Source organism: Lolium perenne, chromosome 1 (assembly GCF_019359855.2).
Source record: "Lolium perenne isolate Kyuss_39 chromosome 1, Kyuss_2.0, whole genome shotgun sequence".
Classification (NCBI taxonomy): Eukaryota; Viridiplantae; Streptophyta; class Magnoliopsida; order Poales; family Poaceae; genus Lolium; species Lolium perenne.
This window is the reverse complement of record NC_067244.2, coordinates 263,679,390-263,751,478: the sequence shown is the minus strand read 5'-3', so window position 1 is coordinate 263,751,478 and position 72,089 is coordinate 263,679,390.

The window sequence follows — 72,089 nt, the reverse complement described above, 5'->3', positions numbered from 1 at the left end:
TTAGAGAACCTATTTCATCAGCATACTCGCGTTCAAGAACACCCATTTTTAATATGGTGTTCGCATGCATCTGAATAAGTTTTTGGCTCTCAATATCACAAACTAAGATTTCAACAAATTTAGAGCAAGCAATTTTATTTTTGCGAAGAGCACGATGAACAACCTCACACTTGTCATGTAAAGAGGCAATCAATTCCTCTTCTTCTTCATTTACATTTTCAACATTATGAGAAAGATTAGCTTCCGAGGTATGAGATACCGTAGAAGCCTTAGCCATAAGGCATATATGAGAAACTTGAGATGATGGAGAAGAAGAGATACTTGAAGCTCCATTCAAGATCTTGTCATTGGCAATGGATTCTTCGGTTTCCTCTACATTGTTAGACACACAACAACTAGAGGAAATAGAATCATTTATATCACGGTGGCAAGAATTAGCAAGCATATCACCATGGCATTTAGATGAACATTTAACACATGGTATGCAAGGCTATCAACACAAGCATGTGAATCATTTATAGTGTTATATGTGTTTATGTCCAAAGATGAGGCATTGCAATGAGATATAGATGAAGGATCATAAAGCGTAATCACACTATCAAAATTGCATTGATCATCACCACTCACCTTGGCTTTTCCTTGTGTCTTGCAACACAATGGTGAAGTGGATGAAAGTTCATCACGGCCGAAAGTGGAGGGAATACAATCATCCTCAATAATGTTGGACACATCATATTTTTCTTGAATCTTTTTCCATAAATCATGAGCGCTCCGGAAAGGCAAGATTGCAAGAATATCTAAATTGCTCAAAGCATGAACAAGCACATTAGAAGCTTGAGCATTGAGATATAATTTTTTTCATCTTCTAAAGCTAGATTTTGGGAATCCATCGGAGGAGAAAAACCTATATCTACAATTCGCTCCATATGAGGGTCAATGGCCCGAAAATGACTAAGCATGCGAATTTTCCAAACATCATAATGTGTGCCATCGAATATAAAAGTGGGATCATGCACTAAATCTCTAGCCGGCATCCTTACTTTCAAGGCAGTAAAGCCTATAGTGAGACACCGGGCTCTGATACCAATTGAAAAGACACAGATGCCACCTAGAGGGGGTGAATAGGAGGTTTAAAACTTTTACGAATATGGCTTAACAAATGCGGAATAGAAACTAGCATTTAAGTTGTCAAGCACAAAACATATATAACTAGGGTTCACCTATGTGCACCAATGACTTATGCTAAGCAATTCAAGACACTATGTGATTGCAAGATATATAACTTCAAGCACGAAGGCTATCACAAAGTAAAGTGCATAAGTAAAAAAGCTCGGATATAGGAATAATCGAAGTGACGCGGAGACAACGATGTATCCCGAAGTTCACACTCTTGTGAGTGCTACTCTCCGTTGGAGCGGTGTGGAGGACAAGTCACTCCAAATGCACGAGGGCCACCGTATTCTCCTCGAGAATTCCCACCAAAAGGGATGTCCCCGATCCACTCTAGAACCTTAGGGTGGTCACCGAACCCGCACAAAGCTTGGGGATATCTCCACAACTTAATTGGAGGCTCCCAATAAATTGCCACAAAGGCCTTGCCCTTGAGGAATCTCCACAATTTAATTGGAGGCCCCAAGAACACCACTAAGCTACAAAGCACAAAGCTTCAGGTAATCTCCACAACTTAATTGGAGGCCCCAAGAACACCACAAATACCACTAAGCCATCTAGGGTCCAAAGACCCAAGAGGAACAAGCTCCAGGAACAAGCTCCCGAAGTGTATGTCTCACGAACTTTCACCTCCATGTATCATCACGGAGAAGTCAAACCGATGCACCAAATGCAATGGCTAGAACACCACAAAGATGCCCAATCCTTCACTCTCAAATTCCAAAAAAAACTACTAAAGCTATTGGGGGAATAAGAGAGGAAGAACAAATAGGAGGAGGAACACAAAATTTCTCCAAGATCTAGATCTAGTGGATTTTTCTCACAAAGAGAGGAATTTGTTTGGTCAAGATGTAGATCTAGATCTCCTCTATCTTTTCTCAAATAGGAGCAAGAATCATGGAGGGATTAGAGGGAGATGAAGCTTCTCAAGGTCAATAATGGAGTAGAGAGAGAGTTGAAGAAGCAACTGCTCAATGGGGAAGAAGACCCCTTTTTATATGGGAGGAGTAGCACTAGCCATTTGGAGAAAAAGGCTCCATTTTCGCACCCGGTCGGACCTTCCGGGCTTGGCCAGACCAATCTGGTCAGCCGGACTTGTCCGGGCCGGCCCCGGACCCATTCCGGCGACTAATCTAAGAGCCAGGACCGCTTGACCGGACCGGGGGGCCGGATTTGTCTGGCCCAGCCGGACCTTCCGGCCCGTGGCCAGACCAATCTGGCTGGCAGCGCACCGCACACCAAAAACGTCGCCATTTTCACAATGGGACTCCGAATTTGATGATCTTGGCCTCGTTGGAATCACAACTAAGAGTTCTACAAGATAATGCGGGGAAACATCATAGTTCAACCACGGACTATAATATCAAAAGGGGAAAGTTTTAACCTATCTATAAGAGCTAAACCGGTAGCACCTCCAATAAGGAGATTGCAACAACTTGAGTTAGAAAACTCGGATTTAGGTGAAACCAATTTAGTTGGAAAAAGGATGACAAGAGCTATCCCACAAAGAGTGAAAATCTTAATAACATGTGGGATAGATTTTCCATGAATTTAGAGGTGAAACCTCTCAATACAAAGAAGCGGGAAAAACTCCAATATCAAAAACGCAACAAGTATTTTATGTGGAATCCGTATTCGATGAACTAGAGCTTGTCATTAGAATAACACAAGATCTAAAACACCATATGGATAAGATCTAAATAAAAACCAAGAAAGATGATGCAAGGATGCAAAGGTTTGACCTCTCTTCAAATGATACGACCGAGTTACTCAATCGAGAGCCCCTTGATAATGCGGCAACTAACCTATAACCCGGTCTCCTAACTAAACCACGAGACCGGTAAGAAAGAAACCTTATCAAGACCAAACATTAACCTTGCACATTCCACTTGAGCTCGGCGATGACGATCTTGACTGCAACAAGATGGAACGCCTTTCTTGATTGTGCTTTGATACGCGTACAGCACGCGTCCGTTGGGAACCCCAAGAGGAAGGTGTGATGCGTACAGCGGCAAGTTTTCCCTCAGTAAGAAACCAAGGTTTATCGAACCAGTAGGAGCCAAGAAGCACGTTGAAGGTTGATGGCGGCGAGATGTAGTGCGGCGCAACACCAGGGATTCCGGCGCCAACGTGGAACCTGCACAACACAACCAAAGTACTTTGCCCCAACGAAACAGTGAGGTTGTCAATCTCACCGGCTTGCTGTAACAAAGGATTAGATGTATAGTGTGGATGATGATTGTTTGCAGAAAATAGTAGAACAAGTATTGCAGTGGATTGTATTCGATTAAAAGAATGGACCGGGGTCCACAGTTCACTAGTGGTGTCTCTCCCATAAGATAAATAGCATGTTGGGTGAACAAATTACAGTTGGGCAATTGATAAATAGAGAGGGCATGACCATGCACATACATGATATGATGAGTATAGTGAGATTTAATTGGGCATTACGACAAAGTACATAGACCGCTATCCAGCATGCATCTATGCCAAAAAAGTCCACCTTCAGGTTATCATCCGAACCCCTTCCAGTATTAAGTTGCAAACAACAGACAATTGCATTAAGTATGGTGCGTAATGTAATCAATAACTACATCCTCGGACATAGCATCAATATTTTATCCCTAGTGGCAACAGCACATCCATAACCTTAGAGGTTTCTCTCACTCCCCCAGATTCACGGAGACATGAACCCACTATCGAGCATAAATACTCCCTCTTGGAGTTACAAGCATCAACTTGGCCAAAGCATCTACTAGTAACGGAGAGCATGCAAGATCATAAACAACACATAGATTGATAATCAACATAACATAATATTCACTATTCATCGGATCCCAACAAACACAACATATAGCATTACAGATAGATGATCTTGATCATGTTAGGCAGCTCACAAGATCCGACAATGAAGCACATAAGGAGAAGACAACCATCTAGCTACTGCTATGGACCCATAGTCCAGGGGTGAACTACTCACTCATCACTCCGGAGGCGACCATGGCGGTGTAGAGTCCTCCGGGAGATGAATCCCCTCTCCGGCAGGGTGCCGGAGGCGATCTCCTGAATCCCCCGAGATGGGATTGGCGGCGGCGGCGTCTCTGGAAGGTTTTCCGTATCGTGGCTCTCGGTACTGGGGGTTTCGCGATGAAGGCTATTTGTAGGCGGAAGGGCAGAGTCGGGAGAGTCACGAGGGGCCCACACGCTAGGGTCGCGCGGCCAGGGCTTGGGCCGCGCCGCCCTACTGTGGCGCCGCCTCGTGGCCCCACTTCGTCTTCTCTCCGGTCTTCTGGAAGCTTCGTGTGAAAATAGGCCCCTGGGCATTGATTTCGACCAATTCCGAGAATATTTCCTTACTAGGATTTCTGAAACCAAAAACAGCAGAAACAAGAAGCGGCTCTTCGGCATCTCGTTAATAGGTTAGTGCCGGAAAATGCATAAATATGACATAAAGTATGCATAAAACATGTAGATATCATCAATAATGTGGCATGGAACATAAGAAATTATCGATACGTCGGAGACGTATCAGCATCCCCAAGCTTAGTTTCTGCTCGTCGGCAGGTAAACGATAACAAAGATAATTTCTGGAGTGACATGCCATCATAACCTTGATCATACTATTGTAAGCATATGTAATGAATGCAGCGATCAAAACAATGTAAATGACATGAGTAAACAAATGAATCATATAGCAAAGACTTTTCATGAATAGTACTTCAAGACAAGCATCAATAAGTCTTGCATAAGAATTAACTCATAAAGCAATAATTCAAAGTAGAGGTATTGAAGCAACACAAAGGAAGATTAAGTTTCAGCGGTTGCTTTCAACTTGTAACATGTATATCTCATGGATATTGTCAACATAGAGTAATATAACAAGTGCAATATGCAAGTATGTAGGAATCAATGCACAGTTCACACAAGTGTTTGCTTCTTGAGGTGGAGAGAGATAGGTGAACTGACTCAACAATAAAAGTAAAAGAAAGGCCCTTTGCAGAGGGAAGCATTGATTGCTATATTTGTGCTAGAGCTTTGATTTTGAAAACAAGAAACAATTTTGTCAACGGTAGTAATAAAGCATACGTGTTATGTAAATTATATCCTATAAGTTGCAAGCCTCATGCATAGTATACTAATAGTGCCCGCACCTTGTCCTAATTAGCTCGGATTACCTGGATTATCATCGCAATGCACATGTTTTAACCAAGTGTCACAAAGGGGTACCTCTATGCCGCCTGTACAAAGGTCTAAGGAGAAAACTCGCATCGGATTTCTCGCTATTGATTATTCTCAACTTAGACATCCATACCGGGACAACATAGACAACAGATAATGGACTCCTCTTATATGCATAAGCATGTAGCAACAATTAATTTTCTCATATGAGATTGAGGATTTGTCCAAAACTGAAACTTCCACCATGGATCATGGCTTTAGTTAGCGGCCCAATGTTCTTCTCTAACATTATGCAATGCTCTAACCATTTTAGTGGTAAATCTCCCTTACTTCAGACAAGACGAACATGCATAGCAACTCACATGATATTCAACAAAGAGTAGTTGATGGCGTCCCCAGGAACATGGTTATCGCACAACAAGCAACTTAATAAGAGATAAAGTGCATAAGTACATATTCAATACCATAATAGTTTTTAGGCTATTTGTCCCATGAGCTATATATTGTAAAGGTGAAGAATGGAAATTTTAAAGGTAGCACTCAAGCAATTTACTTTGGAATGGCGGAGAAATACCATGTAGTAGGTAGGTATGGTGGACACAAATGGCATAGTGGTTGGCTCAAGGATTTTGGATGCATGAGAAGTATTCCCTCTCGATACAAGGTTTAGGCTAGCAAGGTTATTTGAAACAAACACAAGGATGAACCGGTGCAGAAAAACTCACATAAAAGACATATTGTAAACATTATAAGACTCTACACCGTCTTCCTTGTTGTTCAAACTCAATACTAGAAATTATCTAGACCTTAGAGAGACCAATTATGCAAACCAAATTTTAGCATGCTCAATGTATTTCTTCATTAATAGGTGCAAAGTATATGATGCAAGAGCTTAAACATGAGCACAACAATTGCCAAGTATCACATTATCCAAGACATTATAGCAATTACTACATGTATCATTTTCCAATTCCAACCATATAACAATTTAACGAAGAAGAAACTTCGCCATGAATACTATGAGTAAAGCCTAAGGACATACTTGTCCATATGCAACAGCGGAGCGTGTATCTCTCCCACACAAAGAATTCTAGGATCCATTTTATTCAAACAAAACAAAAACAAAAACAAACAGACGCTCCAAGCAAAGTACATAAGATGTGATGGAATAAAAATATAGTTTCAGGGGAGGAACCTGATAATGTTGTCGATGAAGAAGGGGATGTCTTGGGCATCCCCAAGCTTAGACGCTTGAGTCTTCTTGATATATGCAGGGGTGAACCACCGGGGCATCCCCAAGCTTAGAGCTTTCACTCTCCTTGATCATATTGTATCATCTCCCTCTCTTGATCCTTGAAAACTTCCTCCACACCAAACTCAAAACAACTCATTAGAGGGTTAGTGCACAATTAAAACTTACATGTTCAGAGGTGACATGATCATTCTTAACACTTATGGACATTGCACAAAGCTACTGAAAGTCAATGGAATCGAAAAATCCATCAAGCATAGCAAAACAGGCAATGCGAAATAAAAGGCAGAATCTGTCAAAACACAACAGTTCGTAAAGACGAATTTTATTGAGGCACCAGACTTGCTCAAATGAAAATGCTCAAATTGAATGAAAGTTGCGTACATATATGAGGATCACTCACGTAAATTGGCATAATTTTCTGAGTTACCTACAGAGAATTAGGCCCAGATTCGTGACAGCAAAGAAATCTGTTTCTGCGCAGTAATCCAAATCTAGTATGAACCTTACTATCAACGACTTTACTTGGCACAATGATATCTACGGGAGCTTCTATTCTTGTAGACAGTGTTGGGCCTCCAAGAGCAGAGGTTTGTAGAACAGCAGCAAGTTTCCCTTAAGTGGATCACCCAAGGTTTATCGATCTCAGGGAGGAAGAGGTCAAAGATATCCCTCTCATGCAACCCTGCAACCACAAAGCAAGAAGTCTCTTGTGTCCCCAACACACCTAATAGGTGCACTAGTTCGGCGAAGAGATAGTGAAATACAGGTGGTATAAATATATATGAACAGTAGCAACGGCACCAGAAAAGTGCTTTGCCCAGGACAGTAAACAAGCAGTAGTAACGCAGCAGTAGTAACGCAGTAAAACAGTAAACAAGCAGCGATAGCAGTATTTAGGAACAAGGCCTAGGGATTACACTTTCACTAGTGGACACTCTCAACTTTGATCACATAACAGAATAGATAAATGCATACTCTACACCCTCTTGTTGGATGATGAACACCACTAACTGTGTAGGATTACACGAACCCTCAATGTCGGAGTTAACAAGCTCCAAAATATTCGATGTTCATATTTAAATAACCTTAGAGTGCACGACAGATCAACACAACTAAACCAAGTACTATCGTAGCATGCACACTGTCACCTTCACGCTACGAAAGGAGGCATAGATCACATCAATACCATCATAGCAATAGTTAACTTCATAATCTACAAGAGATCATAATCATAGCCTACGCCAAGTACTAACACGGATGCACACACTGTCACCATTACACCGTGCAGGAGGAATAAAACTACTTTAATAACATCACTAGAGTAGCACATAGATAAATTGTGATACAAAACACATTGCAATCATAAAGAGATATAAATAAGCACTTCACTATGCCATTCATAACAGTGAATAAGTATTCTGTGAAATATAGCCTAAGAGACCCACACGATGCACACACTGTCACCTTTACACACGTGGGACAAGGAGTCTCCGGAGATCACATAAGTAAAATTCACTTGACTAGCATAACGACATCTAGATTATAAGCATCATCATATGAATCTCAATCATGTAAGGCAGCTCATGAGATTATTGTATTGAAGTACATAGGAGAGAGATGAACCACATAGCTACCGGTACAGCCCCGAGCCTCGATGGAGAACTACTCCCTCCTCATGGGAGACAGCAGCGTTGATGAAGATGGCGGTGGTGTCGATGGAGGAGCCTTCCGGGGGCACTTCCCCGTCCCGGCGGCGTGCCGGAACAGAGAGTCATGTCCCCCAGATCTTGGCTTCGCGATGGCGGCGGCTCTGGAAGGTTTCTCGTACCGTGGCTTTTTCGTCTCGAGGTTTTAGGTAAGGGACCTTTATATAGGCGAAGAGGCGGAGTCGGAGGGTCAACGAGGCGACGACACCATAAGGCGGCGCGGCCAGGGCCTGGGCCGCGCCGGCCTATCATCTGGGGCCCCTGTGGCCCCCCTCTGGCGACTCTCGGGTGTTCTGGATGCTTCCGGGGATTCTAAGATGCTGGGCGTTGATTTCGTCCAATTCCGAGAATATTTCCTTACTAGGATTTCTGAAACCAAAAACAGCAGAAAACAGCAACTGGCCCTTCGGCATCTCGTCAATAGGTTAGTTCCGGAAAACGCATAAATATGACTTAAAGTATGAATAAAACATGTAGAAATCATCAATAATGTGGCATGGAACATAAGAAATTATCGATACGTCGGAGACGTATCACACAACAATGCACAAAACTAAGATAAGGAGAGGTTGCTACAGTAGTAACAACTTCCAAGACTCAAATATAAAATAAAAGTACTGTAGTAAAATAAACACATGGGTTATCTCCCAAGAAGTTCTTTCTTTATAGCCATTAAGATGGACTCAGCAGTTTTAATGATGCACTCGCAAGAAATAGTATTTGAAGCAAAAGAGAGCATCAAGAAGCAAATTTAAAACACATTTAAGTCTAACATTCTTCCTATGCATAGGAATCTTGTAAATAAACAAGTTCATGGAGAGCAAAGTAACAAGCATAGGAAGATAGAACAAGTGTAGCTTCAAAAATTTCAGCACATAGAGAGGTGTTTTAGTAACATGAAAATTTCTACAACCATATTTTCCTCTCTCATAATAACTTTCAGTAGCATCATGAGCAAACTCAACAATATAACTATCACATAAAGCTTTCTTATCATGAGTCTCATGCATAAAATTATTACTACTCCCATCATAAGCATAATCAATTTTATTAGTTGTAGTGGGAGCAAATTCAACAAAGTAGCTATCATTATTATTCTCATCATCAAATATAGGAGGCATATTGTAATCATAATCAAATTTATCCTCCATAACAGGCGGTACCAAAAGACTACTATCATTATAATCATCATAAATAGGAGGTAAAGTATCATTAAAGTAAATTTTCTCCTCAATGCTTGGGGGACTAAAAAGATCATGCTCATCAAAGCGAGCTTCCCCAAGCTTAGAATTTTCCATAGCATTAGCAACAATAGTGTTCAAAGCATTCATATTAATAAAATTCCCATTAGCATGCATATAAAGTTCCATGGGTTTTTAAATTCTCTCTTCAAACACATCATGTCCTAATTCAAGATAAAGTTGATAAAGATCTCTCATATTTTTGTTGTTTTCCATTATGCCTAACTAGTGTAATAAAAACATGCATGATATTAAGTAAAGTAAAATAAGTAACTAATTTTTTTGTGTTTTTAATATGGCAAACAAGATAGCAAGTAAAGTAAAACTAGCAACTAATTTTTTTGTATTTTGATTTAGTGCAGCAAACAAAGTAGTAAATAAAATAAAGCAAGACAAAAACAAAGTAAAGAAATTGGATGTGGAGACTCCCCTTGCAGCGTGTCTTGATCTCCCCGGCAACGGCGCCAGAAAATCTGCTTGATATGCGTACAGCACGCGTCCGTTGGGAACCCCAAGAGGAAGGTGTGATGCGTACAGCGGCAAGTTTTCCCTCAGTAAGAAACCAAGGTTTATCGAACCAGTAGGAGCCAAGAAGCACGTTGAAGGTTGATGGCGGCGAGATGTAGTGCGGCGCAACACCAGGGATTCCGGCGCCAACGTGGAACCTGCACAACACAACCAAAGTACTTTGCCCCAACGAAACAGTGAGGTTGTCAATCTCACCGGCTTGCTGTAACAAAGGATTAGATGTATAGTGTGGATGATGATTGTTTGCAGAAAACAGTAGAACAAGTATTGCAGTGGATTGTATTCGATTAAAAGAATGGACCGGGGTCCACAGTTCACTAGTGGTGTCTCTCCCATAAGATAAATAGCATGTTGGGTGAACAAATTACAGTTGGGCAATTGACAAATAGAGAGGGCATGACCATGCACATATATGATATGATGAGTATAGTGAGATTTAATTGGGCATTACGACAAAGTACATAGACCGCTATCCAGCATGCATCTATGCCTAAAAAGTCCACCTTCAGGTTATCATCCGAACCCCTTCCAGTATTAAGTTGCAAACAACAGACAATTGCATTAAGTATGGCGCGTAATGTAATCAATAACTACATCCTCGAACATAGCATCAATGTTTTATCCCTAGTGGCAACAGCACATCCATAACCTTAGAGGTTTCTCTCACTCCCCCAGATTCACGGAGACATGAACCCACTATCGAGCATAAATACTCCCTCTTGGAGTTACAAGCATCAACTTGGCCAAAGCATCTACTAGTAACGGAGAGCATGCAAGATCATAAACAACACATAGATTGATAATCAACATAACATAATATTCACTATTCATCGGATCCCAACAAACACAACATATAGCATTACAGATAGATGATCTTGATCATGTTAGGCAGCTCACAAGATCCGACAATGAAGCACATAAGGAGAAGACAACCATCTAGCTACTGCTATGGACCCATAGTCCAGGGGTGAACTACTCACTCATCACTCCGGAGGCGACCATGGCGGTGTAGAGTCCTCCGGGAGATGAATCCCCTCTCCGGCAGGGTGCCGGAGGCGATCTCCTGAATCCCCCGAGATGGGATTGGCGGCGGCGGCGTCTCTGGAAGGTTTTCCGTATCGTGGCTCTCGGTACTGGGGGTTTCGCGATGAAGGCTATTTGTAGGCGGAAGGGCAGAGTCGGGAGAGTCACGAGGGGCCCACACGCTAGGGTCGCGCGGCCAGGGCTTGGGCCGCGCCGCCCTACTGTGGCGCCGCCTCGTGGCCCCACTTCGTCTTCTCTCCGGTCTTCTGGAAGCTTCGTGTGAAAATAGGCCCCTGGGCGTTGATTTCGTCCAATTCCGAGAATATTTCCTTACTAGGATTTCTGAAACCAAAAATAGCGTAAAAACAAGAATCGGCTCTTCGGCATCTCGTTAATAGGTTAGTGCCGGAAAATGCATAAATATGACATAAAGTATGCATAAAACATGTAGATATCATCAATAATGTGGCATGGAACATAAGAAATTATCGATACGTTGGAGACGTATCATGCTTGCTTCATGAAGTCTTGTGGATTGCTCCCCCACACTCCACTACGGGAGCTCTTCTTTGGTGCATATTCACATATCCATGGACACCACATAAATGGCAAGCTTCAAGCATATGATCTCTTCGAGTTGGCTCATCTTGAACTTGCACCTCATTTCTTCTTATTGCAACCTTGAAGCCAACATATGGTTCAAGCATTGCCTATGGACAACTCCTACAATTATAACTCAATGCAAACATTAGTCCACAGGGATTGTCATTAATTACCAAAACCACACATGGGGGTTCCATGCACTTCCAGATGGTTTTTGGGTTTTCCACCGGCCGGGGTCAGCTGACCCAGAGACCCTCAATGCAGGTCGATCCGATCGTTCCTTTAATCTTCCAACACAAGCCTAGCCTGACCCCTCCGGGCCATATTACATGTCGCAGATCTTGAACAAATTTATTCCAGATCTACAAGAAATATTATTCTATACAGGTGGAAGGAAGAGTGCTTGTTGGTTTTGGAGTGTAGTGTTGTGTGGTGCTATTCATAGCTCGCGCAGGCCGAGCTCTTGAGAATATAAGAACGACAGGCATGGAAGCGGGGCATGGATTTTCTTCTGCTGCACTTGACCTATCGGTGAATTTAGGGCCTGCTCTCCTGCCACTCCACTGTCAGACGGACAAAAGGAGAGAGAGATGGACGATAGAGGGTGCGCAGAGGAGTTGATAGAGGTGTACTGACAAGTGTACTGCAGAGCTTCTACTTTGCTTCGTGCGTGAGCAAGCTCCGGCTCCAGTCGTATCCAGTGGAAGCCTGTACTAACAAGGACAGTCAACTTCACCCAAAAAGGCGATGCATGTCTCCCGCAGTCCCGCTTCACCCCAAAGGTCGCGCTCTGCCTCGATCTCTCCACTTATTTTTCTCTTTTCTTTTCTTTTCTTTTCTTTTCTTTTCTTTTCTTTTCTTTTCTTTTTTTCACTTCACTTCTCTACTCTTCTCTTATCTTCTCTTCTATTGATCCAGCTTTCCCATGAACGAACGTTCCAGCTGGCTTTGATATTGCATTCGTATATATACTCTAGATTTTCATGCAATGCCCACTTCAAGACCTAGATTTGCATGATAGGCAAAACGCACGATTATTACACAAAGACCTAAATTTGCATGCAATGTCATACTTCTCCACTTCAGTCCTACATGAGAATTCATATGAACCAGTGACTTTTTTCTATTCAAACTAGGAGAGCTATACAGTATATAGGGACTTTCTTTTGTATGATTTTGATCCTTAATAAGAGGCATCGATCTTTGATCCATATATAAGTAAATTAACTAGGTACATACGAATCTAGAAGTTGAATCAACTAATAATGCGATGGAGTGTTATCTATTAGCTACCGCTAATTAACGAAGGTTTTTGGGTTTTCCACCGGCCGGGGTCAGCTCACCCAGACCCCCAATGCAGCTCGATTTGATCCTTCTGTGAATCTTTCAACACAAGCCTTGCCTGACCCCTCCGGGCCATATTACACGTCGCAGATCTTGAAAAAAATTATTCCAGATCTACGAAAAATATTATTCTATACATGTGAAAGGATGACTGCTTGTTGGTTTTGGAGTGTAGTTAGGGTGGCGCTATTAATAGCTCGCGCAGACGGTATATGTGCATACTTGTACTCACAAGGACAGCCAACTTCACCTAAAAAGGCAATGCATGTCTCCCGCTTCACCCAAAGGTGATCTCCCAACTTTTTTTTTTTTTATTATCTTCTCCCGATCCAGAATTTCCATTAACGAACATTCGAGGCTTCCATCTTTTCATTCGTATATTGGCATGCACTACCCACTTCAAGACCAAGATTTGCATCATAAGAAAAAACGCATGATTGTTACACAATACCTAGATTTGCATGCAATGCCCACTTCAATATATCCTACTACCTCCATCCCAAAGCTTAAGCCTTATATTTTATTCGAAAGTCAAACCAAGTAAAGTTTAACCAAACTTTTAGAAAAATCTATCAACAAATATAATAGTTGATACAATACGAAAATATATATCATTATATATTTAAGATATTTTTGAATTTTGCATGTTAATGATTTTTGGTAAAAACTTAGTCAAATTTGACAAAGTTTGACTCTCTAAAAATAATATAAGCCTTCCGCTTCGGGATGGAGGACCTTTGTTTATTCAATTAGAAAAGCCGGCCATATGATGATATGACTATCCATCCTATATTAGAGGCATCCGATCTTTGATTCCTATATATGATATGAAAAACACACGATTATTACACAAGACCTAGATTTGCATGCAATGTCATGTATGCAATGCCCACTTCAATATAAGTGAATTCATGGCAACCAATGACCTTTGTTTGATTGAAATTAGGAAAGCCAGCCACAACGAGGCGTCTTTCCACAACGTGGAACCTGGGCCTATATATGAACCCACATATCAGTGCTTCGGTCGTGTATGCACTATTCTAGTCTCCTTGTTTATCACCTTCCACCAAAAACAAGTCGACCCCCTCTGTTTGAAAATTGTGTATTGAGTATTACAAGTGTATATTATCCCATCTCAGTTAAAATCCACATAATAATCTTTCATACAATCCGATCGCCCTTGCACATACGAGTTTTTTTCTCATGAAAGGGGGTTAGCATGGTGGAAGGCCCAATATATATGTAGCCACACCTCTCTCAAGTGTGAGAGGAACGCATGTACATTTAAAACTCTAACCCTAAATCCTAAACCCTAGCTAACCCTAAACCCTAAAACCATAAACCCTAAACCTAAACCCTATACCCTAATTAAATCCTAAACCATGAACCTAATTAAACCCCTAAACCGTAAACCGTAAATCCCTAAACTAAACCCTAACCCTGAACAAATTATAAAACATGCGTGTGTATATATATTTATTCTGCCCCCATTTGGGGAAATTAGCGTGTATATATGCACACACACACACACACACACACACACACACACACACATATATATATATATATATATATATATATATATATATATATATATATATATATATATCGACGCGGATTTGCTACCATGGTGGCTAGCTATGCACCCATCACTGGCCATTGGATATAGTGTGCAAGAAAATCAAGGGATCAAGATTCCTATGTCTATGGTGAAATGAGCTAACGGAAATATGAGTGGGCGTCTACAGCCGTTAGCTTGCTGGCCGAATTGGTGGATGTGTTCTACCCTGTAGAATCTGAGCAAATAAGTGAAGTGCAACTTCAACTGTAGTACTAAATAATATACGTTTGATAATACACATATTTCTACATTTGTTTCTACAATGTAGAATCTAAGCAAATGTTACTGCAACCTCAAATGTAGTACATATTAATCTACGTTTTAGAGTACACATGATGAAGCAATGTTTTGGAAATACACATGATGAATCTACAATACACATGATGCTTGCGTTTGTTTTTACACTCTCGGTGAGGATTGGAAAAAATGGTGAACTATGTGCCAGCCCCTGCGGCCGATTGTAGTCCGGCGATCATCGACGAAGATCTTACGCGCGACGCACGTACAAACGAACCTCTATTGCATCACGATTTGCACATACGCTCGATTTAGCTAGCACCTAATTAAGCAGCTACACAAGCACGTCGATCGATTTCAGCTAGTTTTAGCTGTATGCACATACCAAGCTAGCTAGTACGAGTCGATTGATTGATTCTATAGTAGCGCCGAAACAACTCACGCGTACACAAAAGCAATTGGATCGTCACAGGTGCGTATCACACCTGTTATAAACTTGTATTGATTTCACGATGTTACAACCTATATCTATTACATGGGTATGAACACTAGGCAAAACGTCGCAGCAACAATACGAGTCGCACTCCGAGCATCTGCAGGTCTGCCCGGCTGTTCCCGCGAGATGGCCGCTTCTCCAACCTTCAAGCTTGATAATCGGGTGCTTCCTCCAGCATGCCGACGCCAACAAGAGGCAGGCCAGCTTCAAAACTTGATGACTGGCGCTGCATTGTGCACGCTTTGTGTCGTAGAGTTGCCGCCGCGATCTTGGCTGACGAAGTCAGTAATCGCTGCCGGTGTATCTCCGCTCATCTTCTCCCTGTACACACATGCATGCACGTGAAATTCAAATATGAGAGAAAACATTATGCTAAATTAAGTGCTTATTTGTAATACAAGTAAAGGCGCAAGGTCTAGATCCACTTGCTTCTTGAGAATGCACCGTACCTGAGCATACTTATCATCGCGTGGAACATCAAGCGATGTGCGTAATATTTCCTTCAAGATAAAAGAATATCGATGATGATATAACTAAGACATTTGATGGCCATGAGGTGGTCTTATTCTGTCACGAAGAACACTCCAAACCACTATTCCGTGGCTCTGCTTGCAACTCATATGCTAGTTGCATTTTCTTCTCCATGCCAGACTGAGGAGTTTCATAGAATGGCAAAGTGTATTGCAAAGTGTATTGCAAAGTGTATTGCAAAGTGTTTGATAACTGAGCAGTATGTGTATTGCAAAGTGTATTGCATGTAATTGTGTGGATTCAAAATTTGAAAAGTGTGCTCCTGGACAGCTGTGTGAGAGACAGCGTTATCTTGATCCGTTTGCAAGCTGTGCTCTCGAGTGTACATCTAGTATCATATGCAGTATATCCGACGGCTTCTGGGGCGTGCACAGCTAGCCACCATGGTAGCCCACTATTTATATATATATATATATATATATATATATATATATATATATAGGTCTGCTATTCTCGAACCGGTTCGAGAATAACTATTCTCGAACCCTTTCTGAACTTCCGCGTGTTTTCCTAGTGAACTTCTCGACGGAATACCAGAATTGCATGTTCGTGCGGACAGTATTTTCATGATGATTTTCAAACCGCTTATCGGATTGATGCGTATAATATACCGTTGGATTTGCACGGAAATTTCGCAACTTTTTCGTGTTCATTGTTTTCCCAAATTCTACATTGATTAAAACTAATTTGAAATATAAAAAACAACGTTTTCACGGATTTCTCTATTTTTGTACAGTTTTGGGGTTCCAGTTTTCAAACCGTTTATCGGAATGATGCGTATGATATGCCGTTGGAAAGGTGCTGACTAGGCGCACCTTTTTCATGAAGAACACTTTTCTAAATTCTTTACAGTTTAAGAGCAGATTTGAAAATACGTGATTACGTTTTTCGAACTTCTCGGTTTTTCGAACTGTTTTTTGGGGCTAATTTCCGAACCACTTATCGGAATTTTCCAAATGATATTGCGTTGAAAAGATATTGATTAGGCGAATCTTTTTCATGTTGAATGTTTTTCCAAATTCTAAATGGTTTTAGTTTAATTTCAAAAATACATAAAAGTGAAGATAACGCCGACACAAGAACATTTCGAAATTGGCTCATCTAGATTGATTAGGTGTGGCATTGCGATATGTTGGAGTATTAGTAGAGTTATATTAGTGCTAATTGTAAGTTGAGTTAGTCGATTTGCGCAATCGGTGGTTGTACGGACGATTTCTATGCGTATGATTTCCGTCCAGAAAAACAGAGTGTATGAGGTGCTCGAATATAGAAGTGAACTTCCTTTATATCTGTTAGTGAACTTCCGATCGCGGTATAAAAGTTTCTGGCATGTAATAAAATTATAGCGAACTTCTGTGGATGTGAACTTCTTCTCCCCTGAATCTGAACTTCCCGACGGACTTCAATATTGTACAGGGCGAACTTCCAAAACTTTGGTCTAGTTTGAAGTGGACTTCAGAAAATATAGCGAACTACCGTCGCATCTGCACTATCTGAACTTCCCCTTCTCTGCATCTGAACTTCCAGACGGACCTCAACATTGTAAGAGTGAACTTCCATTTCAAATATGAACTTCTATACGGGGAGTGAATTTCCGTATGGAGGTAAATGAACTTCCCGGTGGTGGCAAGTGAACTTCTGAAAATATTGCGAACTTCCACATGTTTGAATTGAACTTCCGAGTTGTTTTGTCTTTTGTTCGAAGTGAACTTCCGAAAATAATGTGAACTTCTATATTTTTGTGTTCGAAGTGAACTTTTCGATTTTCATGTTTAGTTATGCAGCAGTCTTCTGAACTTCTGAATTCGGCGAAGTGAACTTCACCAATCTGCGAAAGTGAACATCTAAATTTAGGCGGATGTGAACTTCCCATTTTTTGAACTGTAGAAAAAATTTCTAAACTTCTGAATTTTGCGAGTGTGAACTTCCAAGTCTTTGCAGATGTGAACTTCCTGATTTTTTGAAATCTGGAGAATTTCATAATTTTAAAAATTTCGTGTATGTGAAACATCAAGTTCCGTAGATGTGAACTACTGAGTCTTGTAGATGTGAACTTCCTGATTTTTTGTACTCTAGAGATTTTTTGTACTCTCGGTCTGGTTGGGGCGCCGCCGGAGGAGCTGGGAGCAGGGGCGGGAGGTAGACTCCCTGGGGAGACAGTGGCGCCTCCGACAGTTGGTGGGGACGGTGGGGGCTGTGTGTGTGGCAGGTGGTGGGGCGGTGGAGGTCGTGCGCGCTGCAGGTGACGGGGCGGCGGAAGCCTGCGCGCTGCAGGTGGTGGGGGCGGCGGTCGCCGAGGCGGCGCGACAGGTGGTGGGGGCGGTCGCCGGGCGGCGCGGCAGGTGGTGGGGCGGCGGTCGCCGGGGGCGCAGCAGGTGGTGGGGCGGCGGTCGCCGGGGGCCGCAGCAGGTGGTGGGGGCGGCGGTCGCCGGGGCGCGGCAGGTGGTGTGGCGGCGGTCGCCGGGCGCGCGGCAGGCGGAGTGGGCGGCGGCAGCCGGGGCGCGCGGCAGGTGGTGGGAGGCGACGCGCGCGCGGGAGGTGGGAGGCGCGCGGGGCGGGAGGTGGGTTGCGCGTGGGGTGGGAGGTTCGCTTGCCGAGTTGGTTTGGGAGGGGGGGTTCTAGAATAGCTATTCTAGAACCACTCTTAAGGGGGGTTCGAGAATAGTTGGGCTCTATATATATATATATATATATATATATATATATATATATATATCGACGCGGATTTGCTACCATGGTGGCTAGCTATGCACCCACCACTGGCCATTGGATATAGTGTGCAAGAAAATCAAGGGATCAAGATTCCTATAGCTATCAGTGGAATCACCTAACGGAATATGTTGGGGCGTTTCCAGCCGTTAGCATGCTGGCAAGAATTGATAGTTGTATTCTATAGTGTACAATCTGAGCTATGTTACTGCAACCTCGACTGTAATACAAATTAGTCTACGTTTTAGAATACACATGATGAAGCAACGTTTTGGGAATACACATGATGAATCTACCTTTTAGAATACACATGAAGCTGCGTTAATTCTACACCCTCAGTGAGGATTGGCTCTTTAGCTTGCATAGCTAATGTTACTTATAGAACGCACTCCTTTCTACTCGGCAAAAATTCACAAGACCACTGCAGATGAAGCAAACACTATACAGCGGATAATGCATTGATAAACAAACTTGTGTCTATGGAGGGGTGATCAGTGGAGAGGGCTCTAAGAGCGCCTCTGATTGCCCACCAACCGCCGCCGCTGCAGAGCCCCTTCCCGTTCCAACCGGCCAGGAAAAATAGCATTCGTAAACTACAAGACTGACTGATACTGATATGTTCAATACAATACAAAATGAACATCTAATTGTAACCCGTACAATAATTTAGGGAATCTACTAAAATCATGTAGACAGAAATGAGGACATCACTTGCTTTTGGTTTGATCGATCTGAAACATCAAATCAATGTACACAACAAACCCCACAATTTAACAGGGGAAAGTCTCAAAGAAAATGCAAAGTGCGGACAAAAAAATAAGGATAGAGAATGTATCAGCATCACTTTCAGCGAAGCAAACTGATGGATTGTTGAAATCCAGTGTCAAAACTTACTGCCCAGTCATGCAGCACGTAGTGGCACTTGCCGTTTTTCTTTGTTTCTTTCGTCCATGGCAAAACTTTGTTCAGATTTAGGAGCATAATAACTTGGCAGATCGACCAAAACATTGCTGCTCGGTGTTTGGTAACTGCTCTGCACCATCGGTTGCTAATGCTGGTCGACAGTAATGCTCCTAGCCAGCAGCCATAGCTTCATGAGCATCCGCTTTGTGTTCGCAGCCATCCTCACCTGCTTGGCCTTGTAGGCTTGTACAGGGTGCTGGCCGCTTTGAGGAGCATGAGGAGGAATGCACACGAGACAGCATCCTTGTCCACCAGAAGAAGGCTCGCAATCTTCTCCAGCATGAGCAGCTGCATGGTCGTGATCAGCTCCACGTTGTCGTTGGTGCAAGAGTGGTGTCACCGAACGGCCACTCCGCGGATAGCCCGTCCTTGGCGACGTTGGGCAGCCAGCAGCGTTCGTACGCTTAAGCGCGTCACCGACGGTCTTCTCGGGGATGGCGCCCGTCGACTTGACGGCCACCCTATTGCGCCAGTAAATGTCGACGCCGAGCTCGGACACATTCTGTGCACACTACAGCGATGCCGGTGCCGACCTCAACTTGGCGGGCATGGCGGCGGCATTAGGTGTGGAGATGAGGACGGCAATGGCATGCACGCAGCAGGGAGTGAGGCCGAGCTCCTCGCAACGGAGCACGGTGAGTTTTGTCCTTCCAAAGGCGGAGGAAGCGAAGAGGAGTCGAGCTCATCCCGAGCTTTCCGCGGTGGGCGGCTGCACACTGGACCAGGACGAGGTTGTGCGTGATGATGGTGTTGTAGCAGAACTTGGCGCATTCCTCGAAGGCCCCCGCGCTGCCGAGAAACCTTGAGCTCGACGACATCACCATCGCTGCAGCAGCCAGAAATGGATAAGACCATCGAACCTGCATATCATATGAACCTTAAAACTGACCATGCAAAGTGCATACAATATAAACAGATGAAGAAACATAAACAGATGAAGAAACGAATCTTGTGTTCCAGAATTTTGGAAAGAGATGAATGTGTGTACTGGCTACCAAAAGAGAAACGGTGTTGGGGTAGTCATATCTGCCGATTTGTATTTCATAGTGCTGTACAGTTTGCATAGCGGTATTTCTTACATTGGTAGCTGAGCAATATGTGTATTGCAAACTGTATTGCAAGTAATGGATGTGTAATCAGAATTTGAAACTTGTGCTCTCGGACAGCTGTGTTGGAGACGGCGTCATCTGCTTCTGTTTTCAAAATGTGATCCCAAGTGTACATCCGGTAAAGTATGATGTATATCCAACGGATGGTGTGGTGTGCACAGCTAGCCACCATGGTAGCCCACTATTTTGGATATATATATATATATATATAGGACATATTCATGCTACACCCGGGTGTAGTTACTCCCACTTGTGTTTCACACAATCTAGGTAGTATCTATCATACCGAAGAGTATATACATGTATTATGAAGTATATAAGAATATTTTGGTAGTATATATACTACTTTGTAGGTAGTATGTACATTTTTTTACGTACACTATTTATTTACGTATAAATATGCATGTACTTTGTATATATAGTGCAAACTATGGGTGTATTTAAATTTTTTCACCAAAGTTGGTACGAAGTATCTTAGATATAGTGTACGAACATACTCAAACCAATAAAGTATGTTATATACTTCCGTATGGTAGTATATGAGACGTGGGTGTAGTTACACCCAGGAGTAGGAAGTATTTATCCTATATATATATATATATATATATATATATATATATGGGAAATAGTGGGCTAACATGGGGCATAGCTATGCACATCAATCCAACCATTAGATCATCTATAGGGAGCACAAAGAGAGCACACGGTGTTAGTCCATTATACATGCACCGCATGCTGCTCCGTTATATTCAAATCACTTCCATCCACATCGTTTCATGGTTGCAAATTATTTTTTAGTGAGACCATGCCATCTAATGGCATAGGCTGCCGACATCAATTCTACTTCCCTTTTGATACCAAAACAACAACCAATTTGTAAACAAGCCTAATAAAATAAATACATCCAAGACAGTGCGTGGGGAGGAAAGCACCTACACACCTAACCATGGAAGATATCTACTGCATTTTTGTTCCAAAATGACAACCAAAAAAAGATACACATTCCGAACCAAATTTACCACGGAGCAACGGTACGGTCCGTGGCAAAACAACAAGCTTGCCATGGTATGGTCGATTTCTATTACTCAGCGTTCAACTAGAAAAGGAAAAATATCCGTTGTTTCCCATTCGGTCGAGGTTTTGAATTTTAAGAGGCAAATAAGTCGGCCTCCTATACACACACATGTTCAACGGCAGTGGCCTCCCCGGCCCGCTCTATGGCGGCTGCGCCGGGAAGAAGGAGGGCGTTCACACTGAGGGTTAAGCCCGGGAAGACGTACATGCTCCGGCTCATCAACGCCGCGCTCAACGGCGAGCTCTTCTTCGCCGTCGCCAACCACACGCTCATCGTCGTCGACGTCGACGCGCTCTACGTCAAGCCCTTCGCCGTCGACAGCCTCCTCATCGCGTCGGGACATACCAGCAACGTGTTCCTCACCGCTAAATCATTATTTCCCGGTGCAAGGTACTACATGCTGGCCCGGACCTATGCCACCATGCGCCCGGGCACCTTCGACAACTCCACCGTAGCCGGCGTCCTCGAGTACGAGGAGCACGACCTCGCCTCCCCCACCTCCGACAAGAATCGCCTGCCAACTCAAATATTAATGTTCAGTGCATGTGCATCGCAATCGTTTGAAAATATACTACAACTCAAATAATTTCATGATCCGAAATTTTCTCAACTGAACCACACATGTGCATCAATCGTTTGAAAATGTATATTGGTCACGGCTATGCCGAACGGGTACATGGATGCACATTCCAATACATTTTGATACCAAAACGACCATTTAAAAATTGAAAACTTTATCACGTCCAAAATCTGAAACCAAAACCACAACTAAACATAGGTCACTGTTTTTATTTTTATTTTTATTTTTTGAACTTCCTATTATGCCAAAATGACAACAGTCGAACTTTGATACCAAAACGACAACCAAACTTTGATACCAAAACGGCAACCAAACTTTGATACCAAAACGGCAACCAAACTTTGATACCAAAACGGCAACCAAATTTTGATACCAAAACGACAACCAAGCATCGGTCACGGTTGTTCTTTTTTCAAACTTTCTTCTACCAAAACGAGGACCATATTCACGGTCAAACTTTGATACCAAAACAACAACCAAGCATCGGTCACGGTTGTATTTTTTTTCAAATTTTCTTCTACCAAAACGATAACCTTATTCACGGTCAAACTTTGATACCAAAACGACAACCAATCATAGGTCACGGTTATTTTTTTCAAACGACAACTCACACACCAAATTCCATATCGGTGTTACATGAGATGACAGGCTCTTGTTTTGATCTGCACCTGGAGAGAGTTGGAGCCCCACTATCCAACGGCTGCTAACCTATGCATAGCTATCACCCTTGGTAGAAAATCCGCGTCGATATATATATATATATATATAGGTCTGCTATTCTCGAACCGGTTCGAGAATAACTATTCTCGAACCCTTTCTGAACTTCAGAATACCCGATGCACTAACTTCAGAATACGTGATGCACTAACTTCAGAATACGCGATGCACTACAGTCTGCTCAAGATTTTCGGATTACACAACTGAAATAGCACAAAAGCAAGCATGAGCACTGTGATTTTTGCTAGTAATATGAATCTGACCACTACTCTAGAAGCAAAAACGGGAAAATTGCAAGAGCCCGCAAGGGGGGGAAACTGATGCGATCCAATCTTTTTGCAAAACGGAGGTGAACTCCCCGGCGGCCCATGGTGTACTTGGGTGTCGCGAATTGGACGTACGTCGCCTGAGCTGCTGGATGCAGGGGACAGGTTGGGGCGCTTCCGGAGGGGCTGGATGCAGAGACGGGAGGTGGACTGCCCAGGGGCGGCGTGGTGGACTCCGGTTGCGGGCTGCATCACCAGCCAGTCGATCCCGCGTCATGGAAGGGGGTGGGCGCGATTTACCAGGGTCGACGAGGTGAGCACCGGTGGACTCCCGACGCGGCGCATGTGGACCCTCGCGGCGGCGGATGCCATCGAACACCGATGCGAGGCAGGAAGGGGAGGGGTGGAAGAAGGCCTGAAGCTGTGCCATATTTGAGGGAGGCGGGTAGCAGGGGAGCCGCGATGGAGGTGGGGATCCTCCCGGCGGCGCGCGGCGGAGGTGAGGGGCCCTCCCGGCGGCGCGCGGTGGAGGTGGGGGCCTCGCACGGCGGCGCGCGGTGGAGGCGGGAGGGCCTCGCGGCGGCGCGGTGGAGGCGGGAGGCACCGCGCGGCGCGCGGTGGAGCGGGAGGCCCTCGCGGCGCGCGGTAGAGGTGTAGGTGGGAGGCAGCGTGAGTTGTTTCCGATGGGGAAGGATGAAGAAGGTGGTTTTGATGGGTTCGTCCGTGGTAGGTGGGCGGTTCACTTGGATGGTTCGGTGGATCAGGTGGTTCGGGATGGTTCGGTCTGTTTGTTCGGTGGGGGTTCGAGAATAGCTATTCTAGAACCCCTCTTAAGGGGGGTTCGAGAATAGTTGAGCTCTATATATATATATATATATATATATATATATATATATATAGGGTCGCACTATTCTGTATATATATATATATATAGGGTCGCACTATTCTGAAACCGGTGCTCAGAATAATATTCTGAGCACCGCCGGCCTCTATAGGAGCCCGATCCGTGGAAATAAATGTCAATTTGTCAATTCTGGCCCAATTCTGCAACTAACCTCCCACGTCCTCGTTCTCCTCGACAACCACGCAAACCCACCACCATCGCCTCCTGCCCTGCCCGAGCAACCACCGCCGCCACCTGCCCCGCCCCAGCACAACCACCGCCGCCGCGGCCTTCCCCGCCCCTGCGACCGCCGCCGCCTTCCCCGCCCCACTGTGACCGCCGCTGCCGCCTTCCCGCCCCCTGCGACCGCCGCCGCCGCCTTCCCCGCCCCCGGCGACAGCCGCCGCCGCCTTCCCCGCGCGCGGAAACCCTGCAGTTGCCTTCCCCGGCCCCGGCAACCGCCGCCGTTTCCCGTGCCCCCAGTAATCACCGCCGCCGCCCCCGGAAACAGGCGCATCCGCCTGGAGGCAAACCGCCGCCAGCTCGCGCGCTGCCGCCTGGGAGGCCACCGCTCCGCCATCTCGAATACTCGCGCCCTGGATGGCTCGACGCCAACATCTAGGAGGTCCCGCGCGCCGGCCTTAGACAGGTCAGCACCGCCCCGCACAAATTCCGGCGTCCTCCCGGAGTCCAGCACCCCTTTCTTTTCTCCTTCACCTCCGATGTGCGGCACGGTGCTCGGCCTTCCATCTCGCTTTCTATTTCCTTTTGGAAAGTGCAGGTTCCCAATTCGTGGAAGAACAGGCGTGGGTACAGGGGAAGTACTACACAGGAAAACGCACACTTACATCAGGTGTTGGCTGGGCACTCTCAGCTCTGATTTTTCTCTTTAATTTTCAGTATTCTGTTTGTTCAACTCTGATATTACATGTGGAGTAGATGTAAAAATAAGAAGTGGTCAGTATTAGCGTCGGCGGTACAAAACCTGGTGTGCTCCGCCCCTTCATCCGTCGCAGGCCCCTGCGCCCCCGCCGCCGACCTCCCGACCACGGGACCATCCTGCCCCGGTGCAGCTCCTTGTGGTGGTGCCCCGTTTGCCCTTCTTCCTTTACCACATGTCCGCTGCCGGACGGCCACCCGACGACCATCGCAGGCCGCTGCACAAGGAATCGGTTAATTGCTGCAGGTACTCCAAAAATAATGGCTGTGCAATTTGTTTTCGTCAGTCTTGTACTTCCTTTTCTTGAGTTTCATACTGCCTTCAGTTTTGTATATCCGTGGAAAGGCAGTGGCGAAAACAAGGAGATGGAATGGGTGCTGCTATGTTTCAATGTGTGATTCCATGTTCTTTCTCCTCTATCTGTATATTTCTCTCCGTTCATGGTTTTGAGGCTACATATCGCACCGCACTTGTCTAGACAGGGCTCAGGATATGAATTGTGCGGTGAAAACTTTGGCTCGTTTTAGTCAAAGCTTGCGTTTTAGCTAGCCTTAAACCTGGAGTTCGACCCATTTTGTTTCTCTGTCAGGATACGTACAGGAGTGCACTTGTCGGAGTTCAGTTGTTTTTTGTGTGACCTTCACATAACACTGAATCTAGCTTAAATTTAAAGAAAGTACTGAAGCTCGCTTAGATTTAAAATCTACAGTCCATTAAGCACACTAATGTGGTTCAAGAAGTACATGTCACCGCTTTGATTAACTAGAAAATGATACAAAAATGTAATCTGTTCAGAAGTACAATTAATTACTGCCGACTGTATACATCTTGGTATTGAAAAATTTAGAGAAAGAAATTTAAAAAATGCATAGAAAACAGAAATAGGCACGTGGATGCACATGTAATGATATCCAAAATTGCGGGAAGTTTAGTTAGCGAACAATGGAAAGTACAACTAGCTAATTTTAGGAAGTACAAGCTACTTACTCCCTCCGCTGATACTAATCTCTGTTTGACTGTTTCTTCTTCAGTATGTAGCCCCACATAACCCACTCATTTAGTTTAGCTTTTTGAATTCAGATTTTTCCATCGAAGTTGGGCAAAGTTTTAAGTAAGAGGTAGCGATGGTTAAGAAAAAGCCATTGATTCACGTGAGTGTGAATCAATGAAATTAGCCATTCTATCTACAACAACTTGGCTTATCTGTTCATGACTCAATCTGGTTATACATATGTTACTTGCAGGTTGCAGCACACTTGGTTAAATTTATCTACAATAACTTGGCTCTGAATTTCTTACAATATGATTCTTGCGCTGGGCACTACAAGCAGCTTTAGAAGAAAAGTTCAGTTGCACAGTGGCACGAAGTGCAACTGCGTGTTTGATGGGCTGTGCCAAGGTTCCGCAAAGATTACTACAGACGGGTTCTCACTTGTCTAGTTTCTCTCGCTGATTGTTGTGGTGCTAGGTGATGCTGCTGCAGCTACACTGTCTTAATTCTGTATGCTGCTGCTGGTCTGTCTCCCTAGTAGTCCCTGGTGATTGTTTTCTTGTGGCAAAACAGCCCCTGCAGTGTTCTTTGATGCAGGATTTTACAAACTCCAAAGGAATTTACGTTTTTTTATTTGAATTATAATTCTGCGCACTCTAACTGTTGCTTTGTGTACTGTATTGAACTCATATTTTAGAGCAGTACCCACTTCTTATATCCGAGCCGTGAACACGTACATAATGGCAGTACATAGTATACTGGATAGAAAAGGTGCACGAGAAAACAGGAAAAACAATCTTTTGCTAGAATATTGTGCGCATAAAAGCTGGACAGTATATACAAGAAGTCAAGGAATTACAAGTCTTACATTTTAGGAAGTACGTCAAATGAATTTGAGCATTACAAATATGTTAACAGAGCACTTGATGGTTAGCACAAGTGCAGATTATTTTTGAATTCCAGCGAACATGTATCATTGCCTTATATTATCGATTTTATTTGTTTGTAAGCATGTGTTGAACCTATTGTTCCTGGTGCTTGCATAGAGCTAAATTATGATTTATCCCAAAAACAAAATCTTCTGTTCACTAATTATTTGTTCTGGGTAGTTAGTTTCTTCCCATGTACTATAGTTGCTAAATCAAACTATGGGATGTTAAGAGTTAATTAAATTTTGACGTCAATAAAATTGCTTCAATAATAGGGATCCTACTTTGATGCACTAAGTGCACACGTACACATAGGGAACTACATACGTCAATTTCATGAAAAAATCCGACACTTAGAAGTACAACCATCGGACACAAGCAGTACACCCACTTATATAGGAAGTACAAGAAAACCGACAAAATTCAAATGTACAAAAACAAAATAGTATTGTCATCTATGAGGAAGTTCAACCATTAAACACGAGCAGTACACCCACTTAATATAAGAAGTACACGAAATCGACAAAATCGAAATAGAAAATCCAAATGTAGAAAAAATAAAATAATCCCATCATCCGCGAGAAAGTTTAAATACTTAACGATGAGAAGTACAACCATTAAACACGAGCAGTACACCCACTTAACATAGGAAGTACAAGAAAACCGACAAAACCCTAATATGGAAAAAACTGAATTATCCCGTCATTCGTGAGAAAGTTCAAATAATCGACGATGACAAGTACAACCATTCGACACGAGCAGTACAACCACTTATTATAGGAAGTACAAGAAAACATAAAAACTCCAAATGTAGGAAAACCAAAATAATCCCATCATAAGAGAGGAAGTTTAAATACTTGACGACGAGAAGTACAACCATTTGACATGAGCAGTACATGCACTTATTACAGAAAAGTACAAGAAACCCGACAAAGTCCAAATGTAGAAAAAACAAAATAATCCCGTCATCTGCGAGGAAGTACGTGCAGTGATTCCGAGAAGTACAGGTGGAGACAACAGGAAGTACAAGCGGTAATTACATGAATTAAAAGTGTTCAAAGAAAAATACTCCCACCTAAGTTCACATAGGAAAAAACAATAATAATCCCGTCACCCGCGAAGAAGTTCATATACTTGACAATGAGAAGTACAACCATTCAACACGAGAAATACACCCACTTAATATAGAAAAGTACAAGAAACCCGACAAAGTCCAAATGTAGAAAAAACAAAATAATCCCGTCATCTGCGAGGAAGTACGTGCAGTAATTCCGAGAAGTACAGGAGGAGACAATAGGAAGTACAAGCGGTAATTACATGAATTAAAAGTGTTCAAATAAAAATACTCCCACCTAAGTTCACATAGGAAAAAACAATAATAATCCCATCACCCGTAAATAAGTTCATATACTTGACAATGAGAAGTACAACCATTCAACACGAGCAATACACCCACTTAATATAGGAAGTATAAGAAACCGACAAAGTCCAAATGTAGAAAAAACAAAATAATCCCATCATCTGCAAGGAAGTACGAGCAATGATTCTGAGAAGTACAGGCGGAGACAACAGTAAGTACAAGCGGTAATTACATGCAGAAAATACCCCCACATAAGTTCACATAGCAACATTGTGAAGTTCAAATATTAAGATCCGGGAAGTGCAGAATCTCTTAAAATAGAATATAGGGACAATCTAACATTATCATTTTGAAGCACACATGCTAGTTTTTGTAAAAACACACTAGTATCAAAACATTTCCAGGAAGTACAACCACGAAGGCCAAGCAGTACAAGGACATGTCATGGGAAGTTCAGATGTGTGTGGTTGTGCTGAGCATTTTGTGTGGCCACGGACCTCAAACGAACACCGTATGAAAAACTTATAGTTATTTTACTGAACACTTTAATGAAACAACACCGAGAAGTACAACCACATTTCCCTAGAAGTGCAAGTTCGTGTCGAGGGAAGTTCAATGCTCTGTTTTTACAGGGCGGCAATCTATTTTTCAAATCTCATCGATTTGATCACCAACCACTTCAATCATTGTCACCAAAAGCTTTATATGGTAGAGTATATGTCTAATTTCATTACCTACAACATTTTACAACAAATAGATGGATATAATCTATTAAATTCAAATTGTTATCCACAAAATATACCGGAAACATGATTTCAAAACATCTAAAATTACTTTCAAATCGTTTGGAGTTGGAAAAAATGGTAGATACGAAAAAGATGCACCATTTTGATACCTTTCCAACTGTATATCATTTGCATTGGTTAAATATGCCGCATGGAAATCGCGGGGAAAATCATTCGGTGCCCATCACATAAAACGGGCGGACAGTAAATCGAGTTATTCTCTTAAACTGTAAGGAATTAGAGAAAACAATTGGAATAAGAAAGTTGCGCCTAGTCCATAGCTTTCCAACGCCATATCATTTGCATCATTCCGACAAACGGTTGAAAAAATTCATCCAAATTACTGTCCGCTCGTTTTTGAGTACATCCGAATTTCGGTATTTTCAAAATTGTTCAAAAACTGTCAGGATTTTGAAAAAACTTAAAACATGAAAAAGTTGCGCAATTTCATTATCTTTCCAACGGTATATCATTTGCACAGTTTAGATAAGCGATTCGAAAATTGAACTAAAAGTTCGTTTTCTGGCCATATAGAAGCATTTTCGTATTTCCAAAATTAAATTTAAACCGTGCAAAATCTGTGAAAAGTGTGAACATGAAAAAGTTGCGGTTTTTCATTATCTATCCAACGGTACATTATTTGCATAGTTCCGACAAATGACTGAGAAACTCGAGGTATAATCAGTACCTCTGAAGAAAACGGGAAGTTCAGGTAAGTTCGACAGAAAATTGAACCCTGTTATCCGGGAAGTATAACCTTGTGTCCAGGAAAGTACAAGTCGGTGCTCAGAATATTATTCTGCAACCGGTTGCAGAATAGTGTTTGTATATATATATATATATATATATATATATATATATATATATATATATATATATATATATATATACCAATTAGGGTTTCCCTAGAAAGGTCAAGCAACAAGAAGGTGGTTGCTGTCCACAACTGGCGCGTAGTTGACGTGGGAGGTTTAATGGCGGTTGACGGGCTTGGTGGAGTGTCTTGATTCGATCCCCGGCAACGGCGCCAGAAAATAGCTTGATGTCTACGCCTCCTTTTCTGTAGACGGTGTTGGGCCTCCAAGAGCAGAGGTTTGTAGAACAGCAGCAAGTTTTCCCTTAGGTGGATCACCCAAGGTTTATCGAACTCAGGGAGGAAGAGGTCAAAGATATCCCTCTCATGCAACCCTGCAACCACAAAGCAAGAAGTCTCTTGTGTCCCCAACACACCTAATAGGTGCACTAGTTCGGCGAAGAGATAGTGAAATACAGGTGGTATAAATAAGTAGTAGCAACGCAGCAGTAGTAACGCAGTAAAACAGTAAACAAGCAGCGATAGCAGTATTTAGGAACAAGGCCTAGGGATTAGACTTTCACTAGTGGACACTCTCAACTTTGATCACATAACAGAATAGATAAATGCATACTCTACACTCTCTTGTTGGATGATGAACACATTGCGTAGGATTACACGAACCCTCAATGCCGGAGTTAACAAGCTCCACAATTCAATGTTCATATTTAAATAACCTTAGAGTGTAAGATAGATCAACACAACTAAACCAAGTACTAACGTAGCATGCACACTGTCACCTTCATGCTAAGAAAGGAGGCATAGATCACATCAATACTATCATAGCAATAGTTAACTTCATAATCTACAAGAGATCATAATCATAGCCTACGCCAAGTACTAACACGGATGCACACACTATCACCATTACACAGTGCAGGAGGAATAAAACTACTTTAATAACATCACTAGAGTAGCACATAGATAAATTGTGATACAAACACATTGCAATCATAAAGAGATATAAATAAGCACTTCACTATGCCATTCATAACAGTGAATAAGTATTCTGTGAAATATAGCCTAAGAGACCCACACGGTGCACACACTGTCACCTTTACACACGTGGGACAAGGAGTCTCCGGAGATCACATAAGTAAAATTCACTTGACTAGCATAATGACATCTAGATTACAAGCATCATCATATGAATCTCAATCATGTAAAGCAGCTCATGAGATTATTGTATTGAAGTACATAGGAGAGAGATGAACCACATAGCTACCGGTACAGCCCCGAGCCTCGATGGAGAACTACTCCCTCCTCATGGGAGACAGCAGTGTTGATGAAGATGGCGGTGGTGTCGATGGAGGAGCCTTCCGGGGGCACTTCCCCGTCCCGGCGGCGTGCCGGAACAGAGACTCCTGTCCCCCAGATCTTGGCTTCGCGATGGCGGTGGCTCTGGAAGGTTTCTCGTACCGTGGTTTTTCCGTCTCGAGGTTTTCGGTCCAGGGGCTTTATATAGGCGAAGAGGCGGCGTCAGAAGGTCGAAGGGGCGCCGACACTATAGGGTGGCGCGGGCCCCCCCTGGCCGCGCCGGCCTAGGGTTTGGTGGGCCTGTGCCCCCTCTCTGGCGGTTCTCGTGTGTTCTGGATGCTTCCGGGCAAAATAGGAACCTGGGCGTTGATTTCGTCCAATTCCGAGAATATTTCGTTACTAGGATTTCTGAAACCAAAAACATGCGAACAAAGAATCGGCACTTCGGCATCTTGTTAATAGGTTAGTTCCAGAAAATGCACGAATATGACATAAAGTGTGCATAAAACATGTAGATATCATCAATAATGTGGCATGGAACACAAGAAATTATCGATACGTCGGAGACGTATCAGCATCCGCAAGCTTAGTTCCTACTCGTCCTCGAGTAGGTAAACGATAAAAGATAATTTCTGAGGTGACATGCCATCATAAACTTGATCATACTATTGTAAGCATATGTAATGAATGCAGCGATCAAAACAATGTAAATGACATGAGTAAACAAGTGAATCATAAAGCAAAGACTTTTCATGAATAGCACTTCAAGACAAGCATCAATAAGTCTTGCATAAGAGTTAACTCATAAAGCAATAAATCAAAGTAAAGGTATTGAAGCAACACAAAGGAAGATTAAGTTTCAGCGGTTGCTTTCAACTTGTAACATGTATATCTCATGGATAGTTGTCAATGCAAAGTAATATAACAAGTGCAATATGCAAGTATGTAGGAATCAATGCACAGTTCACACAAGTGTTTGCTTCTTGAGGTGGAGAGAGATAGGTGAACTGACTCAACAATAAAAGTAAAAGAATGGCCCTTCGCAGAGGGAAAGCATCGATTGCTATATTTGTGCTAGAGCTTCTATTTTGAAAACATAAAGAGAGCATAAAAATAAAGTTTTGAGAGGTGTATGTTGTTGTCAACGAATGGTAGCGGGTACTCTAACCCCCTTGCCGGGCAAACCTTCAAAGAGCGGCTCCCATTTTATTTTATTTTTGGGTGGCACTCCTTCCAACCTTTCTTTCACAAACCATGGCTAACCTAATCATCGGGTGCCTGCCAACAATCTCATACCATGAAGGAGTGCCTTTTTATTTTAGTTTTATTATGATGACACTCCTCCCAACCTTTGCTTACACAAGCCATGGCTAACCGAATCCTTCGGGTGCCGTCCAACAATCACATACCATGGAGGAGTGTCTATTTTTGTTAATTAATTTGGGACTGGGAATCCCATTGCCAGCTCTTTTTGCAAGATTATTGGATAAGCGGATCAAGCCACTAGTCCATTGGTGAAAGTTGCCCAACAAGATTGAAAGATAAACACCACATACTTCCTCATGAGCTATAAAACATTGACACAAATCAGAGGTGATAAATTTTGAATTGTTTAAAGGTAGCACTCAAGCAATTTACTTTGGAATGGCAGGAAATACCATGTAGTAGGTAGGTATGGTGGACACAAATGGCATAGTGTTGTTTGGCTCAAGGATTTGGATGCATGAGAAGTATTCCCTCTCGATACAAGGTTTTAGGCTAGCAAGGTTGTTTGAAGCAAACACAAGCACGAACTAGTACATCAAAACTTACATAAAAGACATATTACAAGCATTATAAGACTATACATCGTCTTCCTTGTTGTTCAAACACCTCACTAGAAAATATCTAGACTCTAGAGAAACCACTCATGCAAACCAAATTTTAACAAGCTCTGTGTATTTCTTCACTAATGGGTGCAAAGTATATGATGCAAGAGCTTAAACATGAGCACAACAATTGCCAAGTATCACATTATCCAAGACATCATACCAATTACTACATGTAGCATTTTCCGTTTCCAACCATATAACAATTAACGAAGCAGTTTCAACCTTCGCCAGGAACATTAAAAGCTAAGAACACATGTGTTCATACGAACCAGCGGAGCGTGTCTCTCTCCCACACAAGTATTTATTCAAACAAAAACAAAAACAAGAAACATACAGACGCTCCAAGTAAAGTACATAAGATGTGACCGAATAAAAATATAGTTTCACTAGAGGAACCTGATAATGTTGTCGATGAAGAAGGGGATGCCTTGGGCATCCCCAAGCTTAGATGCTTGAGTCTTCTTGAAATATGCAGGGGTGAACCACCGGGGCATCCCCAAGCTTAGGCTTTTCACTCTTCTTGATCGCATTGTATCATCCTCCTCTCTTGACCCTTGAAAACTTCCTTCACACCAAACTCAAAACAACTCATTAGAGGGTTAGTGCATAATCAAAAATTCACATGTTCAGAGGTGACACAATCATTCTTAACACTTCTGGACATTGCCCAAAGCTACTGGAAGTTAATGGAACAAAGAAATCCATCCCACATAGCAAAAGAGGCAATGCGAAATAAAAGGCAGAATCTGTCAAAACAGAACAGTCCGTAAAGACGAATTTTATTGAGGCACCAGACTTGCTCAAATGAAAATGCTCAAATTGAATGAAAGTTGCGTACATATCTGAGGATCACTCACGTAAATTGGCATCATTTTCTGAGTTACCTACAGAGAATTTTGCCCAGATTCGTGACAGCAAAGAAATCTGTTTCTGCGCAGTAATCCAAATCTAGTATGAACTTTACTATCAACGACTTTACTTGGCACAACAAAACACAAAACTAAGATAAGGAGAGGTTGCTACAGTAGTAAACAACTTCCAAGACACAAATATAAAATAAAGTACTGTAGCAAAATAATACATGGGTTATCTCCCAAGAAGTTCTTTCTTTATAGCCATTAAGATGGGCTCAGCAGTTTTAATGATGCACTCGCAAGAAATAGTATTTGAAACAAAAGAGAGCATCAAGAAGCAAATTCAAAACACATTTAAGTCTAACATGCTTCCTATGCAAAGGAATCTTGTAAATAAACAAGTTCATGAAGAGCAAAGTAACAAGCATAGGAAGATAAAACAAGTGTAGCTTCAAAAATTTCAGCACATAGAGAGGTGTTTTAGTAACATGAAAATTTCTACAACCATATTTTCCTCTCTCATAATAACTTTCAGTAGCATCATGAGCAAACTCAACAATATAACTATCACATAAAGCATTCTTATCATGAGTCTCATGCATAAAATTATTACTCTCCACATAAGCATAATCAATTTTATTAGTTGTAGTGGGAGCAAATTCAACAAAGTAGCTATCATCAAATATAGGAGGCATATTGTAATCATAATCAAATTTACTCTCCATAGTAGGTGGCAACAAAAGGCTACTATCATTATAATCATCATAAATAGGAGGCAAAGTATCATCAAAGTAAATTTTCTCCTCAATGCTTGGGGGACTAAAAAGATCATGCTCATCAAAACCAGCTTCCCCAAGCTTAGAATTTTCCATATCATTAGCAACAATGGTGTTCAATGTGTTCATGCTAATATGTTCCATGGGTTTTTTAATTTTCGGATCAAACCATCCATGTCTTAAATCAGGAAATAGAATAAGAAGCTCATTGTTGTCCATTATGCCTTACTAGTGTAAACAAGAAACAAAAAGATGCAATTGCAGGATCTAAAGGAAATAGCTTCGAGTACTTACAACGGTGGAAAATAGCTTGGTAACCGAGATCCGGAGTGTGAGTACCTTTTACCTTTCCTCCCCGGCAACGGCGCCAGAAAATGGCTTGCTGTCCACAACTGGCGCGTAGTTGACGTGGGAGGTTTAATGGCGGTTGACGGGCTTGGTGGAGTGTCTTGATTCGATCCCCGGCAACGGCGCCAGAAAATAGCTTGATGTCTACGCCACCTCCTTTTCCTGTAGACAGTGTTGGGCCTCCAAGAGCAGAGGTTTGTAGAACAGCAGCAAGTTTTCCCTTAGGTGGATCACCCAAGGTTTATCGAACTCAGGGAGGAAGAGGTCAAAGATATCCCTCTCATGCAACCCTGCAACCACAAAGCAAGAAGTCTCTTGTGTCCCCAACACACCTAATAGGTGCACTAGTTCGGCGAAGAGATAGTGAAATACAGGTGGTATAAATAAGTAGTAGCAACACAGCAGTAGTAACGCAGTAAAACAGTAAACAAGCAGCGATAGCAGTATTTAGGAACAAGGCCTAGGGATTAGACTTTCACTAGTGGACACTCTCAACTTTGATCACATAACAGAATAGATAAATGCATACTCTACACTATCTTGTTGGATGATGAACACATTGCGTAGGATTACACGAACCCTCAATGCCGGAGTTAACAAGCTCCACAATTCAATGTTCATATTTAAATAACCTTAGAGTGTAAGATAGATCAACACAACTAAACCAAGTACTAACGTAGCATGCACACTGTCACCTTCATGCTAAGAAAGGAGGCATAGATCACATCAATACTATCATAGCAATAGTTAACTTCATAATCTACAAGAGATCATAATCATAGCCTACGCCAAGTACTAACACGGATGCACACACTGTCACCATTACACCGTGCAGGAGGAATAAAACTACTTTAATAACATCACTAGAGTAGCACATAGATAAATTGTGATACAAACACATTGCAATCATAAAGAGATATAAATAAGCACTTCACTATGCCATTCATAACAGTGAATAAGTATTCTGTGAAATATAGCCTAAGAGACCCACACGGTGCACACACTGTCACCTTTACACACGTGGGACAAGGAGTCTCCGGAGATCACATAAGTAAAATTCACTTGACTAGCATAATGACATCTAGATTACAAGCATCATCATATGAATCTCAATCATGTAAAGCAGCTCATGAGATTATTGTATTGAAGTACATAGGAGAGAGATGAACCACATAGCTACCGGTACAGCCCCGAGCCTCGATGGAGAACTACTCCCTCCTCATGGGAGACAGCAGCATTGATGAAGATGGCGGTGGTGTCGATGGAGGAGCCTTCCGGGGGCACTTCCCCGTCCCGGCGGCGTGCCGGAACAGAGACTCCTGTCCCCCAGATCTTGGCTTCGCGATGGCGGTGGCTCTGGAAGGTTTCTCGTACCGTGGTTTTTCCGTCTCGAGGTTTTAGGTCCAGGGGCTTTATATAGGCGAAGAGGCGGCGTCAGAAGGTCGAAGGGGCGCCGACACTATAGGGTGGCGCGGGCCCCCCCTGGCCGCGCCGGCCTAGGGTTTGGTGGGCCTATGCCCCCTCTCTGGCGGTTCTCGTGTGTTCTGGATGCTTCCGGGCAAAATAGGAACCTGGGCGTTGATTTCGTCCAATTCCGAGAATATTTCGTTACTAGGATTTCTGAAACCAAAAACAGCAGAACAAAGAATCGGCACTTCGGCATCTTGTTAATAGGTTAGTTCCAGAAAATGCACGAATATGACATAAAGTGTGCATAAAACATGTAGATATCATCAATAATGTGGCATGGAACACAAGAAATTATCGATACGTCGGAGACGTATCAGCATCCGCAAGCTTAGTTCCTACTCGTCCTCGAGTAGGTAAACGATAAAAGATAATTTCTGAGGTGACATGCCATCATAAACTTGATCATACTATTGTAAGCATATGTAATGAATGCAGCGATCAAAACAATGTAAATGACATGAGTAAACAAGTGAATCATAAAGCAAAGACTTTTCATGAATAGCACTTCAAGACAAGCATCAATAAGTCTTGCATAAGAGTTAACTCATAAAGCAATAAATCAAAGTAAAGGTATTGAAGCAACACAAAGGAAGATTAAGTTTCAGCGGTTGCTTTCAACTTGTAACATGTATATCTCATGGATAGTTGTCAATGCAAAGTAATATAACAAGTGCAATATGCAAGTATGTAGGAATCAATGCACAGTTCACACAAGTGTTTGCTTCTTGAGGTGGAGAGAGATAGGTGAACTGACTCAACAATAAAAGTAAAAGAATGGCCCTTCGCAGAGGGAAAGCATCGATTGCTATATTTGTGCTAGAGCTTCTATTTTGAAAACATAAAGAGAGCATAAAAATAAAGTTTTGAGAGGTGTATGTTGTTGTCAACGAATGGTAGCGGGTACTCTAACCCCCTTGCCGGGCAAACCTTCAAAGAGCGGCTCCCATTTTATTTTATTTTTGGGTGGCACTCCTTCCAACCTTTCTTTCACAAACCATGGCTAACCTAATCATCGGGTGCCTGCCAACAATCTCATACCATGAAGGAGTGCCTTTTTATTTTAGTTTTATTATGATGACACTCCTCCCAACCTTTGCTTACACAAGCCATGGCTAACCGAATCCTTCGGGTGCCGTCCAACAATCACATACCATGGAGGAGTGTCTATTTTTGTTAATTAATTTGGGACTAGGAATCCCATTGCCAGCTCTTTTTGCAAGATTATTGGATAAGCGGATCAAGCCACTAGTCCACTGGTGAAAGTTGCCCAACAAGATTGAAAGATAAACACCACATACTTCCTCATGAGCTATAAAACATTGACACAAATCAGAGGTGATAAATTTTGAATTGTTTAAAGGTAGCACTCAAGCAATTTACTTTGGAATGGCAGGAAATACCATGTAGTAGGTAGGAATGGTGGACACAAATGGCATAGTGTTGTTTGGCTCAAGGATTTGGATGCATGAGAAGTATTCCCTCTCGATACAAGGTTTTAGGCTAGCAAGGTTGTTTGAAGCAAACACAAGCACGAACTAGTACATCAAAACTTACATAAAAGACATATTACAAGCATTATAAGACTATACATCGTCTTCCTTGTTGTTCAAACACCTCACTAGAAAATATCTAGACTCTAGAGAAACCACTCATGCAAACCAAATTTTAACAAGCTCTGTGTATTTCTTCACTAATGGGTGCAAAGTATATGATGCAAGAGCTTAAACATGAGCACAACAATTGCCAAGTATCACATTATCCAAGACATCATACCAATTACTACATGTAGCATTTTCCGTTTCCAACCATATAACAATTAACGAAGCAGTTTCAACCTTCGCCAGGAACATTAAAAGCTAAGAACACATGTGTTCATACGAACCAGCGGAGCGTGTCTCTCTCCCACACAAGTATTTATTCAAACAAAAACAAAAACAAGAAACATACAGACGCTCCAAGTAAAGTACATAAGATGTGACCGAATAAAAATATAGTTTCACTAGAGGAACCTGATAATGTTGTCGATGAAGAAGGGGATGCCTTGGGCATCCCCAAGCTTAGATGCTTGAGTCTTCTTGAAATATGCAGGGGTGAACCACCGGGGCATCCCCAAGCTTAGGCTTTTCACTCTTCTTGATCGCATTGTATCATCCTCCTCTCTTGACCCTTGAAAACTTCCTTCACACCAAACTCAAAACAACTCATTAGAGGGTTAGTGCATAATCAAAAATTCACATGTTCAGAGGTGACACAATCATTCTTAACACTTCTGGACATTGCCCAAAGCTACTGGAAGTTAATGGAACAAAGAAATCCATCCCACATAGCAAAAGAGGCAATGCGAAATAAAAGGCAGAATCTGTCAAAACAGAACAGTCCGTAAAGACGAATTTTATTGAGGCACCAGACTTGCTCAAATGAAAATGCTCAAATTGAATGAAAGTTGCGTACATATCTGAGGATCACTCACGTAAATTGGCATAATTTTCTGAGTTACCTACAGAGAATTTTGCCCAGATTCGTGACAGCAAAGAAATCTGTTTCTGCGCAGTAATCCAAATCTAGTATGAACTTTACTATCAACGACTTTACTTGGCACAACAAAACACAAAACTAAGATAAGGAGAGGTTGCTACAGTAGTAAACAACTTCCAAGACACAAATATAAAATAAAGTACTGTAGCAAAATAATACATGGGTTATCTCCCAAGAAGTTCTTTCTTTATAGCCATTAAGATGGGCTCAGCAGTTTTAATGATGCACTCGCAAGAAATAGTATTTGAAACAAAAGAGTGCATCAAGAAGCAAATTCAAAACACATTTAAGTCTAACATGCTTCCTATGCAAAGGAATCTTGTAAATAAACAAGTTCATGAAGAGCAAAGTAACAAGCATAGGAAGATAAAACAAGTGTAGCTTCAAAAATTTCAGCACATAGAGAGGTGTTTTAGTAACATGAAAATTTCTACAACCATATTTTCCTCTCTCATAATAACTTTCAGTAGCATCATGAGCAAACTCAACAATATAACTATCACATAAAGCATTCTTATCATGAGTCTCATGCATAAAATTATTACTCTCCACATAAGCATAATCAATTTTATTAGTTGTAGTGGGAGCAAATTCAACAAAGTAGCTATCATCAAATATAGGAGGCATATTGTAATCATAATCAAATTTACTCTCCATAGTAGGTGGCAACAAAAGGCTACTATCATTATAATCATCATAAATAGGAGGCAAAGTATCATCAAAGTAAATTTTCTCCTCAATGCTTGGGGGACTAAAAAGATCATGCTCATCAAAACCAGCTTCCCCAAGCTTAGAATTTTCCATATCATTAGCAACAATGGTGTTCAATGTGTTCATGCTAATATGTTCCATGGGTTTTTTAATTTTCGGATCAAACCATCCATGTCTTAAATCAGGAAATAGAATAAGAAGCTCATTGTTGTCCATTATGCCTTACTAGTGTAAACAAGAAACCAAAAGATGCAATTGCAGGATCTAAAGGAAATAGCTTCGAGTACTTACAACGGTGGAAAATAGCTTGGTAACCGAGATCCGGAGTGTGAGTACCTTTTACCTTTCCTCCTCGGCAACGGCGCCAGAAAATAGCTTGCTGTCCACAACTGGCGCGTAGTTGACGTGGGAGGTTTAATGGCGGTTGACGGGCTTGGTGGAGTGTCTTGATTCGATCCCCGGCAACGGCGCCAGAAAATAGCTTGATGTCTACGCCACCTCCTTTTCCTGTAGACAGTGTTGGGCCTCCAAGAGCAGAGGTTTGTAGAACAGCAGCAAGTTTTCCCTTAGGTGGATCACCCAAGGTTTATCGAACTCAGGGAGGAAGAGGTCAAAGATATCCCTCTCATGCAACCCTGCAACCACAAAGCAAGAAGTCTCTTGTGTCCCCAACACACCTAATAGGTGCACTAGTTCGGCGAAGAGATAGTGAAATACAGGTGGTATAAATAAGTAGTAGCAACACAGCAGTAGTAACGCAGTAAAACAGTAAACAAGCAGCGATAGCAGTATTTAGGAACAAGGCCTAGGGATTAGACTTTCACTAGTGGACACTCTCAACTTTGATCACATAACAGAATAGATAAATGCATACTCTACACTATCTTGTTGGATGATGAACACATTGCGTAGGATTACACGAACCCTCAATGCCGGAGTTAACAAGCTCCACAATTCAATGTTCATATTTAAATAACCTTAGAGTGTAAGATAGATCAACACAACTAAACCAAGTACTAACGTAGCATGCACACTGTCACCTTCATGCTAAGAAAGGAGGCATAGATCACATCAATACTATCATAGCAATAGTTAACTTCATAATCTACAAGAGATCATAATCATAGCCTACGCCAAGTACTAACACGGATGCACACACTGTCACCATTACACCGTGCAGGAGGAATAAAACTACTTTAATAACATCACTAGAGTAGCACATAGATAAATTGTGATACAAACACATTGCAATCATAAAGAGATATAAATAAGCACTTCACTATGCCATTCATAACAGTGAATAAGTATTCTGTGAAATATAGCCTAAGAGACCCACACGGTGCACACACTGTCACCTTTACACACGTGGGACAAGGAGTCTCCGGAGATCACATAAGTAAAATTCACTTGACTAGCATAACGACATCTAGATTACAAGCATCATCATATGAATCTCAATCATGTAAAGCAGCTCATGAGATTATTGTATTGAAGTACATAGGAGAGAGATGAACCACATAGCTACCGGTACAGCCCCGAGCCTTGATGGAGAACTACTCCCTCCTCATGGGAGACAGCAATGTTGATGAAGATGGCGGTGGTGTCGATGGAGGAGCCTTCCGGGGGCACTTCCCTGTCCCGGCGGCGTGCCGGAACAGAGACTCCTGTCCCCCAGATCTTGGCTTCGCGATGGCGGCGGCTCTGGAAGGTTTCTCGTACCGTGGTTTTTCCGTCTCGAGGTTTTAGGTCCATGGGCTTTATATAGGCGAAGAGGCGGCGTCAGAAGGTCGAAGGGGCGCCGACACTATAGGGTGGTGCGGGCCCCCCCTGGCCGCGCCGGCCTAGGGTTTGGTGGGCCTGTGCCCCCTCTCTGGCGGTTCTCGTGTGTTCTGGATGCTTCCGGGCAAAATAGGAACCTGGGCGTTGATTTCGTCCAATTTCGAGAATATTTTGTTACTAGGATTTCTGAAACCAAAAACAGCAGAAAACAGCAACTGGCACTTCGGCATCTTGTTAATAGGTTAGTTCCAGAAAATGCACGAATATGACATAAAGTGTGCATAAAACATGTAGATATCATCAATAATGTGGCATGGAATACAAGAAATTATCGATACGTCGGAGACGTATCAGTGGTGGTGGGGGAATCGCACCAATTATATATGTACCACTACACGCCGCCATAAGAAATGTGTGTAGCTAGACCGTAGATTAATTGAGAACATGATGTGCATATATAACAAACAACTAATTAAGTGGGTCATTATATAAACTAGCCATCTCACGGAAGGTTATTCACATCGCCAGCTGTCTATGGTGGTGTATAGATAGATGATTCGGTGGCAATAGATTAAAAAGAGTTTCACGCGAAAAGGATGTGAGAGAGAGAGGCATAAGTTGAGAATCATGCTAGTTTGGTCCATCGTGATATATATATTATCATGCATGTACGTAGTAATAAATGCAATCTCATTATATTTACCGATTTGTGTACTAGCTATTTGCGAATTTTTGTACAACATTGTGAGGGTTGTTCCTTAATTATTTTCTTTGTTGTCTTAGTTAGCTAGATGGAGGGACCCACATTTTAAAATATTTGTAACTACACTCTATTGTCGACCTCTTCCTATATATATTTCACACTGTAGTTGAATTCGCCATATGCAATGTTCCAAATTTGGCAGCCAGATTGAGCAGCCAACCGACGGTGGTGACCCGAAGGAGTACGTATCTCACAAAGCAACCATTTATTTCATGCTAGTAAGATAATTTTCTTACTCGGACACATCTCTGTAAAGTGTGAGAGGACCGCATGTACAGTTAAAAGTCTAACCCTAAATCTTAGTTAAGCCCTAGCCCTAGCCCTAGCCCTAACTCTAACCCAAACCCTAAGCCTAACCCTAGACTCTAAACCCTAAACCCGAAACCCTAACCCTAAACCCTAAACCTAAACCCTAAACCCTAACCCTAACCCTAACCTTAACCCTAACACTAACCCTAACCCTAACCCTAAACCCTAAACCCTAAACGTACCATAGCTAAAACCATAAATCCTAAACCCTAAACCTAAACCCTAAATTAACCCTAAACCCTAACCAAATCCTAAACCGTGAACCTAAACCCCTAAACCGTAAACCCTAAAAAACAAATTAACAAACATATGTGTATATATTTTTTATTATGTTCCGGGTTAGGGGAAATTAATTAGCATGTATATATATGCACATATATATATACCAGTTAGGGTTTCACTAGAAGGGTCAAGCCGCAAGAAGGTGGTGGGGAATCCCAGCAATTATGTACTACACGCCGCCCTAAGAAATGTATAGAATTTAACAGTTATGTGTGTAGCTAGACCTAAGATTAATTAAGAACATATTGCGCGTATATAACAAACAACTAAGTGTGTGTCATTTTATAAACTAGCCATCACACGAAAGGTTAGTCACACCAGCCGAAGCCGGTCAATGGTGTAGATCGATGATTCGACGATAATAGATTAAAAAGGGTTTCACGTGAAAAGGACGAGAGAGAGAGAAAGATTTAGGGAATCCTGCTATCTAGTTTAGTGCACCGTGATATATATATATATATTATCATGCATGTATCAATTAATGCAATCTCATTATTTTTACCAATTTGGGTAGTAGCTAATTGCGAATTTTTGTAAAACTTTGTTAGGGTAGTTCCTTAATGGTTTTTCTTTGTTGTCTAAGCTAGCTAGATGGCAGGACCCACAATATGAAATATTTGGAACAACTACATTGTGGACCTCTTGTTATATCGCACACTATAGCTGAATTCACGATGCAATGTTCCAAATTTGGCAGCCAGATTGAGCAGCTAGCCGACGGTGGTGATCCGGAGTAATAGATCACAAACCAACAATTTATTACAGGCTAGCAAAACAAATTTCTTCCTCGGCTCCGATCCTCCTATCTCCATTAATTGCACTCCTTCTTTTAACGCTTTTTCAAAAAAAAATCATATCCTTATCGCCTCGATACAGTCCTTCCTCAGCTCCTTCGAGAAGAGGTATTGACCCGTAAACATAGGCCCGATCGTGGTAGTTTTACATAGTTTACTCATTGCTTGGGGAGGTCAAAATCTAGGATTAAGGAGTTTAACCTTCAAGTTATATTGTAATACTTAATTTACTTCTCTAAATTTTGTCAAACTTCCCCAATTTAGGTCTGTCATATTATTGAATAACTAGCTATTTTTTAAAAGTTTGCCAAATTCATCAAATTTGCTGGAATGTAAGACAAAATGAATACCTTTAGACCTGAAGTCAATTATTTCCAAACTTTCCAAGATTAACTAGTTCATTTTTTAAGTTCCTTCCTTCCATGTTGGTCGCATCTCATAAACATGTTAAATATTTTAAACCTAAACTGTAACACTGGCGTGTGGGCCATTCGATGTCAGAATTTGCTGCCCCACCCCCAAAACCACACCCTATACAGGCAGAAACACACACCTAGAAGGGGGTGTCGTAGTAGATATTTTCTCCACCTACGTGCACAACTTAGTTAATTGTTCCAGTTCTTCTCCGCTCACACCTGGCGCAGAAGAGCTGGGAAAAGAAGGTTCGGTGCTATCGGCTTAGGTTCATCGTTCCAGCGCTTCTTCTGCGACGCCCTTCAGCACCATGTCTGCCAAGGGAGAGCTCGGAGAGGAAGGTGCGGTGCCATCGGTTTTGGTTCCACGTTCCAGCGCTTCTTCCCCCACACCCTTCCACGCCAAGTCTTCCAAGAGAGAGCTCGGAGAAGAAGGTGAAGTGCCATCACCTCAGGTTTGTCCTTCCAGAGCTTCTTCCCCCACACCGTTCAGTGCCATGTCTACCAAGGGAGAGCTCGGAGAAGAAGGGAAGTGCCATCGCGTCAGGTTCTTCCTGCCAGAGCTTCTTCCCCGACACCCTTCAGCGGCATGTGTGCCAAAGGAGAGCTCGAAGAAGAAGGTGCGGTGCCATCGGCTCAGGTTCATAGTCCCAGCGCATCTCCCCCCGCATCCTTCCGCGCCATGCCTGCCAAGGGAGAGCTCGGAGAGGAAGGTTTGCTGCCGTCCCCGCCTCTTCCCCGTAAGAGGATCAAGAGTTTGGAGACCAAGGTTACTTCGACTCGCCTACTTTCTCTTTTTATGCTTTATTACAACAGATGACACTTGGATTAATATATATGTTCCCTTCGCAGGATGTTGAGGACCTACCGAAGAAGACTGCTGAGCTAATTGGGGTAGAAGATCAGATAAAGGAAGCGGTCAAGCTTGCGGTAAAAAAAATACGGCATAGGAGATATTCAATTTTGCCCAAAAGAAGCTTTCCGAGATTTACGGAGAAGGTGAGGCGCAAACTTTACAAACGAAGTACCAAGCTCAAGGACCGTTATTACAAGGTTCCTTTGTCTCGCCTAATTACCTTCCTTTTTGGCTTCTAGCAACAGCAAAATGCAACTACTGTCCAGGACTGTCTCACCGATCTCACGACACATATGAAAACTCATTTCTTAGCTATTGTTTGCAAACCTTATATGCCTCTTATAATGTGATAGTGCTGCTATACTCTGTATTTGGGTTGGTGTTTAAAAAAAATGTGGTTTGTCGTTTAAATTAAAAATATCGCCAACCACTTGTGGTACTCGATACTACCTCATTTTAAAAGCTTAAGGGCTCCTTTGATTCAAAGGATTTGTAAAAGAACTGCGGGAAATTTTCATATAGAAGTTGTTTGATTCATAAGAACACATCATATAGGAACTAATAATATAGGAAACTTGTTGTTGAAATCATATAGGATAAAAACCATTATATCATACCTCATGGAAAAATTCCTTTGCTACAATCAAACACACTTTAGCTTTCCGTAGGATTCAAATGCGCAATGACATCCAAACCCTTTGCTTTGCCTATTCCTATGTTTTTCCTATCCTATGAATCTAAGGAGCCCTAAGTTTTTTTGAAAAGTCAAACCAAGTAAATTTTGATGAAACTTTTAGAATAATCTATCAATAAATATGATATTTTGTATGTATCGTATAAAACGTATTTCATTATCTATACAATGATATTAATTTTGTATTTTGCAAGTTAATATTTTTTTTGTAAAAAACTTGGTCAAACTTTACATAGTTTGATTTTCTAAAAATATTACTCTCTTCGGCCCATATAAATTGACCCAACTTTATATTCGTAGGCATCTAGTACTTATAGTTAATTTTCTAGAGTACATGCATGCATATTTTTCAATAAAGTGGATTCAATTTATTTTGATTGGACGGAGTATAAACCTTAATCTTTGGAGTACGAAGTATTAGTAAATTTTAGGAATGATTGGACTTAATTAGATTTGCTAGCTTTCGCAGGACTCTAGCGGTGACGTTTGCGAGGGCCTGACAGTGGTGGTCGAGGATATGCAAGTTGAGCTTTCGCGCCTGCCCCCATCCTACGAGAGCTCTTACGAGAAGAGCATTCCGTTAGAGTTGCTCCGTGATATCGAAGATAGCGATTCCTTCTTGGTGGAGGTATGCAGGGGTATCTTGCGCCCGACCGTTAGCCCGCCAGTCAGGGTCGAGGAAGCTGTCGAGCTGAAGGCTAGAGATGAGATGGCTGCAGCAGATGCACGTCGCACTGGGTGACCGTAAACGATTCCTCCTGGTAGCAGTTTAACCAAGCGATTAGTTGGCATAATTTGTGCGTTTAGTAGTATGTGTTGTGGTTAGCTGAACTGTTTTCGGTAAGTTATCTGTTAGATGTTTGCCATTTTGGGGTCATATGAAACTGGTGTTGGCACCTTTAAGCTGTGTAGCAGACTAATAGTTGTTAGTTTATGCACCTTATCCAGCGGAACTTATCCTACGAAACTAGTGATTTCTCCATGGAAGTTTCTGATCTTTCCGTGGTATGTGCCTTGCCGGTGGCAAACATCCCTTCTCTGCACTCGGCATGCCTCCATGTCAGTCCTTTATTTGAGATAGTGTCTTCCGCGTGTCAAGGGCTGGTCATCAGGGCAACGTGGCCGCTGTGGCATCTCGATGTCAGGGTAAGTCTAGCTTCAAATTCCTTGATGCATTTCTTGGATGAATAAATTACTTGTCGCATTATTTTTTTCCTCGTTAATTTCTAGCCCAGCTGGCACATTGAGCGTAATTAGGGAAGCATGGTTCTAAAACCTCATACACATTGTTGCAAAAGTAATTACATCACATAAACAATACTCCTAGTTCCCCAATCATCATCATTCCAAACTTATGTATAGAAGAAATAACATTAATTAGCACACATTGAGCGTAACTAGGTAAGCATGGTTCTGAAACCTCATACACATTGTTGCAAAATTAATTACATCACCTAAAAAGTACTACTAGTTCATCATTCTAAACTTATGTACAATCTAGAAAACATATAACGCCAACCTAGTTCACCAATTATTATCATCCCTCTTGACGCGCTTGCCGGGTCGGCTTGTACCTGCCTCCCATGGGTAGGCAGTCCAAGTTCTATTCTCGTACCCACTTCGTGTGTTGGGAATCATTGTTTGAGCTTTCCAACCAGATATAGGCCCTGCCCTTGCTAGCTCACCACATACAGTCGTTGCCCTACCGTGATCACCACATGCACCGCCATCCCACGAAGACCCCGAAGTAGGCTCCCACAGGGCCTTTACCCCTGGTGGCATTTTCTTTGGATCAAATGGTATGTTGTGCTTGTTGCAATAAGATACCCAGTCCAGTAGTTTGTCCTGACAAACTTGTTGTCGTCGCGCCAGGCGGGAGTGAGATTGGCCAACCTAGCCGCTTCCTTGCGATCAGGGCAAACCACTTCCCTTGGAATTTATTGCGCTTGACGATGCCCTTCATTGATTTTGTTGAGTCACATGTACAACTCAAAACTGACATACCCATCAATCGCGGCATACCTCAAGTTTACTTCAGGCAATGGCTGCCACTCCCAGTGATTGTGGCTCTTAGTAGGGAACTTGTTCTTCATGTTTTTTGTAAGATGGGTCAATGATGGCAGCAGCCAAATCACCCATGCCAGTCCTCTTGCCAGGACCATTGTAATTGATCATATCCTGGATGTCAATCCACTTATGTTCAGGAATTGTAATGCCATATTTAGCAAGCCTGGTAGAGTCACCCCTGTTGTCAACAGTTGTGAAACAAATTCCTTTCTGTTGAAGGAATTCTCACAGCGCCTGCGTGTGAAGACTCCTGCATGTTAACACAAATCAATCTTGTAATATAGTATATGCATAAATAGTACACATATTTTTTCTTCCAATAAATGTTTACTTGATGCAGTGAAACAATGATTTTGCATCAGTGATACACATCAAACTAAAACGAATTATTGGTGCGACTATATGATCTAATTCAATTGTCAAGTTAAGATTCAATTGTTAATATCTTGACATCCATGCCGACTATCGGTGAGTATGAGTACATGAAATTTGTGCAAGACATGAAATTTTTTTGAGTACCAAAAGTATGAAACAAGATACCATGGTCAATCCAAAAAAAATTATACAAGTTGGTTGGATATTACAATTTCAGACAACATTTTTCATACAAGTTAGTTTGTTCGTGTTTTCATTCAAGTTAGAACCTAGTCTATTTCGAAATAATAAAGCAGATCCAAGATAAAGGAAGAGTTTCTAAAAAAAAGATAAAGGAAGAGCATGCGCAGAACACACCTGCAGAAATGGTACACTAGGACGTGCTGGTCCATAGCCAACTGAACGACAGTGGTTCTTGATTGATCCGAAGTGTACTCTAGGTCGAGGACGACGAACCTGGGCCTATCCTCTAGCAGCTTGTGTTCGTACATATGGAGGGTGCTCTCGAGAACGAAAGGGTTATTCGTGTACACCACGTCCACCTTGGTCGTCCCATGGGGAACAACACTCATCTTTAGCGTAAACAGGCCACCGTTGTCTATGGCAGCGCTGAAGAACATCGAACTGATCGGAGGGATTGAAGGGGGGAGGGAGAGCAACTGCAAAGAATGGGGGTTTTTGGAACTTGCCGAAATGCAGGGCAAAACGAAGCGCCAGGGGTTGTTTAGTCGGGACAGATGGGAATAAAACCGCGATACGTTTTAGAAACCGGTGTCCCTGCAGAGGAGTAAAACTCTAGGTTGGACAAAATTGAAAGGTGGCTTCGTGACAGAAAAGTAGAAACAAAACGTGCCTTTGGGGTGTTTTTCCCTCTACAAATGGCTTTTCCATGGGCGAGATTTCAAAAGAATCCCTCCTGGTCAAAGTCTTAATAGTAGTAAGTCTGTCCTCCATTTCTTCTCTGCTTAGCTCTTCACGAGACACCCTAGTATTATCAGATGGACCAGAGTACTCCCACATGCGGTGCGCTCTACCTTGAAGGGGCTGAATGTGGCGGTTCACAAAAGTGGTTGTAACCTGAAGACCGAAACTCTGTATGGCGACTCTACCTCGAAGCTTTTCTATCCTATCCACCAGAATAGCTACTTATGCAGATTCTTCCGAGGAGAGGGCATGTTTCCAAGTGTTTTTGGCAGTCACCCTTTTGTTGGCAGAAAAGACCGGAAGACTAAGGGATCGAGAGTTTTCTACGGAATTACGGATATTAAACCACTTGGTACTCCACCCTTGGTAACATGAAGAGTTTTCAAAGAGAAATATAAGGTAGATTTGGCAAAAAAAACTAGTACTGTCGACATGGTAAAATCTGTCGCTATCTCCTTGCCCCTTGAATGCGTTCAAGTGCTTCTAGAGCCCCCAATGGGGATGGATGCCCAAGAAGCATTCACAGAAGGTAATAAAGCAAGCAATATGAAGAATGGCGTTAAGGGACATATCATGAAGTTGGAGGCCATAAACAAAGAGAAGCCCACGAAGAAATTCATGAGCGGGCAAGGAGAAGTCACGGAAGAAAAATGCAAAGAAGACAACTGACCATCCAACTTCGGGCGTTGGAGTTACCTCTTCGTTTGTAAATTTGACATCGGTATCCTTCACAAATCCGTTCTTGCACAGGACCTCGAGGTCTGCCGGAGAAAATGAAGACTTGCGCCACCCTCCTGGTCTTTTCTTTGATTCGGAAGTTCCTTTAGGCGCGGAGGAATCCTTCTTGCTTCCCTTCATTGTAGATCCTGATTCCCTCTTCCCCATGGCTGAAGGCGGGACAAAGGACGGGAGTTTGATGCAGTGATGACCCACAAGTATAGGGGATCGCAGCTGTCTTCGCGGGTAGTATAACCCAATTTATTGATTCGACACAAGGGGAGACAAAGAATACTTGAAAGCCTTAACAGCGGAGTTGTCAATTCAGCTGCACCTGGAAACAGACTTGCTCGCAAGAGTTTATCAGTAGTAACAGTTTTATAGCAGTAGCAGTAGTGAAATAACAGCAGCAGAGTAACAAAGACAGCAGTAGTGATTATAGTAAACAGCAGGATTAAAATACTGTAGGCACGGGGACGGATGACGGGCGTTGCATGGATGAGAGAAACTCATGTAACAATCATAGCAGGGCATTTGCAGATAATAATAAAACGGTGTCCAAGTACAAAGCAATCAATAGGCATGTGTTCCAATTATAGTCGTACGTGCTCGCAATGAGAAACTTGCACAACATCTTTTGTCCTACCAGCCGGTGGCAGCCGGGCCTCAAGGGAATCTACTGGATATTAAGGTACTCCTTTTAATAGAGTACCGGAGCAAAGCATTAACACTCCGTGAACACATGTGATCCTCACATCACTACCATCCCCTCCGGTTGTCCCGATTTCTGTCACTTCGGGGCCATTGGTTCCGGACAGCGACATGTGTATACAACTTGCAGGTAAGACCATAAACAATGAATATCATGATGAAACAATAACATGTTCAGATCTGAGATCATGGCACTCGGGCCCTAGTGACAAGCATTAAGCATAACAAGTTGCAACAATATCATCAAAGTACCAATTACGGACACTAGGCACTATGCCCTAACAATCTTATGCTATTACATGACCAATCTCATCCAATCCCTACCATCCCCTTCGGCCTACAGCGGGGGAATTACTCACACATGGATGGGGGAAACATGGCTGGTTGATGGAGAGGCGTCGGTGGTGATGATGGCGATGATCTCCTCCAATTCCCCGTCCCGGCGGAGTGCCAGAACGGAGACTTCTGGCTCCCGAGACGGAGTTTCGCGATGTGGCGGCGTTCTGGAGGGTTTCTGGCGACTTCGACTTCTCCCCGTGCGTTTTTAGGTCGAAGGCAATAAGTAGTCCGAAGGAGGGCGTCGGAGGCCAACCGAGGCCGCCACGCCATAGGGCCACGCGGGCCCCTCCTGGGCCGCGCCGGCCTATGGTGTGGGGCCCTCGGGTCTCCACCTGGCTTGCCCTTCTGGCTCCGCCAATATTCTGTGAAAATAGGGCCTTCTGCATAAATTCCGAGGATTTTCCTGAAAGTTGGATTTCTGCACAAAAACGAGACACCAGAGCAGTTCTGCTGAAAACAACGTTAGTCCGTGTTAGTTGCATCCAAAATACACAAATTAGAGGCAAAACAATAGCAAAAGTGTTCGGAAAAGTAGATACGTTTTGGACGTATCAACTCCCCCCAAGCTTAGCTCATTGCTTGTCCTCAAGCAATTCAGTTAACAACTGAGCGATAAAAGAACTTTCACGAACACATTTGCTCATATGATGTATATATCCTCATGCTATGGCTAACACTTAGGCAGTTCATAATGAGATGCATACAAATAAGATCATCTAACAGCTATGTCAATCATGGAGAGGTACCAACAATTAATAATAAGCATCATGAATCATGTCTATAAGCAGGATTGCAATGTTCATAAGAGAGTATGATAAAGTGGTATCTCGCTTGCCCGTATTTGATCGGCAAAACATAAATGCCCAGGCACCTCTGAAGTTCATAGAAAGACTAGAAGTAGTGATTGTCAAAGATAAAAGCATCAAAGTTATACCACAATCAATCATATTTTGAGACAAGCATATTATACTAAGAATGACAGTTGTGCTCTTAAGATAGTGCTCAAAGAAAGAATGGAGACACAATATAAAAGTAAAAGATTGACCCTTCGCAGAGGGAAGCAGGGATTAACATGCGCTAGAGCTTTTCATTTTTAAAACAGGAGTAAAATTATTTTGAGAGGTGTTTGTTGTTGTCAACGAATGGTAATGGGTACACCAACTACCTTGCCAACCGGACTTCCAAGAGCGGCTCCCATGAATTATTTTTATGTTTATGCGGCACTCCTTCCAACCTTTCTTTCACAAACCATGGCTAACTGAATCCTCGGGTGCCTGCCAACAATCTCATACCATGAAGGAGTGCCTTTTTATTTTAGTTTTATTATGATGACACTCCCCCCAACCTTTGCTTACACAAGCCATGGCTAACCGAATCCTTCGGGTGCCGTCCAACAATCACATACCATGGAGGAGTGTCTATTTAGGTTAATTAATTTGGGACTGGGAATCCCATTGCCAGCTCTTTTTGCAAAATTATTGGATAAGCGGATGTGCCACTAGTCCATAATGAAAGTTCGTCAAAAGTAAATGACAAGGTTGAAAGTTAAACACCACATACTTCCTCATGAGCTATGAAACGTTAACACAAATTGAGAAGCATTTTGAAGGTTTTAAAGGTAGCGCATGAGAATTTACTTGGAATGGTTTGAAATGCCATGCATAGGTATTTATGGTGGACACTTTGGAACAACTTGGTTTTCAGGGGTTTTGAAGCACGAGCAGCGTTCCCGCTCAGTACAAGTGAAGGCTAGCAAAAGACTAGGGAGCGACAAATCAAGAGAGCAGTAACTGTCATAATCATGCTTGCGGCAAAATAAATTAACAGAGGCATAAAAGTGATACAAGAACTCTGAAGCAATATAAATCATCGAGGCTTAATTGACTTTTGTTCAGTCATATGCATGCGTGAGCATGTGCCAAGTCGATATAAATGAATTATTCAGAGGAGGATACCACAATGCCATACCTACTTATGAATAAAACAATGCAAGCAAACATCCATGACATGCTACTCATATTAATAAATTGGAGCTAAACATGAGAGATCATGAACTACTAGACTTTCTCAAATGACATATACCTCACATGAACCAACTAAGCATACTCACACGGATGAGTATATGTACAAAAATGAAAACAAGTAGAGTTCATACCAGCCTCTCACCACAATCCAATTGTCGTAGATCGTCATTATTGCCTTTCACTTGTGTAGCTTGGATAATATGAAATGAAAACCATGCTCCAGCCACCGAAGACCATTGAACTCATGATGAACTTTACAAACCAAAGAAGAACAGCAAATATTTTTGGTGTTTTCGAATTAGAAACAAGCAAACAAAGCAAAATCTTTTTGGGTTTTCTTATAGCAAACTAGCAATAGCAAGTAAAGCGAAATAAATGCAAGAAACCAAAGCAAACAAATTATGAAGATAAACAACAGAAATATTTTTGGTATTTTTGTGTTTTGGGAAAGAAACAAAGCAAAAAACAAGAAATAGCAAACTAGAAGACTCACATAAACACAAAGCAGCAGAAATTCGTCAAACTTGACAGCAGTACAGTACTCGATTTTTTAGAAATTCTTCCACTGCTCAAATCGAAAAGTGTTCAACTAATGAAAGTTAGATAACAACCTGGGGAACATGCACAAAAATTGGCTTCGCAAAATACTGTTCTGGCTATTTTTGGGAATTTTTTCGGTAACAGTCCAGAATCTGTTTTCAGGCTGCACTTCCCCAAATATCATCTCCCTCTCATTAGAAAACCACTCAAACAAACTAAACAAGTATATACAAGTATCCAGCAATCATAATATGCAAAGAATGAGTGATGCCGGTATACCTCCCCCCAAGCTTAGGCTTTTGGCCTAAGTGGAGTTCAATCCCATCGAGGCCATGAGGTAGCATCTCCGTAGTACGACGAAGATGGATCATATTCCGGGTATGTGCTAGAGGAAGCACCCGGATACGTGACGGTGTAGTCGTAGGAGGGCTCGGCGTCTTCGGAGTCATGCTGCTGGTGGAAGTCTTGTATCTTCATCTTTTCCTCCACCTCCTCCTTAGTGCGCGACCATGGTTGCCTGTCAATACTGAACAAACCTGGCTGGGGAAGAGGAATTTCTTTCTCATCCCCGTCAGCAAACAACATTCTATAGACCATATTATCTAAAGTGGAATCAGCGGTAACAAAATGATGGTTTTTCATAGCAGCAATATCAAGTCTCCTAGGGGTTAATGGCACATCATTAGAATCAAGAGGAAGTCTTAAATGTGTTAAAATGCGCAATGCAATAGTTCCTCCAAAAATAGGCCCCCTGTTAGACAGGCGGCGAGCAATAAGAGAACCAAGATAATATGATGTCTGTCCAGTAAATGCAGCGTTCAAGAAAGCAAGATGGTAGCTAGAAATATTGCTAGTGTTCTCCCTACCAAGAATGCTAGTAGCAATGTAATAGGCAAAATACTTAATGGCGGGGAGTTGGATGTTTCTTATCTTGCCACGCTGAATGGTGCGACAATCATCATCGGTGATCCATCGATAGAGCTCCAACAGATCCCGGGGGTTGTCATCAATCCTCCTTGCTGTACCTACAGGGGCAATATCCAATGCAACACAAAATTCTTCCAATTCCATAGTAACAGGATTACCATAGATCTTGAATGCAACCGTCGGCCCATATTGCTTGTTGTGGAACTTGAAGCTCTCGACGAAGATTTTGGTGAGCATGTAGTATTGCTCCCTTTCATCTCCCACGTAGGCGGCTAAGCCCGCCCTGTTGACGAGGGTGAAGAAATCATCCAATATCCCTGCATTTCTCAGAAAATCATAGCATGGAAAAGACGAAGCATTAGGAGCCCCATTGTCCTCTTCGGGCGCGAAGCTAGGCGCGATGATATCCTCATTGTACGATCGCCTAAGTCGGTGGCGGTCCTAGAAGGCCACCCGGTGCTGGTTGTTCCCCTCTTGAACAATTCTCCAAAGTTGAACTTCTTCATCTTCCTTTTCTGAAATTTTTCAACAAGTGATATAAAACTTGATTTGGTGACATATAATCAAGGGGAACTACTATAGGAACTTTGCTAGAGTGCTAATCATGCATCAAAACTAGTTTATTAAACTTAGAACAAGCATGCAAGCTCACTAAACATGTTACCTACAACAGCAAAATATTCAAGATATACTCAACCAAACAAAATTCTACTTGGATAATCGGAGGAGTCACATACCGGAGAGCAAATGTGCCAAATTTCAGACAGAAATCTGGGCTGAGCAAAGAGATCGAAAAATCCTGAGCTCTTGAGCAAAAACGCGAGTGAGAGGAAGCTGGTGTTGATTTTTTCGGGAGAGAGAAGAGTCTGGGAGGAAGAGATGCTGAAGTGGGGTAAAGGGGGGCCCACACGCCAGGGTGGCGCGCCCCCCTTCCAGGCCGCGCCGGCCTGTGGGGTGCCACCCTGGGGTGCCCCATAGGTCATCCTCTGGTGCTCCCAGGTGCATTTTCGAAAAATAGGACCAATGGTATAATTTTTGTGAATTTTTGAAAACTTTGAAAAATGCACATTTCTGGGTATTAAGTTTATTATTACTGGCCAGGAAATTTTTTTTAAATCTCTAATTAACTAAGGAACTTTGCAAATCAAAAGCGCTACAGCAAATAAGACAAGTGGAGGGAGAAAGAGATGTTGTTTACCTCCTCTATGCATATAAAAGGTATTTGTTAACAAGGTTGATCAAGTCTTGCCACCAAATAAATTTTACATAGCATATGAAGAAATAAACCTCAAATCAATCATGTTACCTTGAATTGTATTGATATGGATCCAATCATAAGACTTTGATAACCTTCTTTAGGCTCATATATAGGACAATCAATAGTTCCAATTTTGATAGTTCTCACATTAGAAATAGTATTGACTCCACATACTTTATCAATCCTCTTGGGGAAATAGACGGTATGCTCCTTATCATCAACATTGAAAGTAACCTTTCCTTTATTGCAATCAATAACAGCCCCTGCGGTGTTAAGAAAAGGTCTCCCAAGAATAATAGACATATTATCATCTTCAGGCATTTCCAACACAACAAAATCAGTTAATATCAAGCAGTTATTAGTAACTTGAACAGGAACATCCTCACATATACCAATAGGAATAGCAGTAGATTTATCAGCCATTTGCAAAGATATATCAGTAGGTATCAACTTATCTAAGTAAAGTCTCTTATAAAGAGAAAAAGGCATAACACTAACACCGGCTCCCAAGTCACATAGAGCAGTTTTAACATAATTATTCTTAATAGAACAAGGAATAGTTGGTATACCTGGGTCGCCCAACTTCTTTGGCACTTTGCCATTGAAAGAGTAATTAGCAAGCATAGTGGTAATCTCCTCATTGGGGATTTTCCTTTTGTTAGTAACAATATCTTTCATATACTTTGAATAAGGAGGCAATTTAATAGCATCAGTCAAAGGGATTTGCAAGAATAAAGGTTTCATCCAATCACAAAATTTATTATAGTGTTCTTCTTCCTTTGATTTTAATTTCTTAGCAGGAAAAGGCATTTGCTTTTGCACCCAAGGTTCTCTTTCATTACCATGTTTCTTAGCAATAAAATCTTCTTTAGTATACTTTTTATTTTCATCATGCTTTTCAGGTTCATCTTCAACTTCTTCTTTATCAGAAGCATCATTCTTATCATTATCATTATCATGTTCATTACCACTTTCAGTTTCAGCATCACAAATAGAAATACTATTAGGATCATTAACAGGTTCAGAGGATTCTACAACATTTTTATGTTTCTTCTTCTTTTTCTTCTTAGAAGGAGCACTAGGTTCAATGCATTGAGAATCTTGTTCAATTCTTTTGGGATGCCCTTCAGGATATAGAGGATCCTGGGTAGAGACACCACCTCTAGTTGTTACTTCATAAGCATGCTTCTCTTTAGAATTATTATTTAGCAAGTCATTTTGCACTTTAGTGAGTTGATCAATTTGAGTTTGAATCATTTGAAAATGTTTAACAAGCATCTTAACATCATTGGAGGTTCTCTCCACAATATCATGCAAATTGCTAATAGCTTGAGAATTTTCCATTAGATGATTCTCTACTCTCATATTAAAATTTTCTTGCTTAACAATATAATTATCAAACTCATCTAAGCATTGAGCAGGAGGTTTTGAATACGGAATATCTTCCCTAGTAAAGCGTTGAAGGGAGTTTACCTCAATCATGGGTGAAGGGGGAATTATCTCACATATATCTTCTATAGGAGGTAGATTCTTCACATCTTCGGATTTAATACCTTTCTCCTTGAGAGACTTCTTAGCTTCCCTCATATCTTCATCATTCAATTCAATTAAACCCCTCTTCTTCAATATTGGCGTTGGAGTTGGTTCAGGTGTATTCCAATCATCATGATTCCGGCTTATTTTAGCCAATAATTCTTCAGCTTCGTCTGGAGTTCTTTTCCTGAAAACACAACCAGCACAACTATCCAAATATGCTCTAGATTCAATGGTTGTTAGTCCACTATAAAATATATCAAGTAGATCATTCTTCTCTAAATCATGTCCAGGTCGAGCTCTGATAAGAGAAAAAAATCTCGCCCATGCTGCAGGCAATTTCTCTTCATCTCCCTGGTCAAACCTATAAATTCTCTGTAAAGCAATGTGTTGAGCACTAGCAGGAAAATATTTTCGAAAGAAAACATCACGCAAATCAGTTGGACTTTTAATAGAACCAGGAGGCAAATTGTTATACCAAGTTTTAGCATCATCCATTAATGAGAAAGGAAAAAATTTAATGACAAAGTAAGTACGCATCTTGTCATCATCAGAAAACAAGCTACTCATAGAAGAAAGTTCATTCATGTGTTCTACAGCACTTTCTTTTTCAGTACCACAAAAGGGTGCTTTCTCTACAATAGCTATATGAGATAGATCAAGAGAAAAATCATAATCTTTATCCTTAATGCATATAGGAGATGTGGCAAATTTAGGATCAGGAGATAGCTTATGTCTAACAGTATATTGTGTAAGAAACTTTTTAATTTTACTTGCATCAGCAGTAGCATTGCATCTATTAATAAAATCATCATTAAGCTCCACATAATCTTCATCAGGATCATCACTAGAATAATCAAGTTCAGGTGAACTAACAGGTGTAGTGGCATTTTCATTAGGAGTTTCAGCATTTTCAATTTGTCTAGACCTAGCAATTGTAGCATCTAGAAAGGATCCCAATGAACCACTATCATCAAGCACAGCAGAAACATTATCAATATTATGAGAGTTTTCAGATTCAGCAGTAGTACCAGCAAGTGAAGCTTGTGGCGGTGAAACAAGTTGACTTATCACAGATGGTGAATCAAGAGTAGCAGAGGTACTCAGAGTTGTACCTTTTCTTGTAGTGGATGGTAATATGGCGACTTTAGAATCGCGAGGTTTACCCATGATGGAGAATTTGCAGCGAACAATATCAATCCAAGTGAACTTCCAAATAAAGCTATGCTCCCCGGCAACGGCGCCGTAAAACTTGAGTCTTGATGACCCACAAGTATAGGGGATCGCAGCAGTCTTCGCGGGTAGTATAACCCAATTTATTGATTCGACACAAGGGAGACAAAGAATACTTGAAAGCCTTAACAGCGGAGTTGTCAATTCAGCTGCACTGGAAATAGACTTGCTCGCAAGAGTTTATCGATAGTAACAGTTTTGTAGCGATGCAGTAGTGAAATAACAGCAGCAGAGTAACAAAGACAGCAGTAGTGATTATAGTAAACAGCAGGATTAAAATACTGTAGGCACGGGGAAGGATGACGGGCGTTGCATGGATGAGAGAAACTCATGTAACAATCATAGCAGGGCATTTGCAGATAATAATAAAACGGTGTCCAAGTACAAAGCAATCAATAGGCATGTGTTCCAATTATAGTCGTACGTGCTCGCAATGAGAAACTTGCACAACATCTTTTGTCCTACCAGCCGGTGGCAGCCGGGCCTCAAGGGAATCTACTGGATATTAAGGTACTCCTTTTAATAGAGTACCGGAGCAAAGCATTAACACTCCGTGAACACATGTGATCCTCACATCACTACCATCCCCTCCGGTTGTCCCGATTTCTGTCACTTCGGGGCCATTGGTTCCGGACAGCGACATGTGTATACAACTTGCAGGTAAGACCATAAACAATGAATATCATGATGAAACAATAACATGTTCAGATCTGAGATCATGGCACTCGGGCCCTAGTGACAAGCATTAAGCATAACAAGTTGCAACAATATCATCAAAGTACCAATTACGGACACTAGGCACTATGCCCTAACAATCTTACGCTATTACATGACCAATCTCATCCAATCCCTACCATCCCCTTCGGCCTACAGCGGGGGAATTACTCACACATGGATGGGGGAAACATGGATGGTTGATGGAGAGGCGTCGGTGGTGATGATGGCGATGATCTCCTCCAATTCCCCGTCCCGGCGGAGTGCCAGAACGGAGACTTCTGGCTCCCGAGACGGAGTTTCGCGATGTGGCGGCGTTCTGGAGGGTTTCTAGCGACTTCGACTTCTCCCCGTGCGTTTTTAGGTCGAAGGCAATAAGTAGTCCGAAGGAGGGCGTCGGAGGCCAACCGAGGCCGCCACGCCATAGGGCCGCGCGGGCCCCTCCTGGGACGCACCGGCCTATGGTGTGGGGCCCTCGGGCCTCCACCTGGCTTGCCCTTCTGGCTCCGCCAATATTCTGTGAAAATAGGGCCTTCTGCATAAATTCCGAGGATTTTCCTGAAAGTTGGATTTCTGCACAAAAACGAGACACCAGAGCAGTTCTGCTGAAAACAGCGTTAGTCCGTGTTAGTTGCATCCAAAATACACAAATTAGAGGCAAAACAATAGCAAAAGTCTTCGGGAAAGTAGATACGTTTTGGACGTATCATGCAGCAGAGCAGAAATGGTGAAGAAGAGGACTGGAAAGGGATCAATAACATGTGGGGAAGAAGAGGACTGTTCCTCTATATATTTACCTTCTCGGGAAAATCCGAGGAGTCGTCCCATTTACCCTTTTACTGCAGAATAAAGGGAAGTTACTGCCGGCGTGCCTCGATTCCTGCGCATCGTGCCTCTAGTGGATCCACCCATGATTCATGGGTTTGATCGTGGCTGAAGTCATCGTATGGCCTGATTGGACACGGAAGGAGATTCAGCTTTGAGAGTAAGTGAAAGAACATCTCTCACATTATGTTTTGGAGTGTTTGATGTCAATATATGTGATACACTAATGTTTGATGAAGTGGTGCAGAGATTATATATATACATGTATATGGGTGTCTTGTGTGGAAAAACAAGACAAAAGAAAGCAGAAAAACTTTCACCAGGCCGGATAATCCGGGCCGGATATTTGCAAAATATCCCCCCCCCCCCCCAAAAAAAAAATAGGCTAAGGACTTTTGGAGAAGTGGCTCAGTACACCCCTGGACATGGGCCGGACTTTTGCCCGGAATTTCCCAGGGCCGGACTTTTTGGGGGGCCGAATTATCCGGCCCCAACTTAGGCCGGATTATCCGGCCCCAACTTAGGCCGGATTATCCGGCTCTCGAAAGTCTCCAACGGCTGGATTTTGAGAGGGGGTATTTATACCCCCTTCTTCCTCCTTCCAACCTGCTCAATCATTGCACAAAAATCTGCCAAGCTTCACCACCATTATAGCCACCTCAAGAACACAAGATTTGCAAGATCTTCTCCTCCACCCAACCAAAGCTCTTGATCTTTGGAGATCCGAAGGAGAAGATCCCGATCTACATCCTCACCGAAGCGATTCTCATTTCCCCCTCATATGCTTGAGGGCCCCCTTGCTAGTGTTCCTCTTTGGATCCCTAGTTGTTTTTTGTTTATGTATTCTTGTTGATTGTTGTGTTGTTATAGATTTGGGAGCCTCCAATTTGGTTGTGGATGTGTGCCCAAGAACCTTGTAAAGGCCCGGTTTCCGCCTCGAGGAAATCCATTAGTGGAAGTGGGCTAGGCCTTCGTGGCGTTGCTCACAGGAGACCTGAGTGAAGCCTTCATGGCGTTGGTTTGCCTTTCGTAGCAACCACACTCCTCCAAACGTAGACGTACCTTCTTGCAAAGGAAGGGAACTACGGGAATCAACTCCGTGTCTTCGCGTGCTTGATACGTCTCCGACGTATCGATAATTTCTTATGTTCCATGCCACATTATTGATGTTATCTACATGTTTTATGCACACTTTATGTCATATTCGTGCATTTTCTGGAACTAACCTATTAACAAGATGCTGAAGTGCCAGTTCCTGTTTTCTGCTGTTTTTGGTTTCAGAAATCCTAGTAACGAAATATTCTCGGAATCGGACGAAATCAACGCCCAAGTTCCTATTTTCACCGGAAGCATCCAGAACACCCGGGAAGGACCAGAGGGGGGGCACTGGGCCCCCAGACCATAGGCCGGCACGGCCCAGGCCCTGGCCGCGCCGCCCTATGGTGTCATCGCCACTTCGACCCTCCTGCGCCGCCTCTTCGCCTATTTAAAGCCCCTGGATCGAAAACCCTGATACGTTCGACGAAATCCACAGAAACCTTCCAGAGCCGCCGCCATCGCGAGGCCAAGATCTGGGGGACAGGAGTCTCTATTCCGGCACGCTGCCGGAACGGGGAAGTGCCCCCGGAAGGCTTCTGTTGATCGCCAAAACCCACCGGCGGGCAGCGGCCTGTCAACACGGTAGAGCCGGGAAGAGCCTAGAGCTGCGGCTGGCTGAGACCCCTCCGAGCGACGGCCCGCAATGCTCTTCTGGTCACACGCGGCGATGCGAAGTGCAAGGGCGTGCCACCTGACCTATACCTGGTCAGGAAGGTGATGGGGATGCCTCGCTTATGTTCCTGCATGGCATACACGTAAACATTAAATACGAGCCTCGATCGGCTCTCAGGTTATCCTGTGAATCGGCTCAAAGAGCCGATCCACCCATGATCCGTACGGGGTGCACGAATACTTGGTGATCCTGCTTGATCAAGATGAAGCTAATGAGATCTACGACGATTTAGGGTTTTCACCGCATAATCGGATCATCCTACTCCAGGTTGGGCCTCGCGGCCACGCACGGTGCTCATAAGCCGATCCTAAACAAGGCCAAAGAACCAACAATGATGTTGATCCGCGGAACATCCTGTTTAGGACTTGCGAACGCCACCCTACGTGCCACTGGATCCTCCCCCCCTTTGTAAGGCCTAACTATTGCAGATATTAAACTAATCCTTGCATAACAAGGAGCAATCGTAACGGATCAGATCTACTAGATGATGAACAAGCAGGGTGCCGCCCCCACACCTGAGATAGGCGTGAGGGCGGCTAGACATGCAAGGGTTGCACTACGTAAGCATGTTTATACGAAGAGCTATGCTAACCCTAACACATCTATGATAACTACGTTGCGCGCCATCAAAGACGCTTCAGTACGCGCAACGCATGAACAACGTGGGGCTTGTGCTGCCTAGATCGCAAGATGCAATCTAGGCAGCATGTCGCTTACCTGATTGAAACCCTCGAGACGAAGGAGTTGGCGGTGCGCCGAGATTGGTTTGTTTTGGGGTGAACGTTGTGTTGTTGTTTATTCCATAAACCCTAGATACATATTTATAGTCCAGCGGACTTTCTAACGTGGGAATATCCCACCGTGTGCGATACAAACTCTAAATCTTGATCTAAGATATAACCTACTATAATTAAAGATACACGGGCAAACTAGCCCAAATTCTCCGTGCAAGGCCGCTTCAGAGATCTTCCACGTGTAGTCTTCTAAGCCCATCTCTCTTACGGCCCACCTCTGGATTTGTCCAAAATCTGGTGATAACACATGCCCCCCTGGTTTTGGAAATAATTTTTCCAAAATCATTAAGCGTTCCTCCGTCGGGTCATGTCGTGGCAGAGCAGAGCTGTTGCAGTATCCGTTATCATTATGCCCTGTCTTCTCAGCTTCTCTGCAAAATTCGATAGCTCTGGCGTCATCTCCTTGGAAACTGTAATGACAGTAAATTTCCACCAGGCTCCTCATTATTTAACTGTGCCGATCGAATAGCTTTCTTCATCCCCTTCCTCTGTTCCAGCCATCGGCACCCAAAAAACCCTCTTCTCCCTCAGCAATGTCTTCCTCTTCCTCCTCCTTCTCAAACCTCTTCCCCCCATTCTCGCCGAAGAAGAACGAGGACAAACCTTCTTCCGAAGTGGACCCCCTCCCCTCCGATGATGAGAAGAAAGAAGGAGAAGTAGCGAAGGCTAAGACCTTCCCCTCCGCCAAGCTCTCGCTGAAGAAGCGCTCCCGTATGTGGGCGGACAGCGAGGATGAAGATGACGACGAAGAAGAAGAAGAGGAGGAGGAAGATGAATCTTCCTCTTCCGCCGGGTACCCGCCAACCAAGCGCTTCCGCTCCTGGGCGGACAGCGAGGACGATGATGATGACGAGGAGGAAGAGGCTCCGGCCATGGGCTGGGGTAGCAGCGACGAGGAGCTCCCCGGGAGCAGCGCCGACGACATCGACGGCGGTGACGACGAGGACAGCGACGACTAGTAGAATAGGACTAGTAGTAGCAGTGCGCTAGGCACTAGATCCCTCTTTTGAGAGCCATCGGCTCTTTCTTGTAAAGCCGCTCCTCTGAATTAATGAAATTGTTCTTTTGATTCATCCTTCAATTGCCCCAATTTCATTCCTTCCGCCTGTCATATCAAGACCGATAGCAATGTATCGATTTTTTCTTCTTTTGGACGCCCATGAAGCTGGATTCTTATGTCGATTAGCTCGTAGGCCGAGAACTTCTCAATTCCAGGCTGCGATTTGGTATCTGACCATATTTTCTTCGCAATCCCTTAGCCGATGACCACTCATCGGCTATTTTGAGAATCCAATCCCTTTGCAGCGACAGGACAATCCAAAATCTGTAAAAGCCGACGGCCTCCCTTCCTGATTCCTCTCCATAGCTTCAGCAATCTTCCTTCGCGACCAGAACTGCTTCCAGAGAGGATCACGACGCAGGATCAACCGATGCAACTCCAATTGGCTTCTAAAGAACCAAATCTTCATGTAGTCCGTTGCCCCCCGAGTCTTCATCAAGGCGAGGACAATCGTGAGCCAACCACATGTGTCACCATCAGCCTCCGAATCGTAACGCAGAAACAGCCGATTCCATCAAAATCGGCTCTCTGAAGAACTTCCAGGGCGAGCTGCCCCCCGAGCTTTCATCAAGGCAAGAATACCGGCGAGGATGCATAAGTCGTTGATCAGCTTTCTTTCTACTGATCATCGACGTTGATGTAAACCCTTGAGCACATAGCCAGTAGGTCTTGGTCCTGTGCAACTGTACTAAAGTCGATGGCTGCGCATCGGCTTTGCTTCTGAAATTTTTTTTTTATTTGGCCAATTTTTCCTTAACCGGCCCCCAATGTTCCACTGCACGCATGTCTGCACATGTTTATCTGCATATGTTCATCTGACTATATGCCCCCCGAGCCGAATCTGCTGAATGACTGCAGATATCGGCTTTCTTGGTTAGTCAGGGCACTGTACTTGCACGTCGGCTTCGCAAAGACTTATGCTGACTTTCATCTGCCGACGTGGCCACTGCCCAGTAGATCGTTGTTGACCACAAACAGAATATGTGCAGAAGATAATTTTGGCCGATTGCTGGAATCGGCCTCCACCTTGCTCGTTCGATGAAGGTTTTGTAATGTCCCTCCATAAACTTTTGGGGCCGATCACAAGGATCAGCCTCACACGGTTTGCTCATTGGTTTAATCTTGCTACTTGGTTAGGCTGGATAAAACCAACCCAACCTCTGACTTGACGCGCCTGCTGTCGTCCACCTTAAGTGCATCGTATAATCGTGGAACACTAAGCTCCGTCGGCAAGACAAGCACCATGTTTGTGCCAGCCGATGTTTCATCATCGGCTTTCTTTTGCTTGGGACGCCACTCCATTCTTCGTGGACGACCCTCTTCATCCAGGGCTCGCTGAACCTTTGCGGCCAGATCAGGCCGTGCCTTCCTTAGCGTATGCAGGTATAACCTTTCGGCTTCCTCCAGGCCGCGCAAACGTTGAACCCTGCGCTTTTGTGAACGGCTGAGTCCGTCAGGGCACCACCTCGGACGGTGGCACCTGTCTTCTTCTTCTTCTAGTCCTTCGTCTTCGGAATCCTCAAGATCTGCCCAACGAAGTGACTCAGCACGTTTGCTTGGTGGTGGGAGAGGCCCTAAGCGCTCAAACACAGACACGTTGGCTGCCTCCTTCTTCTTCTTGTTGCATTCTGGGCAATTGCCGATTGTGGGCAATCGGCTCATTCCTGAATCCCAGCAGTGTCTGAAGAAAGGGCAGTCCCAGTGTCTGGCGTTGTCATCTTGCTCCCTTGATGTGTCCGTGGCACGGCGCTCGTGCTCCTCCTCATAGCGATCCTGCCGACGATGTCTTCTGGCTTCTCTAGCCAGACGATCTCCTTCATCATCATAGTTGGACCGTCGGCGTTGGTCATACTGTCTCACATATTTGTTGAGGAGGTGATCAGAGAGAGGTCGTTGATATCTTATGTTCTTCACTTCTCCCTCTGTAACGTAGCGCCTGCCATCATGATGGAGCCGATCGCGTGGAGCGGCCTCCTCTGTATCCTTGCTATGAGAGCAGCTGCCCTCATCTCCATCTTTGCCAGAGTGGTTCCCAGGTCCTACCATGTTGATGCTGAACGTGGGGCCTGGCTGGCAGCCCTCGGGGTAGATGACTTCTACCATGTTAACGGCGGGGAAGGGCTGGGTGTCTACCTTCATGGCGTACTGGTTGAAAATTAAACGCCCCTTCTCTATCGCCGCTTGGATGTGCTGACGCCACACCTGCGCACGTTGGTGGCATGTGAAAGCGAGTTGTGGAATTTGCAAGACGGCTTTCCGTTTAGCTCTTGCGCCGTGGGGAACTTGAGACCTTCAGAATCGTCAATCGTTTCTCCTTGAGCAGGAGGTCGAAGATTTGTTCAGTCTTGGTCACGTCAAAATCATATCCCCTGGGCGGCCCTGGTGGCTTTACCCATTTGCAGGACACAGGGGTTCCTCCCCGAGTCCATTCAGCCACTGCTACTTCTTGGTCTCCCGCAGGCACTTCACCTTCCTCTGTATCGACCATGACTATCGCACGCTTGAACTTGTCTTGGCACAGTCTGGGTGGCGCTGTTCATATGCCGATAGTTTCTGAACCATGTGCGCCGCCGAGGATAATCTGCTTGGGAGGCCATGTCCTTGAGCTGTGTTGCAAGGCCAGCTACTGCCAACTCGATCGCTTCCTTTTCAGGTTATACGAACCGAATAACATCGGTTCCTAAGATTCTGAAGCGCTGGATGTACTCTGTCACCGTTTCTCCGCGCTTCGACGTAATTGTGCTAGATCGGCAATGCTAGACTCGGAAGCTTCGAATGATATTGCATATGGAACTGTTCTTCCAATTGCTTCCAAGACTGGATGGAGTTTGCCGGCAAAGAGGTATACCATCCTAAAGCCGATCCTGTGAGGGACTGTGAAAAGAGCCTCACACGTAGCTGATCCGACACTGAAGCCGGTCCTAGTTGCGCCAAATATCGGCCGATGTGCTCGATGGAGCTGGAGCCATCTGATCCACTGAATTTGGAGAAGTCGAGGAGCCGATATTTAGGTGGCAGCGGGATCATCTCGTACTCGTCGAGTACGGCTTAGAATAGCCGATTGCCCTCCTTTTCGGCATAATGCCGAACTGGTCTCTCGGTATGGTACTGATCTGATCCGCCGTGCCGGCTGCAGGAGATGCACTCGAAGATTCGCCGGGGTGGCGTACTTAGCCAGCCATGTTTGCTTTTCCAGCTCTGAGCCAACCGCAGGAGCTGGGCTCGAGTTTCGTCGGGGTGGCGTACTTAGTTAGCCACGTACGCTTCTCAAGCTACGTCGTTGACGTCCCTCCCGTCTGCGCCGGAGTCCCCGACGTTGTGGCCTGGTTTGAGAGTGCCCGATTGCCACAATCTGGCACATACGTGCACGCGTATCCTTGAGGGGTCTCCTTAGGCGCCTCGGTCAAGAACCGGTAGTCACTAGGGTCACCACCGATCTTGTAGACGACGAATGCCGGTGTAGCCGGCACTTCAGTGGTGCTGCCAACGCATATGGCAGCGGTGGACGGACCGGAGTGGCAACTCTCCTTGATGTGTCCCGAGAGCTGGTCCTGACGGCGAGTACCGGTGGCTCATGATCTCTCGGATCACGCGCAGCGAGACGCTCCAACACGTTGACCAAGTTTTCAGAGTGGCGGTGTAGCGAGTGAGCCACCAAGTAGTTGATCTCCTGCCGCAGGCCCTGGTGCGTTCCTCCGACGGGCAGAGAGATCTATCCCATCGAGTGCACCTTGTGGTGAGAACCCCTTCCATCCGATGCCATGGGTACGGGTTCTACGAAAAGAGCCGATGAGGTCGGCTTCGAGGGTGGCCTTGATCTCGTCGTGTTTCTTCTTGAGCTCAGCAGCAGCTCCTCGTAGGTGATCGGGCGTGCCGTCCGTCGCCATCTCAGATGTAGATGGCGATGTGGTTGATGTAGACGATTGTCCCACCGGGCGTGCCAGAATGTGTTGATCGCCAAAACCCACCGGCGGGCAGCGGCCTGTCAACACGGTAGAGCCGGGAAGAGCCTAGAGCTGCGGCTGGCTGAGACCCCTCCGAGCGACGGCCCGCAATGCTCTGCTGGTCAGACGCGGCGATGCGAAGTGCAGGGCGTGCGACCTGACCTCTACCGGGTCGGGAAGGTGATGGGGATGCCTCGCTTATGTTCCTGCATGGCATACACGTAAATATTAAATACGAGCCTCGATCGGCTCTCGAGGTTATCTCGTGAATCGGCTCAAAGAGCCGATCCACCCATGATCCGTACGGGGTGCACGAATACTTGGTGATCCCGCTTGATCAAGATGAAGCTAATGAGATCTACGACGATTTAGGGTTTTCACCGCATAATCGGATCATCCTACTCCAGGTTGGGCCTCGCGGCCACGCACGGTGCTCATAAGCCGATCCTAAACAAGGCCAAAGAACCAACAATGATGTTGATCCGCGGAACATCCTGTTTAGGACTTGCGAACGCCACCCTACGTGCCACTGGATCCTCCCCCCCTTTGTAAGGCCTAACTATTGCAGATATTAAACTAATCCTTGCATAACAAGGAGCAATCGTAACGGATCAGATCTACTAGATGATGAACAAGCAGGGTGCCGCCCCCACGCCTGAGATAGGCGTGAGGGCGGCTAGACATGCAAGGGTTGCACTACGTAAGCATGTTTATACGAAGAGCTATGCTAACCCTAACACATCTATGATAACTACGTTGCGCGCCATCAAAGACGCTTCAGTACGCGCAACGCATGAACAATGTGGGGCTTGTGCTGCCTAGATCGCAAGATGCGATCTAGGCAGCATGTCGCTTACCTGATTGAAACCCTCGAGACGAAGGAGTTGGCGGTGCGCCGAGATTGGTTTGTTTTGGGGTGAACGTTGTGTTGTTGTTTATTCCATAAACCCTAGATACATATTTATAGTCCAGCGGACTTTCTAACGTGGGAATATCCCACCGTGTGCGATACAAACTCTAAATCTTGATCTAAGATATAACCTACTATAATTAAAGATACACGGGCAAACTAGCCCAAATTCTCCGTGCAAGGCCGCTTCAGAGATCTTCCACGTGTAGTCTTCTAAGCCCATCTCTCTTACGGCCCACCTCTGGATTTGTCCAAAATCTGGTGATAACAGCTTCTCCATCGACACCGCTGCCATCTCCACCGCCATCTTCATCACCGCTGCTGCTCCCATGAGGAGGGAGTAGTTCTCCATCGAGGCTCGGGGCTGTACCGGTAGCTATGTGGTTCATCTCTCTCCTATGTGCTTCAATACAATAATCTCATGAGCTGCCTTACATGATTGAGATTCATATGATGATGCTTGTAATCTAGATGTCATTATGCTAGTCAAGTGAGTTTTACTTATGTGATCTCCGGAGACTCCTTGTCCCACGTGTGTAAAGGTGACAGTGTGTGCACCGTGTGGGTCTCTTAGGCTATATTTCACAGAATACTTATTCACTGATGAATGGCATAGTGAGGTGCTTATTTATATCTTTTTATGATTGCAATGTGTTTGTATCACAATTTATCTATGTGCTACTCTAGCAATATTATTAAAGTAGTTCTATTCCTCCTGCACGATGTAATGGTGACAGTGTGTGCATCCGTGTTAGTACTTGGTTTATGCTATGATCATGATCTCTTGTAGATTATGAAGTTAACTATTGCTATGATAGTATTGATGTGATCTATTCCTCCTACATATGCATGAAGGTGACAGTGTGCATGCTATGTTAGTACTTGGTTTAGTCTTTTGATCTATCTTACACTATAAGGTTACTTAAATATGAACAAATTGTGGAGCTTGTTAACTCCGGCATTGAGGGTTCGTGTAATCCTACGCAAATGCGTTCATCATCCAACAAGAGTGTAGAGTATGCATTTATCTATTCTGTTATGTGATCAATGTTGAGAGTGTCCACTAGTGAAAGTCTAATCCCTAGGCCTTGTTCCTAAATACTGCTGCGTTACTACTGCTTGTTTATTGTTTCACTGTGTTACTACTGCTGCAATACTACCACCATCAACTACACGCCAAATAAGCTATTTTCTCGGCACCGTTGCTACTGCTCATATATATTCATACCACCTGTATTTCACTATCTCTTCGCCGAACTAGTGCACCTATTAGGTGTGTTGGGGACACAAGAGACTTCTTGCTTTGTGGTTGCAGGGTTGCATGAGAGGGATATCTTTGACCTCTTCCTCCCTGAGTTCGATAAACCTTGGGTGATCCACTTAAGGGAAACTTGCTGCTGTTCTACAAACCTCTGCTCTTGGAGGCCCAACACTGTCTACAGGAAAAGGAGGGGGCGTAGACATCAAGCTATTTTCTGGCGCCGTTGCCGGGGAGGAAAGGTACTCACACTCCGGACCTCGGCTACTAAGCTATTTTCCGGCACTGTAAGTACTCGAAGCTATTTCCTTTAGATCCTGCAATTGCATCTTTTTGTTTCTTGTTTACACTAGTTTGGCATAATGGACAAGAATGATCTTCTTATTCTATTTCCTGATTTAAAACATGGATTGTTTGATGCGAAAATTAAAAAACCTATGGAATCTTATTTGCATGCTGGTAGTAATATTAGTATGAACGCTTTGAACACCATTGTTGATAATGATATAGAAAGTTCTAAGCTTGGGGAAGCTGGTTTTCATGATCTTTTTAGTCCCCCAAGCATTGAGGAGGAAATTTTCTTTGATGATACTTTGCCTCCTATTTATGATGATTATAATGATAGTAGTCTTTTGTTGCCACCTACTATGGAGAGTAAATTTGATTATGCTTACAATATGCCTCCTATATTTGATGATGAGAATAATAATGATAGCTACTTTGTTGAATTTGCTCTCACTACAACTAATAAAATTGATTATGCTTATGTGGAAAGTAACAATTTTATGCATGAGACTCATGATAAGAATGCTTTATGTGATAGTTATATTGTTGAGTTTGCTCATGTTGCTACTGAAAGTTATTATGAGAGAGGAAAATATGGTTGTAGAAATTTTCATGTTACTAAAATACCTCTCTATGTGCTGAAATTTTTGAAGCTACACTTGTTTTATCTTCCTATGCTTGTTACTTTGCTCTTCATGAACTTGTTTATTTACAAGATTCCTATGCATAGGAAGCATGTTAGACTTAAATGTGTTTTGAATTTGCCTCTGGATGCTCTCTTTTGCTTCAAATACTATTTTTTGCGAGTGCATCATTAAAACTGCTGAGCCCATCTTAATGGCTATAAAGAAAGAACTTCTTGGGAGATAACCCATGTGTTATTTTGCTACAGTACTTTGTTTTATATTTGTGTCTTGGAAGTTGTTTACTACTGTAGCAACCTCTCCTTATCTTAGTTTTGTGTTTTGTTGTGCCAAGTGAAGCCTCTAATCGAAGGTTGATACTAGATTTGGATTTCTGCGCAGAAACAGATTTCTATCTGTCACGAATCTGGGCTGTTTTCTCTGTAGAAAAATCAGAAAAATATGCCAATTTACGTGCGTGTTCCTTAGATATGTACGCAACTTTCATTAGTTTTGAGTTTTCTGATCTGAGCAACGGAAGTATTTATTAAAAATTCGTCTTTACGGACTGTTCTGTTTTGACAGATTCTGCCTTTTATTTCGCATTGCTTCTTTCGCTGTGTTGGGTGGATTTCTTTGTTCCATTACCTTCCAGTAGCTTTGAGCAATGTTCAGAAGTGTTAAGAATGATTGTGTCACCTCTGAACATGTGAGTTTTTGATTATGTACTAACCCCTCTAATGAAGTTTATGAGAAGTTTGGTGTGAAGGAAGTTTTCAAGGGTCAAGAGAGGAGGATGATATACTATGATCAAGAAGAGTGAAAACTCTAAGCTTGGGGATGCCCCGGTGGTTCACCCCTGCATATATCAAGAAGACTCAAGCGTCTAAGCTTGGGGATGCCCAAGGCATCCCCTTCTTCATCGACAACTTATCAGGTTCCTCCCCTGAAACTATATTTTTATTCCGTCACATCTTATGTGCTTTGCTTGGAGCGTCTGTGTGCTTTTGTTTTTGTTTTTGTTTGAATAAATGCTTTTGTGGGAGAGAGACATGCTCCGCTGGTTCATATGAACACATGTGTTCTTAGCTTTTAATTTTCATGGCGAAGTTTCTTCTTCGATAAATTGTTATATGGTTGGAATTGGAAAATGATACATGTAGTAATTGCTATAAATGTCTTGGGTAATGTGATACTTGGCAATTGTTGTGCTCATGTTTAAGCTCTTGCATCATATACTTTGCACCCATCAATGAAGAAATACATAGAGCATGCTAAAATTTGGTTTGCATATTTGGTCTTTCTAAGGTCTAGATAATTTCTAGTATTGAGTTTGAACAACAAGGAAGACGGTGTAGAGTCTTATAATGTTTTCAATATGTCTTTTATGTGAGTTTTGCTGCACCGGTTCATCCTTGTGTTTGTTTCAAATAAGCCTTGCTAGCCTAAAC